Source organism: Oncorhynchus mykiss, chromosome 13, assembly GCF_057628025.1.
Source record: "Oncorhynchus mykiss isolate SJ-2025 chromosome 13, ASM5762802v1, whole genome shotgun sequence".
Lineage (NCBI taxonomy): Eukaryota > Metazoa > Chordata > Actinopteri > Salmoniformes > Salmonidae > Oncorhynchus > Oncorhynchus mykiss.
The window spans coordinates 52,351,371-52,410,148 of record NC_143034.1 but is presented as its reverse complement, the minus strand read 5'-3'; the positions used below and the strand labels follow the sequence as shown (position 1 = coordinate 52,410,148).

Genomic DNA, 58,778 nt, shown 5'->3' with positions numbered 1-58,778 from the left:
GGGTCTGATATGTGGGGCCAGATTTAATCCTCACTTGGAATATAAAGTGAACCTGAGGCTCACTGTCAGCGGTACACAATTTAAAACACAGCAGGAGTGAGAAGAGTGTGTGCGTGTGAGAGAGAAAGGGACTGAGAAGAAAAGGAGTGACAGAATGAAAGGAGAGACTATTTGGCTGAGAGAACTCAGAAAGGATCTTCCTCTCCAATAAAAACAAATGAAGTTTGAATGTAAAAAATGAATGGCTTAAAAAGGACAACAGTACAATGTGAAATATTCAAAAGGATAGCATTCTTTGAAGCATTTAGTAAGTAGTTCATATACATATTGACAGGTTTCTAATACAGCATGTTTTCAATATCATACTTGTTTTCTTTCAGTTCAACATTTTTTTTTTTTACAAGTACAATAATAAAAAATGATAGACAACACCACGTAGGACTCACTTGTTAAGTTTATGGCAACGCTTCTTTTGAATGCATTTAGCATCTCTTGATCCATATCTTAAGTGTCATTGAGAAATGAACCTATTAAAGTACTCAGGATATACTGACTCCTCGTTCCACAGTAAAGGTGGGGACTCCCAGTCCCAGTCATTCCAAAAACCCTCTAGATTCCAAAAGGTTTTGGTAATGCTCGTTAGAATTTTGTCAGCCAAATGTGACTTTCTTTTCACGTAAAACCCCACCCATACACTGAACAAGGTCCACCACAACGTCAGCACTTGGTTTGCCTGTCAAGTGACGTCTTCTCCCAATCAACATGGTCAAAGATGGCAGGCAGGCATGCATTAGTCTCCTTCTGTCATGGTTCAATTGTTCTCTCAGCACATTATGAATATTTTGTTTGAAAAATAAGATCATGTCCATTCGATTTTCATGACTACTATCTGTACCGTAAAAACCCCAAGGATGAAAAATAAGAACACTTTTCAAAGGACCAAAAATGGACACTCAAATCCACATTTTCACACACATTCACTCTTATACATACGCACTTTGAAAGGCAACAAATGTCCATTCTCCAAGGCAATAATGTCTTTGTGGCAACTCGGCCTTGACATTCCAAATGATGTCATTCTGGCACCTCCCTCTCCAGGAATGATAAAATATCCGATGTTTGATAAATGTTAACAAAATATAAAATGGCGATAAATCTATTTCAGTAAATACTGATGCAGATACAAAATAATAATGATAACTAAAATAATGATTATGAAGATTATGATAAAATACTACATGAAGTAGATACATTGCCTCTCCTTCCCTTCCAACTATAATGTCAACTTTTCACCCCAACGCTCTCTTATAGTCCCTCTGGGTGGGTTGTTCCCAATACTCTGATTCATAACATTTGGACAAAAAAAACATGATAGATAAAATGACTAGAGCCATGATGGAAAGAAGAGTTTGAGAGTATTTCCAGAAATGCAAAGTTTGCCTAGAGAGGCTGTTTGTTTCTTCCCACCTTGGTCTTCCTTTTTAAGTCTTCCTCAGCGTTGCTTTGATCTGGTTTTATTTTTAAAGTAAGGAGTTTTTCTTTTTCTTAAATGTTTTAAACTTCATTCCTGTTCAGAAATGTTACAATCCTCTTTTTTCTCCGTCATCATAGTCCACCCGTCAAAAGACGCACGTCCCATCCTGTTTAGGGCTGTTTGCTTCACTGACAATCCTCATCGTCCAAACATACCTAGGAAAGGATACAAAAAGCAAGTGTGTATTGACACCAAGGATTACACAACCCTGTGTGTGGTGGAAACAGTGGGCATCTCCAAATATATGATGAGCAGAATACTTAAAAAAATACGTTGTGTTACCTTGAAGCTTATTATATAAACAAAAATAATAAGCAGCCATGGGCTAATAAATATTGAGCTTCATTTTTGACAGACACTTTTTTTGGTTTAACAATTTGCTAATTTGAGGATAATTTGGGGGAATATGAACACAAACAAATAGAACAGGGTTCTCAGTCTCACACCAAACAAATAGAACAGGGTGCTCAGTCTCACACCAAACAAATAGAACAGGGTGCTCAGTCTCATACCAAACAAATAGAACAGGGTGCTCAGTCTCACACCAAACAAATAGAACAGGGTGCTCAGTCTCATACCAAACAAATAGAACAGGGTGCTCAGTCTCATACCAAACAAATAGAACAGGGTGCTCAGTCTCACACCAAACAAATAGAACAGGGTGCTCAGTCTCATACCAAACAAATAGAACAGGGTGCTCAGTCTCACACCAAACAAATAGAACAGGGTGCTCAGTCTCACACCAAACAAATAGAACAGGGTGCTCAGTCTCACACCAAACAAATAGAACAGGGTTCTCAGTCTCATACCAAACAAATATTAGTCTTTTCAAATCCTTTAGAGCGTTGTAACATTCATTTCGGTGCCCTCTCACACGGGCGCACCACTGCCTTTTAAAAACGTACCGATCCTATACTCCTGTGTCTCCTCCTCCTCAGTGTCTCTCTCAGCCTCTCTCAGACTGCTCAAGGTACACAGATTTAGCTGGCTGGCTGCTCTGGGGAAACTGCAGAATATAAGAGGGGGTGGGGGAGGTGCAAAGGAGAGAAGGTAATTCAAGTGGTAATTTGTTTCTTAACTATAGTGGCAGAATTGAGTTTCTTAACTATAGTGGCAGAATTGAGTTTCTTAATAACTATAGTGGCATAATTGAGTTTCTTAATAACTATAGTGGCATAATTGAGTTTCTTAATAACTATAGTGGCAGAATTGAGTTTCTTAATAACTATAGTGGCAGAATTGAGTTTCTTAACTATAGTGGCAGAATTGAGTTTCTTAATAACTATAGTGGCAGAATTGAGTTTCTTAACTATAGTGGCAGAATTGAGTTTCTTAATAACTATAGTGGCAGAATTGAGTTTCTTAACTATAGTGGCAGAATTGAGTTTCTTAACTATAGTGGCAGAATTGAGTTTCTTAATAACTATAGTGGCAGAATTGAGTTTCTTAACTATAGTGGCAGAATTGAGTTTCTTAATAACTATAGTGGCAGAATTGAGTTTCTTAACTATAGTGGCAGAATTGAGTTTCTTAATAACTATAGTGGCAGAATTGAGTTTCTTAACTATAGTGGCAGAATTGAGTTTCTTAACTATAGTGGCAGAATTGAGTTTCTTAATAACTATAGTGGCAGAATTGAGTTTCTTAACTATAGTGGCAGAATTGAGTTTCTTAATAACTATAGTGGCAGAATTGAGTTTCTTAATAACTATAGTGGCAGAATTGAGTTTCTTAATAACTATAGTGGCAGAATTGAGTTTCTTAATAACTATAGTGGCAGAATTGAGTTTCTTAACTATAGTGGCAGAATTGAGTTTCTTAACTATAGTGGCAGAATTGAGTTTCTTAACTATAGTGGCAGAATTGAGTTTCTTAACTATAGTGGCAGAATTGAGTTTCTTAATAACTATAGTGGCAGAATTGAGTTTCTTAATAACTATAGTGGCAGATTTGAGTTTCTTAACTATAGTGGCAGAATTGAGTTTCTTAATAACTATAGTGGCAGAATTGAGTTTCTTATTAACTATAGTGGCAGAATTGAGTTTCTTAATAACTATAGTGGCAGAATTGAGTTTCTTAATAAATATAGTGGCAGAATTGAGTTTCTTAATAACTATAGTGGCAGAATTGAGTTTCTTAACTATAGTGGCAGAATTGAGTTTCTTAACTATAGTGGCAGAATTGAGTTTCTTAATAACTATAGTGGCAGAATTGAGTTTCTTAATAACTATAGTGGCAGAATTGAGTTTCTTAATAACTATAGTGGCAGAATTGAGTTTATTAATAACTATAGTGGCAGAATTGAGTTTCTTAACTATAGTGGCAGAATTGAGTTTCTTAACTATAGTGGCAGAATTGAGTTTCTTAATAACTATAGTGGCAGAATTGAGTTTCTTAACTATAGTGGCAGAATTGAGTTTCTTAACTATAGTGGCAGAATTGAGTTTCTTAATAACTATAGTGGCAGAATTGAGTTTCTTATTAACTATAGTGGCAGAATTGAGTTTCTTAATAACTATAGTGGCAGAATTGAGTTTCTTAATAACTATAGTGGCAGAATTGAGTTTCTTAATAACTATAGTGGCAGAATTGAGTTTCTTAATAACTATAGTGGCAGAATTGAGTTTCTTAATAACTATAGTGGCAGAATTGAGTTTCTTAACTATAGTGGCAGAATTGAGTTTCTTAATAACTATAGTGGCAGAATTGAGTTTCTTAATAACTATAGTGGCAGAATTGAGTTTCTTATTAACTATAGTGGCCCATGAGATAAAGGATTTTAAAATATATTAACACAATGAAGAGTCACAAATATTTGGTTTCCCTAAGAATTATATAATAACCAACCTCTCCTTTTTTACCTTGTGCTTCGGACATCGTAGTGAAAAGTTATCTTCATTCAGAGAGCAGTCTGAGGAGAGGTGAAGGAAAAGTGATACAAATGACATAACCATCAACTCAGAAAATTATAACACTCAAAATAATTGGGTACTATTGTAGTTAACGTAGGCAGTGAGAGGTAAGGTTTAGGGCACAGCATATGAGTAATGAGATTTAACATTCGGTATTAAGGAAATGTTTTTCTGCTCTTACCTGCATCCATGGCACACGGGTAGTGATATCTCAGTGTGCAGCCTTTGCTGTAACAGCCAAGGGTTGAGCCAACCATTTCACAATATGAGCAGACCTGAAGACAGACAGACAGACATAACATAGAGAATAACAGAAGACAGTGAAAAAAACAATTAAACATATAACTGTGGACGTCTGAGAACTGCTTTAGGTATATTGAGCTGAAAATAATATCTATATATAGTAACTAATATCATTACATTGTAAACTGTATAGACGTCAACAACAAAAAGATTACTCACTGTGTCTCTGGCACCATCTAGTGCCTCCTGTAGGCCATACAGTCTTCCATTGACCAGGTAAACCCCACTGGTCCAGACCATGCATGCCTCATGCACCCACAGCTCCTCTGGGTCCATAGGCATCTGAGGAAGTTGGGCCAGCTGTGCCAAAGGCCCAAGGGAGTCTAAGGTTGGGGGAGGAGGCTGGAATGGCAATGAGGCTTTGCTGTTGGATGGCACCATTCTTGGGGAATTCTCACTGGATTTCTGTCTCCTTTTAAATCTCGGGTGCGACGTCAGCTTTCTGTGTTGTGGCCTTTGTTGAGTGTCTTCTGTCTGCTGTTGCTGGCATGGTTGGTTTTGCTGACTGTAAGTGGGCTCATTCTGAAGTTCAGGTTGTTTCCTTAGATCAGTAACTGGCTTTAACTCTGGAGGCATGTCCCAATTAAGAACAGTTGTCTTGTTGGTGGTGCTTTTAGCAAGTTTGCTGGCCAGATAAAGCATCTCCCCTCCACCTGCTGGAGAGGCAGTGCCAACAGCAGTGGCAGGGGAAGTTGTACTTGTCTCTTGACTGAACATGCAATCACTATAAGTTGAGGACTTGATAATTGGCACATCTTGCAGTTCAGGGCCCTGGGTGGTCAACACATTTGAAATGGTGTCTAGATTTTGCACATTTCTACTCATCCCAGTAGTTACAAGACTCTGTCGAATCTGGGGTTGATTCTTGGGAAGCCTCGTAGCATATTCAGGAGGGTAGTAAGGTCCATAGAGATCCCCAAGGTTTTTGTAATTGGCCCATTTCTGGCACAGGCAGCAGAGAAGACGGCCAGAATGAATGGATTCAGTAATCACAGGGCCTGGTAGAAGGTACTCAGATGAAGGTAGAACCTTTCCTGCCTGGAGGGCAGAGTCTACATCCTCCAGTTCCCTCTTCTCTTTGACCCTCTCAATGTCTCCGTCTCTCCTAGGCAGTTGAGACAAAAGAGCTGAGGTCAGAAGAGCTTCAATACCACTACTGCTTGCTTTCCCTCCAACTGCTCCACGCTCTCCCTTCATCTTTTCTTCTTCACCATTCACAATTGTGCACACGGCTCCCATCTCAGCTACTTTCCTCTCCACATGTATGTATGGAGCAAAGGCACACTTGCTATTATCAGGAAAAACTCTGCTGTTTTCAAAATGTTCCCCTGCTCTTGTAGCCGCTTCCAGGTCATCTTTGGCCGCCGCTGCTGCTACTCCTCTTCTCCTCCTCCTCTGCCTGCCTCTTGATCCCACTACCTCACTCTCATCTTTCACCCCCCCTTGTTTCTGGCAGACTGATATCACTTCTGGCTCTGGCTGAGTGTCCTCACTTTCTGCATCCACTTTTACTGCTTGGGTCAAGACTGGTGGAATCTCAGGAGGAGTCATTTTCTGATCAGTTGGAGGAGTGACTGATGGGGCAGAGGCTGTAGTGCTAGGGCTTGGGGCTACCTGTGGACTAACAGTTGCAGGAGATTCAATGGGTGGGCCAGACAGAGCACTTGGGCTCGCATTCTGTGCCTGGGCCTGGGTGGCTTGAGCACGTTTTTGCTTATTCACACTTCCAACAGGCCTTCCCTTCTTCTTGCCTGATGGGAAATAGCCTTTGGGTACAGAATTGTCTGATTGTTTGGAATCTTGTGGTGACCCTGTCATTGCCAAAGATGACCTTGGAGAAGTTTGATGTGGCTGTCTTAGTAAGTGCCCTTGAGTCTGACTGTGGTGTGGTGGGGTTGTTCCATAATAGTCACTGCTACTGTAATCATCAAATCCAATCCCAGTTTCTTCAAGTTTTTGTCTCAGAAGGTTAGCAGCAGATTGTTCACCTCTTCGAGTCTCAAGTTGCTGGTAAGTATTAGTGAAATGTTGAATATCAGACAAGGCAGATGAAGAAGGTGGGGGGGAGCCCTGTACTGGACAAGGTAGTGGTGGAGGTGGGGGTAAGGGCCCTAACAAGGTGAAGTCAGCAGGTATCTCTTTATCTCTATCACCAGTACTAGATACTGCAGTCCCTAACCCAAAGTCAAAGTCTGGCTGCAAAGGTCTTGTAACAGTTCCTGTGGTGCCGCGTTTAAGAACTTGTGATGTCTGGTGAGGATCACAGGGGTATGCGGTGGGAGGTAACGGTCCAGTCTCATCAACCCCTCTGTAGGGCATAATGTCACTTAATGAGAGACTTTCATCGAGATAAGGTAAACATTCCTCTTCGTCCTGTGTGTCAGTAAACTGTGACATTTCAGTGTGAGAAAATCCAGCAAAATCATTTGAGTCAACATCGGTATGGCCGCTGTTAGTAGATTTCTTCACATTTGGTGTAATTTTCTGAACAATAGCCTCCAGTTTCAAACCTCTCCCTTTTCTTGGAGGCAGACTCTTCTTACCCTGAACAGGTGAGGAGGATTGTGAATAAGTGCTTTGTCCAGGTGTGGGACAAGGAGTATTAGGCGAACCAAGTGTAGTTATATCTGAACTGGATGAGTCATCGTCATTTTGGAGGCTGGATTCAGAGTAGGTCAAAGGTGAGTGATATGAACTAGGGGCACTCCTTTGCTGTGATACATCCTGATGCTGCCTCTTGGCTGGGATAGGGGAAATGAAAGAACGAACTCTCCTCCTCAACATTAATGGATTAGTGTCCCCAGAACCCCCAGTTTTATTTGGTCGATGGCTCTGTGGCATCACGGAATTGACATTCCCACCAATACTGGGACCAACTGTTTTCATGGAATTAGGTGTTGGATGGAGTGATTTAAAGATTTCTTCTGTAACCACTCGGGAGACAGGTGATTGAAGAATGTTAGAGAGTGGTGGAGCTGTTGGAACCAATTGGGGGGCAACAGACCCAAGAGGAGCAGCAGGAGGTGGCTGTTGACTTCTCTGGTAAGGATCCCCCTCCAACATCCCCATACTCTCTCTACCAGAGTGTGTTGACTCCCACATTTTCATGTCATAGTAAGTGTTCTGATGAGGAACTTGCTGTTTAGCAAACGGTTGGCGATTGTGCAAAATGTCAGTTGGAGACTGCATTCTTTGTCTCTGCTCTGAATGACTGAGTTTATGTCTACCTGGAGAAGTACTGGACTGCATCATATCCTTGGTGGGTCTATTAATGGTAGTTGCCCAATCAAGCCTGTCATCCAAGTCATGAGCATGGAGGTGAGTATACATTTGTAATTTGTTTGCGGATTGTGGGTTTTGTAAATGAACTTGGGGTGAGTGGTAGGGATTGTGAAAATGGGGGTTACGTGGCATCATATTGCCCTCTCTTGCATCACCAAACCTGGAACCAGGAAAGCCACTGGCATGCCCTGCAGATAAATCTACACCATGCGGGTATGACTGATGTCTTGATGGTGGAGACAGAGGGTTGGTGGTAGAGGGATAGTGAGAGGTTTGCTGCAGATGTTGAGAGGGCATGGTGGTGGTCAAATCAATCTTACCTCTTCTAAGAGGCTCTGCATTCATAACCACAGATGGGTGTAAAGCCTTTTTATGACGCTCAACATCAGTTTCCTTGGTTGTAAGACCACTATGATGGACAGCCTCTGCAGTCTCCTTTGATGCTACCTTCACTCCAACCTCTTTTTTATCTCCCATCTCCTTACTGTTCCCTAGATCATTTGTTGATGGCAGTTGGATCACAGAGGCACCAATTGGACTTTTTTCCCGCTCTCTTTCACGTTCCCCATCCCTTTCTGGTGTACTGCGGCGATTGGGACAAACATCACATATGACAGAGCGGCGCTCTTTAGATGGAGGTAAAAGGGAGGATGTCAACATTTGAGACTCAATTTGACCTATGGTTCCAACACTGCCCGCTAGCGGCTCTGTTTTCTGCAATAGGAGTTCCTGTACAGCTGAAGATGAGCTGGGCAGACCTGAAGGGGGTTTCCTGTGAGGTAACGAGTAGTCGGCTAAATTTATGTGTTTTGGTGGAGGTCCAGACAAAAACTCTGTAGACTGTGGCATATGGGTCGGGTGACGCTGCGGTGTTGACATTTTATTTTTCTCTGAAGAAGTACTGTGAGATCCCTTAGTATCTACTCCTTCAGACTTCAAGGAGGATTGAGGTGATTCTGGTACAAAATCAGATCCAGGCCCCTGGCGCTGATTTAGTTGAAGAGGCTTTCCAGGGCTGGTCATTCGGGAGGGGTGGGAAGTGACCTCTCCAACTCCAGTTTGGGTTCTCATACTTTCAGCCATGCCATAAGGATGCCTGGTTTGGTACTGTTGCCGAGTAATATTTTGAGCCTGAAGATGGGCAGTTAGTGCCTGTTCAGATCGCCCATAGCGCCGGTCTAAGTGATAACCCTGTAGAACCTCCTGCAAGAGGCTTGGAAATTGATGCTGCAGTTGAGAATTATCATCATGTCCTCTTGCTCCTGATCCTTCTCTTCTCCTCACTGATCCCTCAACTGTAGTACCCCCGACATCCTTGGTGTGTTCAGGGGCATAACTGGGCTTTGGCTGATGGAAGCCTTGATACCTTGAATTTGATCCTGTTACACTCCCTGGACTAGGTCTCCCTCGGTTCTTCAAACCCATGGCAGCACCATGTGGTGACTCTTGGTAACCATATTTTTGAGGACCTGAGGGGGGATGATTTTGAGGGACAGACCGCCCAAAGTTAGATTTCTGGGGAACTTCATGATGAGAGGAATATACACTCAAATCCATTCCTTCCTCCCCGTTATGACGACTAGACTCTCTAAAGAAGCTGTCTGAATGTTTCTCCTCTATGCAGTTGTCTTGTGCACATGTAGCTTTTTCTGGATGATTTACCTCACAACGAGTTGACACAATAACACCCACTCCACCAGCATTTGTCTGTTCCTCAATATGTTGATCTTGATTGGAGTTGTCCAAATCTCGTGTCTTACATCGTTTTCCGTCCTTCTCATCCCCCTTTTTGTTACGGAAGGAAGATCGATCCAATTTATTTTCTTTGTCCTGCCCATCTTGTCGCATGTGTCCCTCTCGGGTCTGCTCTCTCGGGTCTGCACCATGGGTGCCTTTTTCAATCATCCCTCCACTTTCATCTTTAATTCCTTCATATTTAATTTCCCTTGTTTTCCTAAGCCCATTTTTAGTATTCACATCAGTGGCACCAGGCTCAGAAACACAGTTTGCGTGGAACTGAGGAGCAGGAGAGGGAATGGAGCATGATGGAGTAGAGGAAACAGGAGGGCGAGAATGTACGCTTGGACCAGGCTCAGCAGATTGAGGAGCAGAGGAGGGAGATGACAATGAAGGTGTCCGGGTTTCAGTTGTCTTTCTTTCAGAAACATCTGATGGATTCAGAGATTGTTTTGTAGAAGATTCCGTGAACATCCTCTTCCCTTGTGAAACCTGATCACTCTTTCCAGTATGGGATTGGTTTTTACTAGAACCCATGGACATTTGACTCTGAGATGGAGGAGGATAGTAGCCAGTTGGTTCTGATCCACTGCTTGTGCCACTCATCTGCCGCATTCTAGATTTCCCCCCCTCAGAAATCTGCTCATCTCGTTCCTCTTTGGCCCTTGATGATACTCTTTCGGACACCAGAAAGGAATCTTCATCACCTCCAGCCTCCGAGCTAGCACCTTCACCACCACCTATCCCACTGCTTGAGGCAGCACTGACACTTCGACTCCTTGGTTGAGTAGAGGGAATGGCTTGTAATGCCTGCAGCATTTGACTTTGTCCATCTTTCCCCCTTCTATGTGACATTAATGTGTCAGTGAGAAGCATATGTTGCACTGTATTGGGTAAATTCGCTACCTGTGATGTCAACGCATTTAGACTGTTCAAGCCAGGATCTTGCATGAGTTTGTCAAGAGGAGAAGATGAATAGACAGACGAGGATGACCCTTCTTCATGTGATCCTTTTCCTGTACCTGCAGCCATTCTGCTTCGGTTTGAGACTAAGTGACCACCTCCAGCGCTTGTATTCAGACCAGTAGCTTTGTTACTGCCACTGCTGCCACAACTACTGATGCTGCTGTTGGAGTTGGGTGTGGGACTCAACTGAGGCAAAGTCTGCAATAACCGACCACGGCAACTACGAGGATTTGGGGGAGGAGGATGTGATGGAACATGTGGGGGACATAAAGGGTTTCCATGACCTTCTGAGACACCCATCAACGGGGAAGGTGAGGAGCTACAACTGGGAGACTGCACTGCAGAGGCAGCTGGAGAGGGGTTAGATATAGGGCTGAAGTTTTGGTTAATCTGGCCCTGTTGGGGTTGAGAGTGCATTGGCGATTTGGAGATTTCTTGACACGGTTGTTGAGGCATTCCGGGATTGGTGGATTGGTGATGTTTAGAGTATACAGAACCTGGTGGAGGGGCATGATGCTGCATTTTGAGAGAGTTGTCGTAACCTACTCCTAAATTGTGCTGAGAATTGCGGTCCTGGAGGGTGGCTTGTTTGTGGAGTGGATGAGTTTGTGGGGAGTATGAGGGGTAACTTGAAGAGTGGTAACTCTGTGTAACATTCTCCAGTGATCCAACATTGTTTGTTGTAGCTGAACTTGAAATTGAGTTTGAATTAGAGTTCATATTTGGAGAGTTGTTGACTTTAGGTTCAAATCCACCACCACTGCTGGCCCCATCATGATATCTCTGTGGTGGGGAGCTGTACATTCCTGATGACCCTGTGGATGCACTACCCTGTGGGGAGTAGTGTGAGAACTGTGGAGGCATTCTGTGTCCAGAGATGGGATAAGTCCTATGCTGCTGTCCATGTTGCAGAGCTTGATGGGCGGGGTAATTCTGTCCATGTTGGCGGTGCTGCATCTGAGGCCCTGATGCTGGCTGCATTGCAGGGTTCTGACCCATTTTGTACTGATGGGAGGGGGAAAATGCTCCAGCACCACTGCTGCCACTGCTACTACCACCTGAGCCGGCCGTCGAACCATAGTCCAAAGGATAGGGAGACATCATCCCGGAGGAGCTCGTTCCAGCTTGTCTGTACTGCTGAGGTATATGTCCATCCATATTTGAGTACCCAAAACCTGCCCCATATGCCATACCTCCTCTTCTATGTCTGTCCTTTCCGCCCATTGCAAAATAATAATCCATCGTTTCCTTTTGGTAAGGGTTGCTACTACTGCCACTGTGAATATTACCGTGTGATGATTCCCCAGCTCTGTTTCTTGCATCATAAGCAAGCATATGGCCAGCCTGACTAGGGTGGTGGTGCCCTCGATGGAGTAGGTGTCGACTGTGACTTTGAGGGTTTAGGGGTGTTTGCTGTTGCATCCCAGTGTAGTCGTCTGTCATCCTTGGGGATATCTGGGGATCTGTTGATGGTGGTTGGTAAGAGGGGCCACCTCCACCCCTACTAGTAAATCCAGGAGGAAGAGCTGGAGGTGCTGGACTGTTGGGGAAATTCTGCATGTTTTGATGAATTTTTACAAATTGTTTGAGGGAATGTTTTTTGTTCTGTAATGGCAGTTACTGTGTCAGTTGACTTCGTAGGCTTGCAGTTAAAGGATGGTGGTGAGTCCAACAAAGTCCAGCAGAGTTGAAGCAAGTGACTTTATCACAAATGTTTTATCACACTTGTAGCAGCAATCGAAGATGAAGCAAATACTGAGGCTTGAGCAGAAAATTACCAGTAATTTTCAATTAGATGCAACTAAAGAACTTCTGAAATCTGCTGATAATGTGAAGTAACTCCATTATAGGTGTAATAGTTGGAGAGTTGAGTTCAAATTACAACTAAAGATCCGTTTTTCTGTACTAAATGTAGTAGCGATTTCAAAGTTAAATGGATATGATACAGATGTTGCAGTTTGGCACTAAATGTGAATATATCAAGTGCAAGAGCGACAACAGCACTTGAAATAATAGGCAACGGCACTTTCCACTGTATAAGAGCACAGGCAAACAGAGTTAAGATAAAATTGCAGTGGGATTCAATGGTGTCCCATGTGCAAAAACTTTTCAAGAGTAACCGAGTCACTGCCTTTTAGACTGCTGGACTGCCATTGCAAAAGTAATTCAGTTCTGGCAGGAGTAGCCTATGTGAAACAATAATTCTTCCCTCGTGTAGGTTTGCATGTATTTGACTAGTACCTGTGTAGAAACATCCTTAGAAATGCTCGCCTGTACTTTCATCCAATAAATGTCTCAAACCAAAAGGGGGAAAAATCCACTGACATTTGTGTGTTCTTGTTGAGATTAATACTTTTTGAAATTCTCATTTTTTTTGTCATTCCCTTAGATTTGTTGACGTATGTAGTTGGATTGTAGAAAAGTGTTTGGAACCCAGTTTCCCCCAACTTTAGTTCTTCTTCACCAGTGTTTATCTTGGTGCTCTTCTATATCTCCAACATTGTTCTGTCTTACCTCATTTTCTTTTTCTTTCAATCATTATTCAAATTGAACGTCTCCCACACCAATGTCCAAAAGTAAGGTTTCCATTTAATCAGCTTCTTCTTGTTTTTCTTTTGCAGTTTCTCTCCAGTATTTCCATCCATGCGAGTCCATCTCTCTTCAGTTGTTTGCAGGAGCTCTGTGGAAATCTGAAAGAACAGAAAAAGAAACAAAAATAACTGTGTGTGTGCCACAACGACCACATAGCCTATACTGTACATAGGATATTACATCCAAAGATTCTGTGTGGGTTTTTGCTGACAAAGTAAGTACAGTGGGTTTGTTGTTAACCATTGCATAACCCCTTACTCTTTCTCACTGTGTTCTTTAACATATACCACATGGTCTATTTTAGTATTGTACTAACTGTAGGTCTTACTGTACAAATAGTCACGTACAGTGGGGCAAAAAAGTATTTAGTCAGCCACCAATTGTGCAAGTTCTCCCACTTAAAAAGATGAGAGGCCTGTAATTTTCATCATAGGTTCACTTCAACTATGACAGACAAAATGAGAAAAAAAACATCCAGAAAATCACATTGCAGGATTATTTATGAATTTATTTGCAAATGATGGTAGAAAATAAGTATTTGGTCAATAACAAAAGTTTATCTCAATACTTGTTATATACCCTTTGTTGGCAATGACAGAGGTCAAACGTTTTCTGTAAGTCTTCCCAAGGTTTTCACACACTGTTGCTGGTATTTTGGCCCATTCCTCAATGCAGATCTCGTCTACAGCAGTGATGATTTGGGGCTGTTGCTGGGCAACACGGACTTTCAACTCCCTCCAAAGATTTTCTATGGGGTTGAGATCTGGAGACTGGCTAGTCCACTCCAGGACCTTGAAATGCTTCTAACGAAGCCACTTCTTCGTTGCCCGGGCGGTGTGTTTGGGATCATTGTCATGCTGAATGACCCAGCCACGTTTCATCTTCAATGCCCTAGCTGATGGAAGGAGGTTTTCACTCAAAATCTCACGATACATGGCCCCATTCATTCTTTCCTTTACACGGATCAGTCGTCCTGGTCCCTTTGCAGAAAAACAGCCCCAAAGCACGATGTTTCCACACCCATGCTTCACAGTAGGTATGGTGTTCTTTGGATGCAACTCAGCATTCTTTGTCCTCCAAACACAACGAGTTGAGTTTTTACCAAAAAGTTATATTTTGGTTTCATCTGACCATATGACATTCTCCCAATCTTCTTCTGGATCATCCAAATGCTCTCTAGCAAACTTCAGACGGGCCTGGACATGTACTGGCTTAAGCAGGGGGACACGTCTGGCACTGCAGGATTTGAGTCCCTGGCGGCGTGGTGTGTTACTGATGGTAGGCTTTGTTACTTTGGTCCCAGCTCTCTGCAGGTCATTCACTAGATCCCCCCGTGTGGTTCTGGGATTTTTGCTCACCGTTCTTGTGATCATTTTGACCCCACGGGGTGAGATCTTGCGTGGAGCCCCAGATCGAGGGAGATTATCAGTGGTCTTGTATGTCTTCCATTTCCTAATAATTGCTCCCACAGTTGATTTCTTCAAACCAAGCTGCTTACCTATTGCAGATTCAGTCTTCCCAGCCTGGTGCAGGTCTACAATTTTGTTTTTTGTGTCCTTTGACAGCTCTTTGGTCTTGGCCATAGTGGAGTTTGGAGTGTGACTGTTTGAGGTTGTGGACAGGTGTCTTTTATACTGATAACAAGTTCAAACAGGTGCCATTAACACAGGTAACGAGTGGAGGACAGAGGAGCCTCTTAAAGAAGAAGTTACAGGTCTGTGAGAGCCAGAAATCTTGCTTGTTTGTAGGTGACCAAATACTTATTTTCCACCATAATTTGCAAATAAATTTATAAAAAATCCTACAATGTGATTTTCTGGATTTTTTTCTCTCATTTTGTCTGTCATAGTTGAAGTGTACCTATGATGACAATTGCAGGCCTCCCTCATCTTTTTAAGTTGGAGAACTTGCACAATTGGTGGCTGACTAAATACTTTTTTGCCCCACTGTATAATCTGCAATACAATAAATCAGGAGTCAACATGTCCAACTTCATAACATCATACTGTAATTACACTATATAATCACTTTTTGACCGCATCCTTTTTGATTTAAACCAAACTTTCCAGACATGTTTGCCCATGGAAGAAGTGGTCATAAAGTGACTTGTTGGACCTGAATGCCAAAACATTCAGGAGATAGAGGTGATCAAATTTGACCCATTTTGCATACCCCACCACACCAAGAGACATTAGGTTAGGGACGATACCAGTTTGTTAGTATCGCAGCAAGGAAAAAAAAAACACAAAGTGGATTTAACAGCCCTAATGTTGGAAACAAACATCCTTATGTTGTCATCCAGAGTCACATGTATTTATTTTCCAAGCTATAGCACACAATATTTGACATACAACAGGTTTTTAAAGGAGCGAAGAGTTTTGCAATATTGCGATACTGGTATCGTCCCGGCCCTATGAGACATCCATGTCTTTATCACTGGAAATGATCAACGGTTGAGTTTGATATCATTTTAAAAGCTTACAAACAGGGTTGGCTAACTATTTTATAATTTCTTGGAGAAAGAAAATAATTGATTTAGTTTATTTGTTGATGCTTAGACCCCACTTTACATCATCTGAAGTTTGTGTGTTGTGCCCGCCAATGGTTGAGACACAACATGCTATTGAATACAGAGTGGGTGTCATTTAAAGCATAGAAATGTTATTCATATAATGACTTATCCCTTCAGACCACTGCAATTTAACTGGTACACCGTTGAAATTAAATTTGTACTTCTAATTACCACAAAGATGGCCGCTAGTCCACCCACCGTCAAATGTCAACTTAACTGGTCATGTATATTCTATTATCTATATTTCTATGCTTTTAATAGGTTTCCTATGGAGGATTGACAGTGTTATTTAAACCAACTTATATTCCCATTCAAGTCAACATTCTCTAATGTGTGGACCTCCAACCATGTATGTGGTACCATTTGAAAGTCAAAATGTCTATTTTTTTTTATACATTTATCAGACAAAACATGACAAGAGCATGCTGCGTCTCAACAGATGGTGGGCACAATACCAAAACCTCAGATGATAATTAGATAAATCAATCAATTATTTAAAAAACTGTTTGACAACCCTGTTTGTAAGCTTTTAAATATCAAATCTCAAAACGTTTATCGTTTCCAGTGAAAGCAAAATAGGTCAACTTTGACCACATTTAAATCACATTTTATTTAACCTTTATTTACCTTTGACCACATTTATCTCTTGAATGTTTTGGCATTCAGGTCTAAAATGTCACTTCCTGAGCACTTCTACAACGGGCAAATATGTATGAAAGGTTTTGTTCAAATCAAAAGGGGTGCAGTCAAAAAGTGACTGAATTCAAATGGATTTACCCAGAGGCCTAGCAGCATGAAGTCAAAACAGTGGCACAATAATGTCAAGATCACAATGAATCCATGTAGGCCTACATGGATTGTACATGATTACAAATAATCTTATAACGCTGTGGTAAACCAGCCATGTGGTTTCTTATCACCCCACTAAATTAATAAAACAGGTAGGTATAGCTCAACGTAAATGTATTTAACGGCTTTCTAAGGCATTCAATCAACAGGGACTCTAATTATGCGGTGACGCCACATTGATGGGGTCATCATTCATGAGGGGCCAATGTAACACGTCTATTGTCTGTTTTAAATACACTGTAAAGTGCTTAATTGACCAATTGCTTGCAGCCAACTTCTGCAGTCTTTTGTAAAAGTGTCATTTGTATAGCCAAGGCCTTGAACCTTAGTCACTGTCCTAGCCATCTGGTACCCTACCCTGCAACTTAGAGACTGCTGCCCTATGTACAGTCATTGAACACTGGTCACTTTAATAATGTTAACATACTGTTTTACCCACTTTATATATACAGTGCCTTCAGAAAGTATTCACACTCTTTGACTGATTAAATTGAGATTGTGTGTCATTGGCCTACACACAACACCCCATAATGTCAAAGTAGAATTGTGTTTTTAGAGATTTTTTACAAATTAATTAAAAATGAAAAGCTGTAATGTCTTGAGTCAATAACTATTCAACCCCTTTGTTATGGCAAGCCTAATTTAGTTCTGAAGTAAACGTTTGCTTAACAAGTCACATTATGAGTTGCATGGACTCACTATGTGCAATAGTGTTTAACATATATATTTTTATGCCTACCTCATCTCTGTACCCCACACATACATTATCTGTAAGGTCCCTCAGTCTAGCAGCAAATTTCAAATACAGATTTAACCACAAAGACTGGGAGGTTTTCCAATGCCTCGCAAAGAATACAAATATTGCAAAACATGCATCCTAGTTGCAGTAAGGCACTAAAGTAAAACCACAAAAAAAAGTGTCAAAGAAATGAACTTCCTGAATACAACATGTTATGTTTGGGGCAAATCTAAAAACAACACATCACTCTTCATATTTTCAAGCATGGTGGTTAGCTGCATCATGTTGTGGGTATGCTTGTCATTGGCAAGGACTAGGGAGTTTGAGGGTATAAAAATAAACGGAATAGAGATACGCACAGGTAAAATCCTAGAAGAAAACCTGGTTCAGTCTGCTTTCCAACAGACACTGGGAGACAAATTCACCTTTCAGCAGGACAATAACCTAAAACACAAGGCCAAATATACACTGGAGTTGCTTACCAAGACAACATTGAATGTTTCTGAGTGGCCAAGTCGCAGTTTTGAGTTAAATCGGCTTGAAAATCTATGGCAAGACTTGTAAATTGCTGTAGCAATGATCAACAACCAACTTGACAGAGCTTGAAGAATTTTTTAAAGAACAATGTGCAAATATTGTACAATCCAGGTGTGCAAAGCTCTTAGAGACATACGTAGAAAGAGTCACAGCTGTAATCGCTGCCAAAGGTGGTTCTAACATGTATTGATTCAGGGGTGTGAATACTTATGTAATGGAAATAATGTATTTATTTTCAAAACATTTGAAACATTTCTAAAAACATGTTTTCACTTTGTCATCATAGGTTAGTGTGTGTAGATGGCTGTAACAACTAAATGTGGAATAAGTAACAACTAAATGTGAAATAAATCAAGGGGTATGAATACTTTCTGAAGGATCTGTACATACTATATTCTAGTCATGGCTCATCCTATATAACTACTGCTGTACACACCTTTTCTATTCATATACTGTCTTTACACATTATATATAAACAGTTGAAGTCGGAAGTTTACAAACACTTAGGTTGGAGTGATTAAAACTAGTTTCTCAACCACTCCACAAATGTCTTGTTAACAAACTATAGTTTTGGCAAGTCAGTTAGGACATCTACTTTGTGCATGACAAGTAATATTTCCAACAATTGTTTACAGACAGATTATTTAACTGTATCACAACTCCAGTGAGTCAGAAGTTAACACACACTAAGTTGACTGTGCCTTTAAACTGCTTGGAAAAATACAGAAAACTATGTCATGGCTTTAGAAGCTTCTGATAGGCTATTGACATCATTTGAGTCAATTGGAGGTGTACATGTGGATGCATTTCAAGGCCAACCTTCAAACTCAGTGCCTCTTTGCTTGACATCATGGGAAAATCAAAAGAAATCAGCCAAGACCTCAGGAAAAGAAAATGTAGACCTTCACAAGTCTGGTTCATCCTTGGGAGCCATTTCCAAATGCCTGAAGGTACCACGTTCATCTGTACAAACAATAGTACGGAAGTATAGGGACCACGCGGCCATCATACAACTCAGGAAGGAGACACATTCTGTCTCCTAGAGATGAACGCACTTTGGTGCGAAAAGTGCAAATCAATCCCAGAACAACAGCAAAAGACCTTGTGAAGATGCTGGTGGAAACAGGTACAAAAGTATCTATATTGACAGTAAAACAAGTCCTAATATTGACATAACCTGAAAGGCCGCTCAGCATGGAAGATGCCACTGCTCCAAAACCGCCGTAAAAAAGCCTAAATATGGTTTGCAACTGCACAAGGGGACAAAGATCGTACTTTTTGGAGAAATGTCCTCTGATCTGATGAAACAAAAATAGAACTGTTTGGCCATAATGACCATCGTTATGTTTGGAGGAAAAAGGGGGAGGCTTGCAAGCCGAAGAACACCATCCCAACCTTGAAGCAAGGGGGTGGCACCATCATGTTGTGGGGGTGCTTTGCTGCAGGAGGGACTGGTGCACTTCACAAAATAGATGTCATCACGAGGAAAGAAAATTATGTGGATACATTGAAGCAACATCTCAAGACATCAGTCTGGAAGTTCAAGTTTGGTCGCAAATGGGTCTTCCAAATGGACAATGACCCCAAGCATACTTCCAAAGTTAAGGACAACAAAGTCAAGGTATTGGAGTGGCCATCACAAAGCACTGACCTCAATCCTATAGAAAATGTGTGGGCAGAACTGAAAAAGCGCATGCGAGCAAGGAGGCCTAAAAACCTGACTCAGTTACACCAGCTCTGTCAGGAGGAATGGGCCAAAATTCGCACAACTTATTGTGGGAAGCTTGTGGAAGGCTATCTGAAATGTTTGACCCAAGTTAAACAATTTAAAGGCAATGTCACCAAATACTAATTGAGTGTATGTAAACTTCTGACCCACAGGGAATGTGATGAAAGATATAAAAGCTGAAATAAAGAATTCTCTCTACTATTATTCTGACATTTCACATTCTTAAAATAAAGTGATGATCCTAACTGACCCAAGACAGGGATATTTTACTCTGATTAAATGTCAGAAATGGTGAAAAACTGAGTTTAAATGTATTTGTATAAAATGTATTTGGCTAAGGTGTATTCCAACTTCAACTGTGTAATATATATATATATATATATATATAGTGCTGTGAAAAAGTATTTGCCTCCTTCCTGATTTCTTATTTTTTTTCACATTTATCACACTTATGTTTCAGATGATCAAAACAAATTTTAATATTACACAAAGATAACCCAAGTAAACACAAAATGCTGTTTTTAAGTGATAATTTTATTTCTTAAGGGAAAAAAGCTATCCAAACCTTCCTGTGACAAAGTAATTGCACCCCCTTGTTAATTAAATTAAAAATCAATTAAAAAATGTTTTAGGCAAGTCAGTTAAGAACAAATTCTTATTTTCAATGACGGCCTAGGAACAGTGGGTTAACTGCCTATTCGGGGCAGAACGACAAATTTGTACCTTGTCACCTGGGGGATTTGAACTTGCAACCTTTTGGTTACTAGTCCAACGCTCTAACCACTAGGCTACCCTGCCGCCCCAATCATGAATTAACTGTGGTTAATCACATTTTTTGGAAAGCTGAGTTCAATTTCACTAGCCACACCCAGGCCTGATTACTGCCAGACCTATTGAATCAAGACATCACTTAAATAGAACCTGTCTGACAAAGTGAAGTAGGCCAAAAGATCATGCCGCGATCCAAAGAAATTCAGGAACAGATGTGAAACAAAGTAATTGACATCTATCAGTCTGGAAAGGGTTACAAAGCCATTTCTAAAGCTTTGGGACTCCAGCGAACCACGGTGAGAGCCATTATCCACAAATGGAGAACATTTGGAACACTGGTGAACCTTCCCAGGAGTGGCCAGCCTACCAAAATTACTCCAAGAGCGTAGCGACGACTCATCCAAGAGGTCACAAAATAACCCACAACCACATCTAAAGAACTGCAGGCCTCACTTGCCTCAATTAAGGTCAGTGTTCATGACTCAACCATAAGAAAGAGACTAGGCAAAAATGTCATCCATGGCAGAGTTCCAAGGCGAAAACCACTGCTGACCAAAAATAACAAAGGCTCGTCTCACTTTTGGCAAAAAAAAAACATCTTGATGACCCCCAAGACTTTTGGGAAAATATTCTGTGGCCTGACGAGACAAAAGTTGAACTTTTTGGAAGGTGTGCGTCCCGTTACATCTGGCGTAAAAGTAACACAGCATTTCAGACAAAGAACATCATACCAACAGTCAGATATGGTGGTTGTAGTGTGATGGTCTGGGGCTGCTTTGCTGCTTCAGGACCTGGGCGACTTACTGTGATTGATGGAACCATGAATTCTGCTCTCTACCAAAAAAAATCCCGAAGGAGAATGTCCGGCCATCAGTTCGTGACCTCAAGCTGAAGCGCACTTGGGTTCTGAAGCAGGACAATGATCCAAAACACACCAGCGAGTCCACCTCTGAATGGCCTAAAAAAAAAAATGTGAAGGTTTGAGTGGCCTAGTCAAAGTCGGGCCTTGAATCCGATTGAGATGCTGTGGCGTGACCTTAAAGGTGGTCCATGCTCGAAAACCTTCCAATGTGGCTGAATTAAAACAATTCTGCAAAGAAGAGTGGGCCAAAATTCCTCCACAGCGATGTGAAAGACTCATTGCCAGTTATCGCAAACACTTGCGATTGCAAACGATTGCAGTTTGTTGCTGCTGAGTGTGGCACAAGCAGTTATTAGGTTTAGGGAGCAATTACTTATTCACATAGGGTCATGAAGGTTCGGATAGCTTTTTTCCCTTAATAAATAAAATCATCACTTAACTGCATTTTGTGTTTACTTGGGTTATCTTTGTGTAATATTTAAATTTGTTTGATGATCTGAAACATTTAAGTGTGACAAATGTGCAAAAAAATAAATCAGGAAGGGGGCAAATACTTTTTCACAGCACTGTATATGCTGGAAACGGCAGATTTTTAATGGAATATCTACATAGGCCCATTAATAGCAACCATCACCCCTGTGTTACAGTGGCACGTTGTGTTAGCTAATCAAAGTTTATCATTTTAAAAGGTTAATTGATCATTAGAAAACCCTTTGCAATTATGTTAGCACAGCTGAAAACTGTGGTTCTGATTAAAAAAGCAATAAAACTGGCCTTCTTTAGACTAGTTGAGCATCTGGAGCATCAGCATTTGTGGGATCGATTACAGACTCAATGGCCAGAAACAAAGACCATTCTTTTGGAACTCGTCTGTCTATTCTTGTTCTGAGAAATTAAGGCTATTCCATGCGAGAAATTGCCAAGAATGCAAGAAATTGCCCTTCACAGAACAGCAAAAACTGGCTCTAACCAAGAGGACAAGTACATTAGTGTCTAGTTTGAGAAACAGACGTCTCACAAGTCCTCAACTGGCAGCTTCATTAAATAGTACCCGCAAAACACAAATCTCAATAGTGAAGAGGCGACTCCGGGATGCTGGCCTTCTAGGCAGAGTTGTAAAGAAAAAGCCATATTTCAGACTGGCCAATAAAAATAAAATATTAAGATGGGCAAAATAGCACAGACACTGGACAAAGGAACTCTGGTTAGAAGACCCCTTTGTTCAGGGACACATTATTCAATTTCTGTAAGTCACATGTCTGTTGAACTTATTCAGCTTATGTCTCAGTTGTTGACTCTTGTTATGTTCATACAAATAGTTAAGTTTGCTGAAAATAAACGCATTTGACAGTGAGAGGACGTTTGGACATACCTACTCATTAAAGGTTTTTCTTTATTTTTTCTATTTTCTACATTGTAGAATAACATTGAAGACATCAAAACTATGAAATAACACATATGGAATCATGTAGTAACCATAAAAGTGTTAAGCAAGTCCAAATATTTTTTTATGAGATTCTTTAAAGTAGCCACCCTTTGCCTTGATGACAGACTTGCACACACTTGGTATTCTCTCAACCAGCTACATGAGGTAGTCACCTGGAAGGCATTTCAATTAACAGGTGTGCCTTGTTAAAAGTACAATTATGGAATTTCTTTCCTTCTTAATGCGTTTTAGCCAATCAATTGTGTTGTGACAAGGTAGGGGTTGTATACAGAAGACAGCCCTATTTGGTAAAAGTCCATATTATGGCAAGAACAGCTCAAATAAGCAAAGAGAAACAACAATCCATCATTACTTTAAGACATGAAGGTCAGTCAATACGTAACATTTCAAGAACTTTTAAAGTTTCTTCAAGTGCAGTCGCAAAAACAATCTAGTGCTATGATGAAACCGGCTCTCATGAGGACCGGAAGGAAGACCCAGAGTTACCTCTGCTGCAGAGAACTAGTTAATTTGAGTTACCAGCCTCAGAAATTGCAGCCCAAATAAATGCTTCACAGAGTTCAAGTAACCATCCCATCTAGCTTGTGCTTAGTGGAACTATGATTTGTTTTCCAACAGGACAATGACCTACACACCTCCAGGCTGTGTAAGGGCTATTTTACCAAGAAGAGTGTGATGGAGTGCTGCATCAGATGACCTGGCCTCCACAATCACTCGACCTCAACCCAATTGAGATGGTTTGGGATAAGTTGGAACCCAGAGTGAAGGAAAAGCTGCCAACAAGTGCCCAGCATATGTGGGAACTCCTACAACACAATTGGGAAAGCATTCCAGGTGAAGCTGGTTAAGAGAATGCCAAGAGTATGCAAAGCTGTCATCAAGGCAAAGGTTGGCTACTTTGAAGAATGTAAAATATATTTTGATTTGTTGAACACTTTCTTGGTTACTACATGATTCCATGTGTTATTTCATAGTTTTGATGTCCTCACTATTATTCTACAATGTAGAAAATAGTAAAAAATAAAGAAAAACCCTTGAATGAGTAGGTGTCCAAACTTTTGACTGGTACTGTATATGCATTTATATTCCATTCTCTGACATTGCTCCTTCTGATATTTCTGAATTTCTTTATTTGTGTTTTTCTGGATTTTGTGTGCATTTGTATAGATTTTTTTTTTTTTACTGCTAGGCTGGATTTCTCTGCACCTGCAAATCTGTTAATATGACCAATAATCTTTTATTTGAATGATAATTGGCAGGTTTCAATCGTGACAGTTAAATGATATCGTTACACATTTTGTCAGTTTCGTTTTCCATGTCAGTTTACTACTACATCCAGCCTAATAGGTTTGGGGTTGAATACGTTTGGACCAATATTACTCCGTTTTACTGACTGTAATTAAAATGTTGATGGTGGGGACGTGATAATAAATTAATTATGGTATAAAATGTTGTCATTAATTGAATGCTAGCTACAACATGACAGTTTATGAAGAAACAACAGCCAATTCGATTAGAGACAAATGACGCTTTTATTGACACCACAGTGCTGTCACATCAGGTGTTAAACGTAACCACTGGCCTCACGCACTGTAAACAAGTTGTCTGTAGAGTTATAGGCCAGGACAGAAGTAGGTTGATGAACCACGTCCTCTACTAAAACCAATGCCATCCATGGCACACATATTATGATGAAGCTAGCAAAAACTGTGGATTGTGAATAACATTGAATAGGACGCTAAATGTTTAATATCAGCTAGCCATTTGAGCACACACTATTTTATTTCGTTAGCTACAGACCAAACTATGCGCGAGCAGCTACAAGAATCTAGATAGTAGTTTCATGTTGACGTTAGTTGTAGCTAATATTAGCTAGCTAGCACGTTTAACGTTAGCTTAATGCATCACAATTAGTGGGTGCTGCTGAACTAGCTAGGCTATAGAACCCCATTTGCGTCATTGCAAATTGTGTTTGAGTTATTTTGCTGCAATTTAGCTACGTTAGCTATCCTGATAAAATAGATTTGTGCACAACGAACACAATTAGCTAGCTAACTAGCAATGCTATCTACCTGGTCTGTCCAATAATCATAATAGGACGAGGAGGCAAGCAGCTTACAAAAAGAGGGTGATTAGGTGCAGATGTTAGAAATACAGCAGTGGTAGGTGGGTAAGCATATATAACGCTGAATAAAGCGGATGCTGCTGAAGACACTATTCCCCCAACATGTAATTTCCTCTTACTAAACGCAGAGAAAAACAAAACAGAGACACTCTTTCAATGCATACGTTACCTGGGAACGCTTAAGGCCCCACGAAGAGTAAAAGGTTGTTTTGTGACACTCCCGCTGCTCTGGCAGGAAACCCCGGTCTTGAGTCGACTGCTCCGCCGCTTTTCCCTCAACCTCTGTCGTCTTGACAACCCCGACCAGCGGCGGTGAGTCGGGGGCCCGGTCACAATCAAATCCCGGGCCTTTCCTCCAATTTTCCCTTTCTTTTGTCCTCACCTCCACAAATTATGAGAGCACAATCGGGGTGCCTGTAGGTCCCGTAACCAGTGAGGTCCATACACCCCCTCCCCTCTTGTTCCCTCTCCTTTCCCTCTTTCACACACTGTTTAGGTGAAGCCACCTAGCTCGAGCTCAAATTAAACGCATTGCCAGTGTCACCGTACTAACTGTACAACTAATAATTATACATCTCAAGTGCCTATTTCCATGATACGTACATCGTATAAAAGCATGCATCTATCCGTAGACCTATTCGTTTGCCTGTTACTGTTTTTTTTTTTGCTACTGAAAGACCGCCTTGAAAATGCATACACTCATATTCCTGCACCCCCTCCCTCCTCTCTTCTCATCTCTTCACATCACATCCCTCCATCTCCCCTGCTTTCCCAATATTTTCTACTTAATGATTTTATATATATATATATATATATATATATATATATATATATATATATATATACACACACTGAGCGCAAAAGATTACTGTTTTGAACCACTGCATTTTGCTATCTTTGCTCTGGGGTTGAGTCTTTCAATCAGTCTCTTTGTTCTTATTTCATCCAAGTGCATGATTACTGAATTCACTACAAAGGAACCCAGAAAGAGACGTGACAGTGGTTGAACGGTGTTAAGAAAATGGGTTTAATAAAGATACAGACAGCATACTGGTTGATGTGGTCTTTAAAATCTCTGATGTTTAGGGATAACGCCTGACATTCAGTAGCTGCAACCTACCTTAGCTATAGCACACTGACACCCAACACATAACATAGAGCCCTTCTCAACTGACTCCTGACTTCTGAAATTAAAGCAATGAAAGCCTAGGCTATCGAATAGCCTAGCTGATTAGATTTATCACATTGTGATTAGGAAACCATGTTATCATGTACAATGACAGAGGTTCTAAACAATATCGTTTCCCTATTTAATTTGTGTTGTCGCTGAGTGCTTATCTCCTCTCAAGCACAGGCAGTGAATGCAGTGCAGACCCACTCACTCTCTCCTAGTCATAATGGCTTGGCCTATGGCCCCCATCCACGCTGCTGCACTTTTAATGTGCTGCAGTGTACACACACTCATTCACCGATCTGTTATTTTCTGTCTCTATTTCTAAACAACACCGTTCAATTATTTTGTTCCCATGCAGATACCCGTCTATTTCTATCATGGTTACCATAGCAACTGCATCACAGAACCCTAACTATGGAAAATGTGTCTATGCCGGTTACCCATGTGCACATGCACACACTTACCAGTAAATGTAGGCCTATACATACCTACATACACAGTATGAACATGCATACACTCACAAATACAGTAGCAGTAGTCCTGACATGCATAGAAGCAGCGTAGCACTCAAACATGTTCTATGCTTAGTCACACTGAGAGAATTTAGAGGTGAAAAGAGCGGCATCAACAAGGACCGATATCCATCCAATATAGATACAGGAAACACAGGCACTGATATAAGTGAATGTAAGATAATGTATCACAGGCAATGTTATTGTTGTGTCCCTGTTCGACTGTGCTGTCTTTGTCCATTCTCTGTAACATTGTTGACTCTAAAACAAATTATTATCAAATCCTTTGCTGGTATATATATATACAGTATATATATATATACTGTATATTTATTTATTTTATATAGCACTTTTCCTTATAAAGATAATCTCAAAGACACTTAAAAACAAACAAGTACATGTCCTTCAACAGTCAGAGGCTGGCACGTCCAGGTCACATCCAACTTCGGTGGGCTGCACGTAGGTCAAGTCTACAGTACACCTGTCTCCAAGTCAGTCAAGAGCCTTCACTCTCTCTTAGAACTCTCCTTGAACATGCTGTTCTCAGCTCCTCTGATACCCTGAAGCAGGCTTGAGTAGGGGGAAATCAGTGGTCACATCCACTGCACATCAATTATTGGGATAGTCCACCTTGGAGTGAGAGATCCACTCAAAACTACAGGCCTACGGTATGATGGCCAAGCTTGTGCCATCTCCAGTTAAATAAATAAAAAGAAGGCTAAACATTGTCATAAGACCGGCAAGTCAGTTCGTTTTGTCAAGATAACCCAGAGGCTAGCAAGCTAGGTATCTGGCCTTTGGGTTAACTTGACAAAACTAACTGAATTGCCGGTCTTATGACACTGTTGAATTTATAAGTTAACAAAATAAAAAGTTGACAAAAAACACATAAAATCAGTAAAATATTTGCAAATTTACAGGACTTCTCTGCCTAGGCCATGGCAAAAATATAAATATATTGTTGTCAATAAAGTATTCCATTATCTATAAAGAAATATATTATTTTTACAGGGACGTTATACCAGGCGAGGTCATAAAATAATTAGAATTTGGAGTCTACAGTTTTAATGCATGTTTTAATGATCTACCTCTTCAGTGAATTAACCCTCACCTGATATGTCATATACCTTAGGGAGCACAAAGCTGACAATGTTGCTTGGAGAAGGAACTCAATATCCACCTTAAAGGGGCAATCTGCAATTGAAACAATAACAACATTAAATCCCCAAGATTTTATCTGTAAAAAGCTGAGGGATGGGTCTGGAGAAATCAAACCACTCTCAAATTCATAGACAGAGCTATGGATGCAAGGACTGACCATCCATGGTATCAACATTATAGTTTTAACCATGTTTTGAGGCTATACCGTGTTTATTTATAATTACATTGTTTACAAACATTGGATTAAAACAAGTTTATATTGTGGGTTCTGATGGGGCACGACAGTTGAATTACGGTCTTGAGGCATTTCTAAATTCTGTTCTTCAAGAATCAATGGGTACATATCATTGATTTATAAGTAAAAACAATGCATGTAGCAACTGCAGATTGCCCCTTTCAACAGAACAGTGATCTAATCAGTCTGTAGATTTAGCTAATCTTCAGATTATCAAAGTGAGGAGGGTCAACAATATGCATAATCTCAAGAAAAACGACGATAGCCCTTTCATACATTAAGTTGCATCTATGCCTGTGTAGGAACACTTGAATGGCTCCAGTAACAGCAAAGACTCAAGACATGCACTCGACCGACCTGAGGTGGTTTTGTCGAAAAGGTCTAATACATGAAAAGCAAGTGTTCAGGATGCCAATCAAATCACTGGATGAGCAATTAACAACCCAGTTGGAGCACAGTTCTAAACCCTGAACTCACGCAGGGAGGAACACTGGCTAAGTACCTGTACTGGATGTCTTTCTTTATACTGTAGCCTACACATTTCAATAGACCTCTTTTAACCATCACATTTCCCACTGTATTCAAATGTATAATATTACTAGAATCACATCATCAACTATAAAGCGCTACTTACTTTTGATCAGAAAAACAGAAAACTCAAATCCAACCAAAGAGAGAAAGGTCCAGGCACTCAGGCAAATGTTGAAGTTACAAAAGGCCTTCATATGCTGGGCATATATCATATAAAAACAGCTATGTGTTTCAGCATAGAGTCTTCATTAAGGTACCACACAGGGTATTTATTTATACCTGCAGGGCTCCCAAAACTTTTCGCCAATGACTTCTGTACTTTCTCTATGAGGATATTGTAGTCTGGTCAAAGGTTGTCACTGTCCAGTAGAATGATCTCTCTGTATAGAAATGCTGTAGGCAGGTGGGTGTAGTTCACAGCAGTGGAGGCTGCCGAGGGGAGGACGGCTCAGAATAACGGAACGGAGAAAATGGAATGGCACCGAACACATGGAAACCATGGAAACCATGTGTTTGATGTTGTTGATACCTTTCCGGCCATTACCACGTGCCCATCCTCCCCAATTAAGGCTTCAGACGTTTATCTTCACAAATGAAGTAGTTTAAAGGAATGCAATCAGAAGAGACATGTAAGACACCACCTTACAGCTTGTCTGATGACATCCGATTGCTATGGCAACCAACTACCAGTGCACCGCACGCATGGCCTGCAATGTGCAATTTCAATGATGACCACATGGAGTCAGAGTTATACCAGAAAAATGCAACATGCTAATCAAAAAACACTAGAGCGTCACAGCGGCAGGCAAAATATGAGAAATTTGCATGTATTACCCCTTTTTAATATGAATCCAACAAGGCCTTTGACGTGTGTGCTTGTATGCCATGCATCTACAGTTCTGCATATATCTACAGTTTACTGGCGTTTGCTCTTTACTGGTGAAGTGTCTGTGTCCTACAATATTACAATTGGTGCAATTATAATAGACATTGAATCATTAGAACGGGTTGATCTGATACCTTTCTATGAAAAACAAATGTCCTAGTCTAGCACAGCATCTTGAGTAGCTTTGGCTGCATTCATCCCTCCATCTTTCCTTTCCTCCTGTCCTTGAGAAAAGAGAGGAGGCACTTTACAGTAATGGAGACAGCAAACAAGAGCGAGTCCGTTGGCAGTCTAAAAATGAATCCAAGGCAGTCTAATTTCACTGCAAATATCTGTCATTTAATAGAGAGAATTCTTAGCATCTGAAATGCTTTACGCTAAGGAGATGTCCTTTATCAGAGCAGAATAACAGAGATAACTGCATTATGACTAATAGAGAGAGTGACTATGTGTATCCAGCAGGGTGCATCCTCTCCTAAAGGCCCACACAACATCCTCATGGCAGGTTCCCTCTCTTGCTGAGGCCGACTGCCACACTTTCCACATTTCCTAGCAACCACAGAACCCTGCTTCAATCACTACGGATACCGGGAGGAAAGGAGGGGGGGGGGGGGGCAGTCAGGCATCGGCATCCCAGCAAGGCCTCCATACTTAGAGGAAGGAATGGCCTTCTCCAGCAGCAGTGACAGGCTGGGTGCTGGTTAATGTGTTTGGGTGAGGGTTTACACAGGCCAGGGAACAGGGGCTAAGGGGACCAGAGAAGTCTGATGGACATATTGAGATCATATTACAGAATGAGAAGTGAGGAGAGTGAAGACCCCAATTAAGCAGGTTTGTCTTATGGCTACCCTTTGGTTACCCTCTCTAGATCCCCCACCCAGCGGCCATTACATTTGATGGTGCTATCATCTCGGTGCTGTCCCTGTGACTCATGGTGGGCCTCTGTGCTTTATTGCTTCTCTCTTCCAGGGGTCTGAGGTGTCCTTTCTCATGATGTATGGTTTCTACCTTCAATCCCCTGCTGTGACGTCACCGTGACCTTACAGACCTCCTGTGGTTGTCAGGGAAGTGTCGCTAAGCCACAAGGTTGACAGCGTTTGGTGCCATACCATCCTGCTTGTATTACCTTGGTGGGTGCAGAGGCTATGTACCACGAGAGGAAGGTGAGGCTATATGCAAATGTTAATTACTTTCAATTCCTGGACCTTACTGGAGTATTGTATAAAACCAAACAAGGATTATGTACCCCCTCTTGCTGTTATTTCAACTACAACTAATTAGTGTTTTATGAAAGAATCTCATAATGATGTAATGCAGGTTTCTCTTCATGAAAGTTAAGTCATGTTAATCATGTATATTGAAATGTTGTCAGCGGTTCTTAGAAAGGACATGCTCTGTAATGATAACACATCTACCAGGGCTAGGAGGTCAATCCATATAAATTCTATTCAATTGAATCATCAAGTAAAAGAGATTCTCCGGTACTTTCGTAAATACTTTGTGTACTTTTGTATACCAGTAATTCTGAAAGTAGCACTCACGAGCCAAAAGTGGTCCTCGAAAATTGCGTACTACGTCACATACTGTATGTGCAGATATGTGCAACACGTCATTGCTCTCTCGCTAGCGCAAATTGCTAGGGGGTTGGCCCACGTGGGAGAAAATGTAGGGAAAAGGGTGCCAGTAAACAGGAAACAGTAAACAGTCGGTTTTCAGTAAACAGTTGCTTTCAAGCTAGGGATTTCGTGGCTAATTGAGGTAAAACAGTAATTCTGCTCTTAGATTATGCAGGTATGAACTACACATTGACACATCCAGCCCAAAGCGGGAGGTTTAAAAAATACTTACAAGTCGCAAATGTTCCGGAGCAGGTCTTTAATTGAAACACTCCTGATTGATTTGATTAGTTAAGATTCAGTAGTCATTATAGTGTGCTTCCCGAACCTGACGTAGAGCATGTATCTTTTAACCCCTAATGGCACACGATGGCACTCTGTCATCTCCACCATCAAAACTTTTACACTCAGCAATGGAAATGCTGGCTCTTGTTGCCGCGGCAACCATGTCATTTCCCTCTCCTCCTTAACCCTTTCTCCCTAGTGCTTCCTTTCACCTTCTGTCCTTCACCCTCCCAGTGTTCTATCACTTGTAAATGTCCTTTCACTCCATCTGTTACTCGCTCTCCACATCCCATCCCGCTCTCTCCCTCTTTCTCACCCCGATACTACATCTTCAACCCTATTTACTCCTGTTATTATAACCATAAACTGTTATGACATCCACGCCTATACCTCATCTATCATCGAACCTATTATGTCTACATGCATCTACTGCTATCTACTGTATATCCCACCTTGACTCGCCCTCAGCTCTGAGCAAACAACTGTTTTGCAAATATCAACAAATATTTTGTAAAGGATTAACCAGTTCTTAGGTGTGAATTTGTTTTATTCTTCTCTCTGTATTACCAGTAAAACAGACATCTGCAACATTATTTTTTTATTTTTATGAACCTTTATTTAACTAGGCAAGTCAGTTAAGATCACATTTTTATTTACAATGACAGCCTAGGAACAGTGGGTTAACTGCCTTGTTCATAACGACAGATTTTGACCTTGTCAGGTCGGGGATTTGATCTAACAACCTTTCGGTTACTGGTCCAACGCTCTAATCACTAGGCTACCTGCCGCCCCTAGGATATTACACACCCAACTGTTATCTTTGTTTGAATCCTTTCTCTATGTATGTGTTTCTGCATTTAGTGTGTGTGCATGTGTGTGATTTGATACTCTCTCTCCCTGCAGGAATGTTGTGGTTGTCGGTGTCAATGTAGCTCCTGTATGTTGGGCTGCTGTGTATCAGCTGTGTGCTGCTGTCTCTTCAGCTGTGTCTGGATGCCTTTTGGACCTCACAGATCTGGGGACAGCTCCTCAATGCCTACTCTGCAGTCTTCACTATATTAGGAGGTACACACTATGTATAGACACTGCATCACCTGTCCTGGAGCATCGTCCAGCCAAATTCTCTCCCAGTTCCTATCCAGTGTTAAGTGCTTGTGTGGGTGCATATAGTATAGAGTATGTGTGATGTAAGCAACCTCAAAACATCTGCCATTTTGCCCAATGCTCATGTACTAAATTGAGCAAATTCACATTCTCTTAATTCATGTAATACATGTATGTTTGATATTTTATTGTATAAGAAAATTATTTTAACAGTACTATAAAGAATGACTTCTCTTTACGGCCTAAAACCTTTCTCCCTATACCTCTTTCCCTCACACTGTTGCTAGGTAACAGTTAATTGTTAAAAAGTAGGTACTTGTATTCTAGTGCATTCTGGGATTGTGGGGGTGAGATGCAGTGGAAGCGAGGACAGGCATTGAGAGAAAGAGAAAATAGGGCAACACGTATTGGGGGAGAAAGAAATAAAGGCATATTCTATATTAATAAAGAGAGTCTGAGACCGACATGTGTTTACAGGATAAACTAAGAGTTGACATTGAAAAAGCAGCCTGCATTATGGACTTAGAGAGATAGTATCTTCACCGCTGTCATCTGTCCTCCTTACCTCTCGTCCCATTTATATTTTCTCTTTCCCTTTCTCGTGCTCCTCTCATTCTCCATAATCCAGTGGACTCTCATCCGTAACTCACAGGTCTCCCTCCATTTTATTCCACCCCATCCCCCCCATCCTAATAACTCAAGGTGACACACTATATGGGGGCCTTGAAGAGAGAGAGAGGGAAAGAGCGATAAGGAGCGAGAGAAAGAGAGAAAAAAAGAGAGAGCGAGAACGAGAGAGGGTGAAAGAGGGCAAGAGAGAGCTTTGCCAGTTAGATGGGGTTAAATTAGAGTCCCTGAAAGCTTGGCCTTCAAACAAGCCCTTCAAACAAACAACTGGATCATTGGCCTCTGCCCTGGCCTCCCAGCCTGTCCACCTCTGTGTTCCCTCTCCTATATTAACCTCTCTAATCTCTCCCCCTCACTCTCCTCCCCTCTACCTTTCTCCCGTCACCCCTCCTCCCAGACGTCTGAGGGCTTCAAAAAAGTCCTGATTTTCTCTTGAGACTTTTTTTCTCATGCCTCGCCCCCGCTATCAATCATTTAATAAGTCTTGCTTTCCAACTTGACTGAAAGATTTATAAGAGGGGGAGAGAGAGACATGCTAGAGGAAGCTGATACATGGGGAGATGAGTGTCATGGTGGCTGTATGGAGGGATGTGTAAACTGACAGACAGAGGGACAGAGATACTGAGAATCATGAGTAAGGTGTACATTCACAGGCATGTGCTTTTGCTCCAAAATAATTATTTGGCTATCCTCATAGGATAACCTTTTTGGTTCCAGGTAGAACTCTTTGGTGTTCTATGTAGAACCCTCTATGAAAAGGGTTTTACATGGAACTCAAAAAGGTTCTACCTGGAACCAAAAGGGTTCTACCCGGAATCGAAAAGGGTTCTTCAAAGAGTTCTCATATGGGGACAATTGAATAACCCTTCTAGGTTCTCGATAGCACCTTTTTTATAAGAGTGTATGTCTCCCATGGTTCATTCCCACAACTATTTCCTAACCATAGTATAATAGAATAATGTCCCTGACAGACTGTTTAGGTTGACTCCATTGGTCCTACTGGGCCCGGGCAAAATTACATCTTGAAGTTAATGCATGGGAGACGATCTCTATATGAATAGAGCACAGTAACCTAGCTACAGATTCTCTGGGCTCACACTATGGAGGTCTCTCACAGAAAGTAAGGGCACCATGTGGTATTTAAATGTATTAAAATGGAGGAACGCAGGGTACCAGAACCAGTCACAGACTACTAGATCTGGTGGAGAACAGAAGCAACCGGAGCCCTGGACCTGGAATGTGGTGCTGTGGTCTGTAAGGTGCTGTGGAGAGCCAGCATTGTGGGTACCATGTTGCAACTCAAGGTATCATGTTGCCCTGCTTCCTGGGCTGCCACCTCTCACCCACGGTCCTAGCTCCTTCCACCTCTGTCAAGCTGAGCTCCCAGACAGAGAGAGAGAGGGAGAGGAAGAGGAGAGGGAGGAGGAGACGTGAGAGAGTGAGAGACGGGGTGTAAGGGAGACAGGGAGACTGCAGCCCTGTCCAGTAGACTGAGCAGACAGACTCAGTATGTCTTGCCAGTAAAAGCGATTGAACGTGAGAGACATACACAAGCAGGGAGCAAGGCAGAACTTTACTGGAACATAAATATATCAGGGAAATGGAAAACGAAAGATTGAGGGGGTACAGGGGAGATGACAAATCTTCAAAATGACAGGAGGGAGAGAAAGAAAGAGAGGGGGAGGGGTACAGAGCACACAAGGGCAGAGAAAGGAAGACTCATCCCCAAATTTGTGAGATTGGCATTTTTTTTAATTAATACTCAACACGTAATTTTTGTTCATCATGTACAAAGAGAAATAAGTCATGTTTTAGCACTTATCGTTGAAGATATCAGTATTATCCTTATTAGAGGTACCATGATGATTTTTTTTGTGCAAATATCCAATGACTTTATTCATTTGTTATTGTGGTTAATTTAATAATTTCCATACAAAAAAAAATTTAAGGAATGAGTTTAAATGTTTTCTCAAATATTCATATTTACACAATCTGTACAATTCTTTATTTGTATATAATTTTCTGTTTGTATAATGGTGTAAAAATGGTGTAACATTTCAAAGAAAGGGCCACAAAAGGAGAAATAATGGCCCACAATAATATGTATACAGTTGATACTATTCATGTTACATTTCACCTACTCATGGTTAATTCAATCAGGATATTCAGCTTCGGTAAAGAAAGATCACAAACTTGCCCTAAAACGCAGGCTGTCTGTACACACTCTCAGCAATGAATATTTTTTATAAAATACATTTTGCAACAACCCCTTAACCAATGTTACCCACATTTACTATAACATGTGTCCTGTTATGAATCTTAATCATGAAGACAAAATAAAATCTAACCGTTGTACAGGTTATATGCGCCCACAACTGATCAACCATTCGAGCATACACACAAAAACACACACAGTGCACCACTTTCATTCAATCTACAAGAAATGAGAGCGCAACAAAAAAGGCATCAAGTTGCAATGTTAACCCTTAATAGGCCTGTAACCAATCACTGTGTTCACAATGTAATAATTGTAATACTATTACTATCAACGTTTATATTGTTATACAAATGAAATAGTTCAAAAACTGTAAGTCCTTTTCATCAATAGGCAAAATATTATAATAAAAACACAATGGAACCAGTGTTGTTTATTCAACTTTGAAATACAGGAATAAACCAGTGTTGTAGATGTAGTGATGTTTGTTATCATATTAGATCAATGTGTTCCAGCTGGAGTATCCACCCAATAGCATCGGCCTGTTCTACAGTCCACTACCATGGCAGAGCATTTCCTTGCTTTGGCTGATGTGACATTGCATTTAGCTTCATACCCCATTTAAACAAATGTGTATGTGTACTGACATGCTTGTGCAGAGTGGAACTGGGACCACAAGGCCTTGGGGGAAAAAAACCCTGCTGGCTGTTTCTCACTTGCTGTCCGTAGAGTAGCTGTGGTAAAGGGTACGACAGTATCAGTTTATTCCACCCTGTCCAACCAGTGAAAAAAACAGTTAAGACCAGAGTGCCATTTTCAAGAAGAGTTCCTGACCATCCTTATCACAATGTTTGCCCGTACATTTAAAGGGATTCTTCCATTCAAGACTAATCAACACACCAGTAGATTCCAACACAAACACTCCAAGGGATCATGCAGTTTATTGCGATGAGTAAAAATCAACATGAGTTGCATAAAAAATATGCAGACCCAAACAGAGTGCAGTGAAAACACATCTTTCAATTTCAATTTTCAGAAAAAACCCTCTAGACATGAATCCATTTGAATGACAAATGCCAAGCTAAAATGATTTCTCCCAAAAAGTTGGAAAATAAACAGATCGAAAGTTACTGAAAGCAATAATGCTCAGACAAAAACTAGCAGATAAATAAAAAATGGCTTAGACAACATATATATCTCCTCACACATGCATACCAAACAGTTTGACACACAGTGGAGATTTGATCAAGGATAAATACATCACAAAGGATATCATTTTTTTCTCTGACAAGAACCCAAATGAACATAATGATGTCAACTCATTGCCTTGAATTACTTGATTCACCCTTCATTTCTAACCATCTGCACATTATGTTTAGGTGACGTGGATGAGAAACATTTCATCCTTCTATAAAGGGTTGAAAAACTGCATTTCCATTTCCTTTTGACCCCATCTGCACCACCATCCTCTGTTATTATGAGAGCAACACTGGGAAAAGTCCAATGTGTTGTGCCCAGTGCTACTGACACGTATCACTGAAGATATCAGTATTATCCTTATTAAAGATACACAGAATGAGGAGGAAGAGTCAGGCCTGTGTAGTGTAGGCTCTATCAACACCAGTGCAGTCGGCATCAGATCCCAGTTGAATAAAGGGCAACATAACACAAATGATCTTGCAGTCAATTACTTAATTAATGAGGATTGCTTAAATGAAGGATCACAATATACAGTCTCTATATGCAAAAGCCATCTACTGGTATGTATACATGTGATACTGTATTACATAAACGTATAGATAATTGTGTGTGTCCCGTAAAAGCATGAAGAGTAGCCTATCTTAAAAGAGAATCTAACACAATTCAAGGGAAACTTAGCAAAGACTCTTAAACTAAACGTTCCCCCTTATCACCAGACGTCTACACTAAATTATCCTCAATTTCCAACACTTTACTGAAAATAAGAAAAAGCATATTCTAAAAATAATATTTATATTTATTGGTGAACTTTTGTAATTAAGTAAATATGAGATTTAAAGCAAATAAAAGGTTCAATCATGTCACTTATCATTATTAATCATATTTGTCTTAACTATATTTTCCATATTTTTGTTTTTGTATTTTTATGTTTTTATTACCATTTTGTTTATTTCTTAAATTGTTGTAAAACATATTGAAATTTACATCCTGACTGTCTGCCTACTGTACAAAGGGAAAATAGTTTCAAAATATATTTACAGGGAAAATAGAGAACATACTAATGCTGACGTTGATTGATAATAACTCTCATTTCTTCCACTTCTTTTCCGTTGCTTCTTCAAACCTTCTGATACTGGACAACCATCCAGAATATGTGTATATAAAAAGTCCATTTGTGAAGTAATTCACAGGGGGGTGTTGACTCGGTTTGATTTAAGGCTAACTTGATGGGTTTCATCTTAATAGTATGGAGAGAGAAGTCGGTACTGACTAAATGAATAGGTTATCAACAGGTCTAGGAAAACAGCTGTTGTCACTCAATCATTTCCCCTCCATCTTCCACCTCCATATTACAGAGGTGCAGTCTGATCGTATTGGAAGTAGGAATGACTCAGCGCAATCTACTCCCTCAGCACCTTCAATCTCCATTCAGCACTGAAACACAATTTCCTGCAGCCCTTGAACTAATGACACCTCATACTAATTGAAGACAAAACCTTTCAATAACTGAAAGGCTCATGTGCTGTACAATATCTTGTGTCATCAGTCAGTTTCATATGATAAGGCATGTATTTCAGAAAGTCTGTGGGGGGGGGGGTACCGTGCAATATACAGGAGGAATGTCCCATTTGGAGACATCCTCACGACTCACATTCAGTCGTTCATCAATACCATTACCATCTTCTGTGGGCAACAACATCTTTTAAGAGGATTTGAGTTCAATTTAGAATTACAGAGCATACGCCTATAATACACATTAAACACTCTGACTGCCGTGAAGTAAAACTGCATTCACAAATGCTTCTTCAACGTGTCTCATAAGCCTGTATGGACCTTCCTCACTTCAGAGAGTGAACGCAACGGGTTTTACGAGATAAGTGGTGTGTTAAAAAGTGAGCCTAGGAGGCGGCTGGCTGTTTTCTAGGAACCTGGATCCAGAAGGGTTGATCAAATGCTTGTTAGATGAGGCACAGCAGTCTGACAGTATGTGTGGTGTTCTTTAGTATGGACGTGTGACAGGTTTATGAAGCACTTCCGATGGTATTGTAATGTCTGTGTAATAACGTCCACATCAAGTTAAGTGTTAGTTATTCAAACATGTTGTTGTCTTGAAACACACCACAGTCTCTCATCTGTAAATATCGACTTGGTTTCAGAGCAGCACGTTTTTTCCTTCGAGACAAGTGGATATCGTACACATCTTAACACCTTGTTCCCTACGTATCGTGCTGTTACATCACGCCCTGCTGAGCTCTCTGGGGTGCACATCATCTGGAGTCCTTTCAGGCTCGTCCTTCAGTCAGTATCTTCAGCCATCTGCTTCAGGACAAGACACGTCTTTCACAGTTGTTGACCAACAAAAGTTCAGAAGCAGGGTGTGAAACCTCTTGAAACCTCAAACAAAGAAGAACCGTTCAGTACTGTGCAAATGATGCCTTCCAGATCTTTCCGCAACCAGCAAATGAATGAATGAGCATGGACTGTATATCATTAAAACAAAAACAAGAGACCTAATGACTTTTCACTCAGTCCTTCAGGCTTGTTAGTTGAATTAGATAACAAGCTTCCTGCCACCATCGGGCAGACAAAGAATTTAACAAATATTAAACAGTATTGAAATATCAAAGGAACATAAAACAAACTCAAAGTCATAAGCACTTCATAATATCACTTTTGTTAATCACATTGTTAATAACATTATTGTTGTTTTACCCTGTTATTTCAGTAAGAATATCTTATTTTCATTTATGATTGAATGATCATAGCAAACAAGAGTCAAAGACAGTTGTTTGGGTGTAAGGGAGCAGAACAACTCACTTAGAAAAAAAGGTGCTATCTAGAACCTTAAAGGATTCTCCGGTTGTCCTCATAAAATAACTCTTTGAAGAATCGCTTTTGGTTACAGGTACAAAACCCTTTAGGATCCAGGTAGAACCTGTTCTACAAGAGGGTTCTACATGGAACCATAAAGGATTCTACCTGGAAACAAAAAGGGTTCTCCTATGGGGACAGCCACATAACCCTTTTGGAACCCTTTTCTCTAAGCGTGTAGATGCAAAAAGAGGGAGAGTTAGTGCAGGGGGTAAACACGGCCATCGTCTTCCAAAAAACTCATTTTCGGACGCTATCATCAACATGAGTCATGACAACATCTCCTTTCTCTAATAACACTTGACCAGATGGACACTTCCCTACTCACTCAAATTCCCTTTTCATAATCACTCTGGAGGTGTGACTCTGAGCAATTTGGCTCAAACTTGCAATATCACATTGAGGTGTCACTTTTGTGTTCTTTTTGAGTGTATTGATGGCAAGGGCCAAATAAATAATAGAGTTAACATAACCCTACCCACGTGTCACCTCTTGTATTCATTGTTTTGTAACAAAATAACAGGGCATGAATGTCCCCATCTTCCCTTCTAACTCACCCTGCTCTCTTCTGTCAAATATTTTCACCATTCTGTCGTTAATCTTCTCTTCCCTGACTATTCTCCTTCCTTGTTAAAAGTGTTGCGGTTGCAATGTGGACAGTAGTGCCTCATCATCCCTGACTTCCCGGGACTAATGCCATCCCTCTCTCCCTCCATGCCTCCCCACCCAGTCTCCTCTCTCACACGTCTGACTCTATGCTGGAGAGTTTCTCGTACACGTGCCCGTTGCTGCCATTGAACGGGCGCTGTATTGGCCCCACACCCAGCGTGGAGCCGTGGAGGTTCCCTCCCAGACACAGGTCCATAGGGAACCTGGGGGCCACGGTGGACATGACCCCAGAAGTGGCAGTCGCTGGCAAGAAAGATGTCACACCCACGGAGCCCCGGAAGTCACTTCGGCTGTTTTTTGGGGGCATCTGCTGCTGCTGCTGCTGCTGTTGCTGCTGTTGCTTTTTCATGTAGTATTGTTTGGCACCATGCAAGAGACACTGGTCGTCACCAAAGGTTGGAATAAAGGGGTTTTGGTTGACCCTATCCGGGTAGAGAGATTTGGATAAGGAGTAGGTTCCTCCTCCACCGCCCTCCATCATGGCTCTTTCTCTGTCCCTCATGTCCCTCTCCCCCACTGAGCGGCGGTGAAGGCCCTCGCCACCTCGGAACAAGCCGAACGGCGACCCTGCTTCTTTGGCCATCTCACCACCGTAGAACAGAGGGTCTCTGTCTCGCTCCTTCTCCCTCTCTGAGCCTCCATGCCTCTCAAATATGTGGGCGAAGGGGCTAACACCCTCCATATAGCGCTCCTTCTCTTTTAAGCTAACACTTCTGGGAGGAGGCAACATCCCGCTCATTCCTGCACCCCCCATGCCCCCACCGCCCCCTCCTAGATCCCCCATGATCCCCCTGACTCCGACTGCCTCCTCTTTCTGAAGGTCTACGAAGGTGTCGCACGAGTGTTGCCGTCGGAGGGGCTTTCCAAAGCCGGCAGACTTCCTACGCTGGGCTTGAGATTGAGGCTGGGCGCCTCCACTTAACCCCACAGCCCCCATGCCTCCGCCTTTCCCACCCCCCATCTGTTCCAAGAGGTGGTTGTTGTCCTCACTGATGTCGTACAGGTTGCCTGTCTTTTTGCAGCCCTCGCAGCGCATGCAGGTGGCAGAGCTGGGACGGCTGTTCCCTCCACCCCCCGAGGATCCACAACTAACCCCTCCACCGTACCCGCCTCCCCTCTCCCCCGCCCCACTGCCATGCATCGACATCTGCTTGCCCCCTCCTCCGCTGGCACGGCAGTTTCGACACTCCCAGTCTCCTCCTGCCAACCCCGCCCCTGATGTGCCTCCCCCACTCTTAGACTCTGATTTCTTGGGTTTATTTTGTTTCAGGAAGTCGTCCACTGACACCAAACTTGTACAGTTCCCCCCGCCGCCTCCACCCCCCCCTCCAGGACCGTCTGTCAGATCCACATGTTCCCATTGGGGGACACCATCTTTGGGGCGGAACTGGTCCAAATAGAAATCCCTCACACTCTCTTTGTCACGGAACAGGTAGGATGTGCTCCCTGCATTGCCGCTTCCTCCTCTTTTGCGTTCGGAGGCCAGTAGGGGCGGGGAGGAGGAGCGGTGGCCGTGGTAGTGGTGGTAGCCTGTGTGGTAGGGCTTTCTCCGGTAGCCCAGCTCAATCTCATCCAGCTCTCGTCTCGACTTGGCAGAGGCGGGCCTCTTTTTCAGGCTGTCGCGATACTGCTTACGCTTTTTAGCGTTGCCCTCCAGGTTCCCGTAGGTGACCGTGTGAGTGGAGATGTCTGAAACATCTGAACGGATGTTTCCGTCATCCTCTCTGCCCCCTCCCCCACAGTACCTGTCGTGCCCGGGGATGTAACCTGAGCTAGAGGCCCCTCCCTTGAAGGAGAACTTTCCGTACAGGTCTGACAGTCCCGATTTGAAGCCCGGCCCGGAGGGTGGGTTCTGACTGGCAATCAGGTCAAACTTACTCATGTTCCTGTGGGTCAGGGCAGAGCGTGGCTGGGTGGTGAAGATGGGTGCCACTCCTCCCCCTAAACTGTCACAGTCAAACATGCCCCCTTCCAGAGAGCTGTTGCTGCCCAGGCTGTGGGGTCTGTTAAGTGGCGGGCCGCTGAGCCCCAGGGCAGAGCCTCCGTGGTGGTGCAGGTAGTGGTCCTGGTACAGGTTGCTGTCCTTCAGGTGGAGGTTCCCGAATGTCCTCTCCACCTCGTTGATGTAGTCGCTGAACATGTTATCCTCCGGCATGTACGGGGGCTTGCAGTCCGAGTGACCTGCCAGGCTGCGGCGGTGCTCGGAGATGTCGTAGACGGATGACTCACGACGGATGAAGTCCAGGGCACTGTGAGGTGAGCCGTTAACCCCGGACAGGGAGGCCATGTTCTTAGCGGTTCGGAGCAGACGCAGGATGTTGGATTGGGTGTTGTTCATGGTGACCGATGGAGAGTCGAGAGCTGAGCTGCTCTTCTCCTCGATCTGAACCCCGTGGATGCAGCTGTAGATGCCCTGTGAGTGAAGAGGGTCATTAAGCAGCATTAGAGAGGGTAAGGGAGAGTCAGAGGCAGAATAAAGGAGAACTAAAAATAGGGCTTCTAAGAGTAGACTGAGGAGAATGAGAGGGAAACAGAGACTGATAAATAACACAGGCATGTACATAGCCTATGCAACAGTTGAACAATAGACCGTGGAACATAATAATATCTACACTACTGGTCAAAAGTTTAAGGACACCTACTCATTCAAGGGTTTTTCTTAATATTTATATTTTCTACATTGTAGAATAATAGTGAAGACGTGAAAACTATGAAATAGCACATATGGAATCATGTAGTAACCAAAAATGTGTTAAACAAATCAAATTATATTTTATATTTGAGGTTCTTCAAATAGCCACCTTTTGCCTTGATGACAGCTTGGCACACTCTTGCCATTCTCTCAACCAGCTTCACCTGGAATGCTTTTCCAACAGTCTTAAAGGAGTTCCCACATATGCTGAGCATTTGTTGGCTGCTTTTTCTTCACTCTGCGGTCCAACTCATCCCAAACCATCTCAATTTGCTTGAGGTCTGGTGATTGTGGAGGCCAGGTCATCTGATGCAGCACTCCATCATTCTCCTTCTTGGTAAAATAGCCCTTACACATCCTGGAGTGGTGTTGGATCATTGTCCTGTTTAAAAACAAATGATAGTCCCACTAAGCACAAACCAGATGGGATGTCGTATCGCTGCAGAATGCTGTGGTAGCCAAGCTGGTTAAGAGTGCCTTGAATTCTAAATAAATCACAGACAGTGTCACCAGCAAAGCACCCCCACACCATAACACCTCCTCCTCCATGCTTTACTGTGGGAACCACACATGCGAAGATCATCCGTTCCCCCACACTGCGTCTCACAGAGACATGGCGGTTGAAACCAAAAATCTCAAATTTGCACTCCAGACCAAAGGACAGATTTCCACCGGTCTAATGTCCATTGCTCGTGTTTCTTGGCCCAAGCAAGTCTCTTCTTCTTATTGATGTCCTTTAGTAGTGGTTTCTTTGCAGCAATTAAACCATGAAGGCCTGATTCACACAGTCTCCTCTGAACAGTTGATGTTGAGATGTGTCTGTTACGTGAACTCTGTGAAGCATTTATTTGGGCTGCAATCTCTGAGCCTGGTAAACTCTAATGAACATATCCTATGCAGCAGAGGTAACTCTGGGTCTTCCATTCCTGTGGCGGTCCTCATGAGAGCCAGTTTCATCATAGTGCTTTTAAAGTTCTTGAAATGTTCCATATTGACTGACCTTCATGTCTTAAAGTAATGATGGACTGTCATTTCTCTTTGCTTATTTGAGCTGTTCTTGCCATAATATGGACTTGGTCTTTTACCAAATAGGGCTATCTTCTGTATGCCACCCCTACCTTGTCAAAACACAACTGATTGGCTCAAACACATTAAGAAGGAAAGAATTTCCACAAATTAACTTTTAGGAAGGCACACCTGATAATTGAAATGCCTTCCAGGTGACTACCTCATGAAGCTGGGTGAGAGAATACCAAGCGTGTGCAAAGCTGTCATCAAGGCAAAGGGTGGCTATTTGAAGAATCTCAAATATAAAATATATTTTAATTTGTTTAACACTTTTTTGTGTTAACTCACTACATGATTCCATGTGTGTTATTTCATAGTTTTGAGGTCTTCACTATTATTCTACAATGTAGAAAATATTAAAAATAATGAGCAGGTGTTCTAAAACTTTGGACCGGTAGTGTAAACAGAGATAAGTCAAGTGTCCACTTCTAGTCTGGATTTGACTCCTTGTTTATTGTTTCTCCATTAAGTGGTAAAATACAGATTCACATGGACTGAATGTAATACATCTAACGTATTTCTACTGTATGTGGGTATATGAGACAGGAGAGCGAGAGAAAGTAGGAGAGAGGAGAGGATGGGGAGATGATTGATAATGACAGAGATGCAGTAAAGCCCTGTGGGTCTCAGTGGTCAATACCTTCAATCAATGTGATTAGAATTCAGCTGAACAATACCCCGTGGCAGTTAATAAATACCCCCGGCATCGACTGTAGACCTCCATAACATAAACCTCCAGAGAGAGGATGAGGCCATGAAACACTGACATAATGATGACAGAAAGACAAACCGTGCTATTTGCATCCTGTGATGTATAATACGATATTGAAATACAAATGAATGGAGAGTGGGGTGAACGAGGTGTGACAGATGGATGAGTGGGATCAAATCAATCTCAACCAATGATTTTTAAAACATTTTGTCTGGGAAATGACAGCAGAGGTAATAGGACCCTTTGGCCGCCATTAAAGGTCAAAGGTGTACTGGCCAATGGCAATGATTCCTTAACAGGGTAATTTTCATGTCATCTGTCCTCTCTCTCAGCCTTGATGCCATGACAACCATGATGCCAACCTTGTTCCTTGTCAACTCTTTCATCAGCGAAACAGCGCCCCTCTGTCTCTGTATGTGTAGGTCATCTACAGTATCTGATGCTGTCTGGTCATAAAGAGTATGACATTGTTGCCGCCCTTAGCATTGAATGCAATGGAAGCCAGCGAGCATTTTTCCTTCCTTGATAAAAAAAACAACATATAAAATAATAGCCAATCAGTGTTGAGGTAAACTGAGTGAGCTCAAATGTGAATGGTCCTGGGGCACCAAAACAAAGTGTCAAGGGAAGCCAGTTTGGATTTGGCTTCACACCAATCACATCACATCGAGAGCAATATGTCATTGACAGAAACAACTTGAATTGTTGCATCTCGTTGTGTTGTTGTCTTCCGGTGTCTAGCAAGCTAAAATTGTCCCTTTTCTAAACTAGCCATGGATGGAGATAGGGATTTGGACTTGTGGTTTTACTTAATCTCCGTACTAGTCAATGAATATACAGTGATTCTGATCCAACCATAAATTCATACATTGTTGTGCCCCTGAACTGAGAGGATGGAAGTTCAATATGTAGCAAGACGTAGTAGGCTAATGTTAACTAGCTAACGTTAGCTAACGAAGTTGGGCTAGCGAGCAAGCATTTTAGCCAGATAGTGTAGGACAACATAAACTAAAAGTGTGTACTGTATGTCATAGACTGTTTCGTCAACATGAAAGAGAGGAGGATGGCATTGGCGTTTCTCTACACACACAAATCTAAATTGTGGACAGCCACATCATATTTAGCTTATGTTGATTGGACTAAATAGTTTTTGGTATCTTTTAGTTGTTACTGTATTAGACTAAGTAGAGGTGATTTGATGGTGTTGAAATGGTGCTGGAATAGTGGAGGCAGCTCCTGTTTTCTTTGTGACTTGCGGGAACTCTACGTGGTTCTAAATCAATAGTCGTTTAGTAGTCTGAAAATGTTGAAAACATTAACTTGCTTGACCATGCTGCAGGTCATGTAGCTTTTTGTTACATTCAATATGTTTTGTGGACTTTACCAGACAGATGTTGCTCTCTGGTTTTGTGATGAAACAAAGGTGTGATTGAATTTATTCTGCCAATGTGTCTTCTTATTGTCTCGGTTTTAGGCCTATATATCACAGTGGCAAGGCATGTGAACTAACAAGTTATAGAGCAAACGCAATTATCACAACACATAGGTTGTAATATGGCTTTTTTTCTGGCTTGGCTTCCCCAGTGATTTTACCCACGCACCGCTACTGACTCTCCCATATTCTCTGTGACATGCTGTCCCTGTGTTTACTCAACCCTCAACCCTTGGCAATGTTAGACGACATCATGTGTGCTCCGTTTGAGCTGTTAGCAGAGATGAATCAACAAAACAACAGAATGCCTTCGCATCATCAATGGTGCTTCATACTCAACTGAGATACTCCACATGCCCACATAAAGTAAACATTCCCAGACTGTCTCTGGGAGTATTTGGGCAAGGACGTGTGAATGGTAATAGCTCTGGCCCGAGCCTTAGAAATGTAAAGTCATGGAGGCACCTACAATCTATACATTATTACAAGAGTGTACATGTGGTTTCAAAATCAACGATTCACTAGCAGCCCTGTCCTTGAGTAGCCTATATGTGGCTTTATTGCAAATAATACTACCATGTGATCATTTAAAGATGCAGCAATTAGGTTTAATATATTTACAGTACTTATCTAAACTCTTAGCTAACGTCATTAGATGGTTTCCTAAATCAGTGTGATGAATTAGTTAGTGAATTAGTTACAGTGTTGCAGGTGTAAGAGGACTACCTCGGCTAACGAAGCCCTGCTTACTGTTTTTCACCAGCGCAGAGGAAACTGTAACCAAGGGCTTGGACACTAGACTCCAGTCAGCTGTGACAGATTTCTCATTCGTACAGTGCTGAGCTTAAATGTTAATTGCGGTAATAATAATAACGTTTATTGGAGTATGCCGTGAAATTAAGAAACAGTTTCAATCCAGTGGCACAGGGAAAGGGGCGTCAACGGAAAATATCAAACTAAATGAAAATGAACCAATGTGAAGCCTTACCCCAGGATTGAGAAAAGAGAATAAACCATCCTTTCCCTCACATTGGTAACAATGATTCGTTTTTTATTTATTATGACCCAAATTACGGCGTGCCGTGTAAGGGCACGGGACAAAGACCAAACAAACGCGTACACAAAACACGGTGTTGAAACCCAAACAAAAGAGCGAGGAGCACCTGTAATAAATACACAAGCACACAATGATTATCACACGGGACGAGACTTGTAATCATCTACTCAATGCACAAGGGCACGAAAGCCCAAAACACACAGCACAGGTACTCACACGCACCAACGGACATTGGAACAATAATGGACAGCCCAATGGAAACCAAAGGGTACATATATACAAATACTAATCAGTGGGAATAGGGGCCAGGTGTGAGTGATGAAAGTTCCGGAGGGATCAGTGACAATTGTTGTTTAATTGTCCCTTGAAAATATGGTATGTGGCGATGAATTCTAATAAATAAACATATTGAGGGTTGTTTCCTCTGAATATTCTGGAGGTGGTATATAGAACCTAAAAGGGATCTTCGGCTGTCCCCATAGGAGAACCCTTTGAAGAACCCTTTTTGGTTCCAGGTAGAACCTTTTTGAGTTCCAAAGACCCCAAAAGAGTTCTACCTGGAGCCAAAAAGGGTTCTGACTGGAACTAAAACGGGTTATCCTATAGGGACAGCCGGAGAGGCCTTCTGGAACATTTTTTTCTAAGATTGAACTGTATTCAAGGGTCACATCCAGATATTTACCGTCACAACAACTAGGAAATAATATCATGAATACATGTCATAATGGAACCTCACACAAATACAAACATTCATTTTCCTCATTCTCATCCTCATACAAATGCTAATGGTTTAATCATCAACGCTTACTGACCAATCTGTCTTTGGAATGACAAGCCAACTGTCATGGATACACACCCAAACAACACACTGACAAACACATACTAAAATTGACACTATAACACTAGACACAAAATAATCAACTGTTTTTCCTCTGCCCTGGTTTTCAAATGAAACGAGCAATGGATTGTGTGGCACTGTCGTACATGAGCCACGTGGTTAACCCCGAGCGTTTCACCTTGGTGAGTTACACTGGAGCCATGTCAAAACAGTTGGACTGCAAATCAAATACCTCGGGGTGACTTTGCTCCCAGGAGAACCAGTAATCTACCCTCATTTCTCTGGCTGAGTGAACAATTGATTTTGGCTCAACATTTTGTAAATATTTACCCCGGATGTGAAACGGGCATTAGCATCAAAACAAAAGAAGAAAGCTGTCTGTGTTCAAACTAAACTCAGAGTTTGGCATTGGTTGGCCACTGGGGACATAAACTACATACTGATTTCTACTATCAGGGCCGATAAGCCTTCTACTTGACCAGGTTTCCTTATGGACTACCTTTTCCAAGAATAAAGCACTCTCATTTACTGGGTATTAGAGACAGTAAAGTTGAGGATGTGAGGTTGATGATGAAGGTCATAACTCTAAAAAGATGCCAAAGGGCGCAGATGCAGATCACAGGACCACAGGAAGAAAACCTAAGGGAAGAACAGCCATGTATGAGTGTGTGCAGACAGTTACTAGGGTGTCTGAGGTGGACTGGCTCACCCTGCTGATGGAGAAGACGAAGCCTGGCTTGCCCGTGCAGTAGCCCATGAAGCAGAAGCGCAGTTGCCAGTAGAAGGCATGCTCGGCGATGAAGGTGATGAGCGACAGAGCCATGGCCGCCCCCAGCATGTAGAAGACGCCGGCCATGTTGTCCACGTCCAGCTGGCTGCTCATCACCTCGTTCTTCTCATGGTGGCAGATCCCCGTCAGCCACATGGCCTCCAGCTCCTCCATGTCACCTGGAGAGAGGGACAGGATGGAGGGAGGAGTCAAGGAAGAGTGGGGACGGGAATAGGAGGGAGAGCGGGAACAGGCGGATGGAGGGAGGAGTGGGGACAGGGTATGGAGAAGGAGGGAGGAGTGGAGGGAGAGAAAGGAGGGAGTAGGAGAAGGGTGGACATGATGTAGCAAGAGGATAAATATTGGAACGGGAGATTTATGCAAAGTGAGCAGAGAAAAGGTATAGGGATGAGGGTTAGGGAAAGACAATTGAAAATATAGGTCTGAAAATGATACCTAAAACTGTAGAGGACAAATACTTAAAGGCTAATGCATGCAAGCCTTTGGTGGCAATTTAATGAATACAATTTTAGAATACATCCCAGTTTTCATATTCATGACAGGACACTTCAGATTCAGCAAATAGACCCATGTGTGCGCGTGAGTATATGGAAATATCAGTGTGCGTGCATGATATGTGTGTCTACGTGTCCAGCCATGTCCCAGAGTCTCTATCTGTCTCTTTGTGGGTCACCTTGTGTAACATCAGCAGCAGTTAGTTCTGGCGGACCGTGCATGAACACGCACGCACGCACGCGCACACACACACACACACACACACACACACACACACACACACACACACACACACACACACACACACACACACACACACACACACACACACACACACACACACACACACACACACACACACACACACACACACACACACACACACACACACACACACACACACACACACACACACACAGAGATGATCAAACACAGGGCCCACTGCCTGCTGCGCCTGCGTGGCTCCTGGACGACAAGGGCGACTGGTGTGAGAGATGGGGCTCGGTGGCGTCTGCGAGACCAGAGCTCCCTGGGGCCCTAGGCATCCTCCTATGCTCTAAGTGACTGTCTGCGAGCCTCATCATCAAACCAGCCAGGCCCCCGTCTGCACGCGTCATAGGCCCCTGGTCTCTCAGCACGTGAGGATCGCTTTCTCCATCTAGGTCACACTGAGAGGAGTGCATGTTGGGGCGTGTCAATGTGACATTGAGGGCCACTTGCTAAGTTTTGGCTGGCTGTACACAGGGGACAGCACAAGATGATGACCCATATTCACACATTCACACACGATAAATTCTACAAGAAACTGTATACTATACAGATACACAATAACGTGTTGTCACCGATCCCTAAATACAGAAAACACACTCCTTATACAAAGCTTACAAACACACCTGTACATTCAGTAGGCAGACACAGAGACCGACACACACAGTCTTCGTAGGGCTGACCCACATTCACACACACCCCTTGTCCACAGAGTGTAGAATACACCAGCAGCTTTACTGGCACCTCTAACTAGGACACTATAGTGGGGCCTGGAGGGGCCTTGGTCCAGGATCCTCAAGACAGGCTGGAACACACCCAGATAAAGTGGCTCCAGCACAGACAAGCTGCAGAGAGAAAAACGACTTCTATATGGCTTTGAATGCAGCTCTGACTGGTGCTCAAACAAGGTGGGACACAGCCTTACTATACAACATATAACATACATACACAATACCTGTAGGATTGTGTGTTCTATATTTTAGCCAGTTGGCAAGTATGCCAAAAGTACACAGTCAGCTACAATTCCATGGGGGAAAATTACGACAGCACACTCAAATAATTTCCCAATCTTTTTGTTTTATTGCATTTCTCTTCAGATGAAGGCAAGTAATCTGACCGGAAAAACCTGGCTGTTTTCCATCAAAGAACCCCGTTAAAACCCTCAGTAAAATGGTACGACTCCCTAGCTGAAATACATGACGTCAAACTGTATGTAATTCTAACTGAGGGCTAATCTCACCGTCTCCAAAGAGCTGAAGGATGGCCAGGTCGACGTGTCTCTTCCAGCCAGACTCTTTCTGGATGGCGATGCCGTAGCCCGTGGAGGCAAACACCTTCCCACTGCCGATGGTCACCAGCTTACAGCCCTCGTCCCTCCCGGCCATGTAGTTCAGCACTGCTGCGTCGTAGATGAAGGCGTCCAGTTTACTAACGAGAGAATTTACAGTAATCACTTCTGGCCTAGCTTTACACTGTAACTACTCATCCCAATTAACCTGCTAAGTAGCCCTAATGTTGTGATAAGGATAATAGACTTCTGCCTGCTTTGCCAAGGGCTACAGTTGTCACATACTGTATAATGGTATACACTGTTGTGCTGGGAAATGAATAAAACCAGAGCTTTAAATGAGGAACAAGGAGAATAATTCAACTAAGATATTAAAAAATACATAAAAGAAAATAGAATACATGTTCACCTATTCCCCCAGTCTAAGGCTGGCCCATTCCCCCAGTCTAAGGCCCCATTCCCCCAACCTAAGGCCCCATTCCCTCATTCCCCCAATCTAAGGCTGGCCCATTCCCCCAGTCTAAGGCCCCATTCCCCCAACCTAAGGCCCCATTCCCTCATTCCCCCAATCTAAGGCTGGCCCATTCCCCCAGTCTAAGGCCCCATTCCCCCAACCTAAGGCCCCATTCCCTCATTCCCCCAATCTAAGGCTGGCCCATTCCCCCAGTCTAAGGCCCCATTCCCCCAACCTAAGGCTCCATTCCCTCATTCCCCCAATCTAAGGCTGGCCCATTCCCTCAGTCTAAGGCCCCATTCCCCTTATTCCCCCATTCTAAGGCCCCATTCCCTCATTCCCCCAGTCTAAGGCCCCATTCCCCCAGTCTAAGGCCCCATTCCCTCATTCCCCCAGTCTAAGGCCTCATTCCGTCATTCCCCCAGTCTAAGGCCTCATTCCCTCATTCCCCCAGTCTAAGGCCCCATTCCCCCAGTCTAAGGCCCCGTTCCCCTTATTCCCCCAGTCTAAGGCCCCATTCCCTCAGTCTAAGGCCCCGTTCCCCTTATTCCCCCAGTCTAAGGCCCCATTCCCTCATTCCCCCAGTCTAAGGCCCCATTCCCCCAGTCTAAGGCCCCATTCCCTCATTCCCCCAGTCTAAGGCCTCATTCCCTCATTCCCCCAGTCTAAGGCCCCATTCCCCCAGTCTAAGGCCCCATTCCCCTTATTCCCCCAGTCTAAGGCCCCATTCCCTCATTCCCCCAGTCTAAGGCCCCATTCCCCCAGTCTAAGGCCCCATTCCCCTTATTCCCCCAGTCTAAGGCCCCATTCCCTCATTCCCCCAGTCTAAGGCCCCATTCCCTCATTCCCCCAGTCTAAGGCCCCATTCCCTCATTCCCTCAGTCTAAGGCCCCATTTCACTTATTCCCCAAGTATAAGGCCCCATTCTCTCATTCCCCCAGTCTGAGGCCCCATTCCCACTCCTCACCCAGTCTAATGCCCCATTCCCCCTGCTCACCCAGTCTTCAGACCATAGAGGGCCTCATCCACATTCTTCTGGTGGAACTTGATCATGTAGCCATGCATCTCCTTGTAGTTGTTCTTGATGTTCCTTTCCGTGCTGCCGTTAGGGACCGTCCCAAACCGGAACGGAGGGGAGAAGTCATTGGGTCTCTGAAACTGAGGGGAGGAGATAGGGAGAGAGAGAGAGACACAGACGGGGCAAGAGAGAGAGAGAAGAGGTGTAGAAATAATGATGGCGTGAGGAAAGTGGTGGCAGGCAGAGGACAGAGTGAGAGATAGAAATCAAGGGAATCAAGGAAAGATGGACAGTGAGATGGAATGGAGGTGAGATAAGGAGAGGAGAGAGCTAGTAAGAAAGAGCGAGTAAAGGACAAATTAAGTTTAATGACAGGCCTTACCTTCTTGTCGCTGAGTCCAGACACCTGGTCCACATACTCCTCCTGGATCATGAAGGCTGCCAGGTTGGCAGTGTAGGAGGCCAGGAAGATGACAGCGAAGAAGGCCCACACCGACACCATGATCTTACTGGTCCAACCCTTGGGGTTCTGCACTGGGACAGAGTTGTTGAAGACCAGACCCCACAGCAGCCAGATGGCCTTGCCGATGGTGAAGGAGGGCCCTCCAGGCTCTGATGGAGAGACAGGTAGTGATCACAATGAGCAGTGGTCTCAGGGAGGTGTCTCAGTGTTGTAGTTATGTTGTGGTTAGCTGTAGGATCATGAAGCACAATGTGGCTAGGGAAGCTGGAGGAACACGAATGATTGGACCACGGTGCTGTGTCATTCTGATAAACACCTGTGTTGTAGTGCAGATGAGGCTTTAGTCCATTACTAAGTTTGCCTATTGTTGTTGAATATATGTGTGCTGTCACTACCACACAAGATTGAATCCATCATGATAATACTTTTTGGCACATCAGTTGTATTTACTGTTCTGTAAGTAGCCACCATAAGTATCACTAGTTGGAATCCAACATTTGATCCAATTCGCACAAACACTGAATTCCCAAGACTACTGTATGATCAGCTAACAATAGCACTCCTACAATGCTTTAGGAAAGAGGGTCTTATTCTCCAGAACATGAAGGATGAGAGAGATTAAAAAAAGATATGGTCTCTAAATATAGTCCCGGCATGAATAGGATGGAGAGACGTTGATTATTTATTTTAAGCTGGGAGATTTAATAAAAACGGGCCCATCCCTGTCAGGCCTGACATGTGATTCCTGAGAATATGGAAATGCATGTAAAACACAGGGCCCACATTAAACTAGATGAAGATCCAGGGGAGGCGTGTTGAAATCAATGAGAAGAGACTTCACCTGCACTCGGCTCTGAGAGGTGAAGGAGGACAGGAGGAGGGGCTGGGGAGGAGGGTGATCAGGGTTTACTGGCTGCCATGTGGGAGTTGGGGAAGGTCACTGTGCAAAGCAGTGTGTGTGTGTGTATGTGTGTGTGTGTGTGTGTGTGTGTGTGTGTGTGTGTGAGAGAGAGAGAGAGAGAAAGAGAGAGAGAGAGAGAGAGAGAGAGAGAGACAAAGGGAGAGAGAGTGAATGAGCAAGTGACAGAATGAGGAAGAGAAAGAGAAAAATGTGTATGTGTGTGTGTGTATGCGCGTGTGTGCGATTGTGAGAGAGATGTTCGTGTCGGTGTGGAGCCAGACCCTCTCACCTCTACCGTCGGCCAGACAGCGGTTGTAGCCCACAGGGCTGAGGTACTCAAACACAAACACAGCAATCGCCGAAACCAGCAGCAGCATCACGAACATCATCACCCACACATCAGCACTGAAGGGCTCTGAGAGAGAGGCAGAGAGAGAGAGAAAGGCCAACGGAGGAAGGGCGAGTAAGATAAAAATATGCAAATGAAGAGTACACAGAGAAACAAAAAGTGAGTGAGATGGAGGCGAGGGAGAGGAAGTCAGAGAGAGTGGGAGTAAGAAAGAAAATATCGGAGGGGAATGAGACAGACAGAAAGAGAGAGATTTAAGCACATTATAATTCAGTCTCAGTGCACACTGGATGGAACATTTGGGTGATACTGTAAAGTTGGCAGCGTTGGCAGAGTTTGTTTGTGGGTCACACTCACCGAGGAAGGCAGAGGGCGAGACGGTGCCGTTGCTACGGGATACCATGACGCTGATGCCTGTCTCGATGAAGGGAACCGAGAAGTCAATGACCTCTGACCTCTCCTTGTTGATGGTGAGGGAGCCCACAGCCATGTGGGCCTTCTTCGTCTCCACCTGAGAGAGAGAGAGGTGGAGAGAGAGACGGTAGGGAGAGAGAAAGAGAAAGGTCAATGAGAGACAGTGTCTACACATCAAGAACAGTCCAAGTGGAGACTTGTGATCAACAGTGCGGGAGGGGAAGGAGAGAGAAACAGAACGAGGGAGAGAGAGAGACAGAACGAGGGAGAGAGAGAGACAGAACGAGGGAGGGATGGAGAAAGACAGAACAAGGGAGGGAGAGAGAGAACGAGGGAGGGAGGGAGAAAGACAACAAGGGAGGGAGAGAGAGAACGAGGGAGGGAGGGAGAGAGAGAACGAGGGAGGGGAGGGAGAGAGAGAACGAGGGAGGGAGGGAGAGAGAGAGAGAACGAGGGGGGAGGGAGACAGAACGAGGGAGGGAGAATTGGGTTAGCAGAGTGGGTCATGGCAGCTTGAAATAGCCACCCCATTGCCTCCTCCTCTCTCTCCTGCCTGCTTTCCATCCCTCCCTTCGTGCCCCTTCATCTCTCCAGGTATATTTAGCCCTAAATACCTGGGCCCTACAGCACCGGGGTAAAGTGGGACAGAACTGACTGAGTTAATAAGGTGTGAATGTGAATGACAGAGGGAGGGAAAGAGGAGGGGGGGGTGAGACTTTTTCATTTACCTGTGGTCTGTAGATTTGCGTGCCAAGGATTTGTTTGTGTTAGTGTGTGTGTGTCCCCCAGGGGGAGCAAGTCTGTCCAGCAGTGTACCCACTTCCTCTCTCTTTCCGTATTCTCCCTCCCACAGCTTGTACTCTCTCCGTTATGAAAGTGACCTGTGTGGGTGGTACTGAGAACGAGCGAGCGAGCGAGAACTCTTGCGTGTGTGTTCTGTGTTCACGTCTGTCGATGTTTGAAGCCAAACTCACGTAATCAAGAGTATTGCCTCAAATATTTTGGATTACGAGGATTAGTAGCTGCCTTCCCTCCATCAATGCCGACACCAGTGAGCAAAATGAAGTCAGCACAAAATGGAGAGGACCAACTTTAACCCTGCAGTGACTTCTTTCTCTCTTTTATGCACAGCTCTGGTGCATTGTGTAAGTCAAGAGGCATCTATGTGATCCATGCGGTCGTCGTGTGCAGATCTGTCCTGTCCAGTCCTGTCTATGACAGTGGATATGTAGTCCTGTCTATGACAGTGGATATGTAGTCCTGTCTATGACAGTGGATATGTAGTCCTGTCTATGACAGTGGATATGTAGTCCTATCTATGACAGTGGATATGCAGTCCTGTCTATGACAGTGGATATGTAGTCCTGTCTATGACAGTGGATATGTAGTCCTGTTTATGACAGTGGATATGTAGTCCTGTCTATGACAGTGGATATGTAGTCCTGACTATGACAGTGGATATGTAGTCCTATCTATGACAGTGGATATGCAGTCCTGTCTATGACAGTGGATATGTAGTCCTGTCTATGACAGTGGTTATGTAGTCCTGTTTATGACAGTGGATATGAGGTCCTGTCTATGACAGTGGATATGTAGTCCTGTTTATGACAGCGGATATGTAGTCCTGTCTATGACAGTGGATATGTAGTCCTGACTATGACAGTGGATATGTAGTCCTGTCTATGACAGTGGATATGTAGCCCTGTCTATGACAGTGGATATGTAGTCCTGTCTATGACAGTGGATATGTAGTCCTGTCTATGACAGTGGATATGTAGTCCTGTCTATGACAGTGGATATGTAGTCCTGTCTATGACAGTGGATATGTAGTCCTGTCTATGACAGTGGATATGTAGTCCTGACTATGACAGTGGATATGTAGTCCTGTCTATGACAGTGGATATGTGGTCCTGTCTATGACAGTGGATATGAGGTCCTGTCTATGACAGTGGATATGTAGTCCTGTTTATGACAGTGGATATGTAGTCCTGTCTATGACAGTGGATATGCAGTCCTGTCTATGACAGTGGATATGTAGTCCTGTCTATGACAGTGGTTATGTAGTCCTGTCTATGACAGTGGTTATGTAGTCCTGTCTATGACAGTGGATATGTAGTCCTGTCTATGACAGTGGATATGTAGTCCTGTCTATGACAGTGGATATGTAGTCCTGTCTATGACAGTGGATATGTAGTCCTGTCTATGACAGTGGATATGTAGTCCTGTCTATGACAGTGGATATGAGGTCCTGTTTATGACAGTGGATATGTAGTCCTGTCTATGACAGTGGATATGTAGTCCTGTCTATGACAGTGGATATGTAGTCCTGTCTATGACAGTGGATATGTAGTCCTGTCTATGACAATGGATATGTAGTCCTGTTTATGACAGTGGATATGTAGTCCTGTCTATGACAGTGGATATGTAGTCCTGTCTATGACAGTGGATATGAGGTCCTGTTTATGACAGTGGATATGTAGTCCTGTCTATGACAGTGGATATGTAGTCCTGTCTATGACAGTGTATATGTAGTCCTGTCTATGACAGTGGATATGTAGTCCTGTCTATGACAATGGATATGTAGTCCTGTCTATGACAGTGGATATGTAGTCCTGTCTATGACAGTGGAAGGTTATTCCAACCAGAACATCCTCTGCTACAGTAAACTCCCACTACGTATTTTTACCCACAGCCTTTGGGCTGTTACCAAGATGAGGGGCAACATTAGAACTTTCCTGAAGTTAGAACAAAGTGGTAAACTAAAAACTCTGCTGCTCTCTGCCTCAGTGCAGCTGCTGCTACCGCTGTATATTAGAACTGACAACAACCTTACCTTGGGACCAATGTCGTTTACGCATCATCCTTATAACACAAACTGGACTTCCATGGTAGACTGCTCTTTACCCTTGAGTGAGGTACTTAACCTGACTGACATTAGCTAATGCCCAGATGAACAAACTGGTGACATGGAAGTGGAAGAGGAACGTCTGTCTATAAGTCACTCAGAATGAGTTTTCCTTCCAGGTAGCTCCAAGTTGATAACAGAGGGCATGGTTCCGGTTGGGATAGCCACTGACACAGATACAGACAGACACAGACACTGGCAGACAAACAGAGACAGACAAACATAAGATACAGTAGACAGATTGATACCTGCAGACTGCCAAACAGACAGACTGACACAGGTAGCTAACCCCCATGACACCATCATACACAGACAGACTAGCTGCAGCTCCAGAGGCCCACCTCTCCCACCATGCCGTTCCAGGTGCCGTTGATCTTCTTGCCGTGTTTTCCGTTGGTCACCAGGTAGAGGTCGTAGGTGAACTTGACGTGCTTGGCGATCTTCTTCAGGATGTCGATGCAGAAACCCTTACAGCAGCGCTTGATATAGATCCCAGAGTCGACGGTTTTATTTCTAAGAGCGAGAGAAAGAAAGGGAGAGGGAAAGAGAGAGGGAAAGAGAGAGGGAAAGAGAGAGGGAAAGAGAGAGAGAGCGAGAGGGAAAGAGAGAGGGAAAGAGAAAGGGAAAGAGAGAGGGAAAGAGAGAGGGAAAGAGAAAGGGAAAGAGAAAGGGAAAGAGAAAGGGAAAGAGAGAGGGAAAGAGAGAGGGAAAGAGAGAGGGAAAGAGAAAGGGAAAGAGAGAGGGAAAGAGAGAGGGAAAGAGAAAGGGAAAGAGAAAGGGAAAGAGAAAGGGAAAGAGAGAGGGAAAGAGAAAGGGAAAGAGAGAGGGAAAGAGAGAGGGAAAGAGAGAGGGAAAGAGAAAGGGAAAGAGAAAGGGAAAGAGAGAGGGAAAGAGAGAGGGAAAGAGAGAGGGAAAGAGAGAGGGAAAGAGAAAGGGAAAGAGAAAGGGAAAGAGAGAGAGAAAGAGAGGGAAAGAGAGATGGAAAGAGAAAGGGAAAGAGAGAGGGAAAGAGAGAGGGAAAGAGAGAGAGAAAGGGAGAGGGAAAGAGAGAGGGAAAGAGAGAGTGAAAGAGAGAGGGAAAGAGAAAGGGAAAGAGAAAGGGAAAGAGAGAGGGAAAGAGAGAGGGAAAGAGAGAGGGAAAGAGAAAGGGAAAGAGAGAGGGAAAGAGAGAGGGAAAGAGAGAGGGAAAGAGAAAGGGAAAGAGAGAGAGAAAGAGAAAGGGAAAGAGAAAGGGAAAGAGAGAGGGAAAGAGAGAGGGAAAGAGAGAGTGAAAGAGAGAGGGAAAGAGAGAGGGAAAGAGAAAGGGAAAGAGAGAGAGAAAGGGAGAGGGAAAGAGAGATGGAAAGAGAAAGGGAAAGAGAGAGGGAAAGAGAAAGGGAAAGAGAGAGAGAAAGGGAGAGGGAAAGAGAGAGGGAAAGAGAGAGTGAAAGAGAGAGGGAAAGAGAGAGGGAAAGAGAAAGGGAAAGAGAGAGAGAAAGGGAGAGGGAAAGAGAGAGGGAAAGAGAGAGGGAAAGAGAGAGAGAAAGGGAGAGTGAAAGAGAGAGGGAAAGAGAGAGTGAAAGAGAGAGGGAAAGAGAGAGGGAAAGAGAGAG

The 58,778-nt window shown here is 42.9% G+C and overlaps 2 protein-coding genes across 3 annotated transcripts in view; both read right to left on the bottom strand.

Moving 5' to 3' along the window:
* Positions 1-265: 265 nt before the first annotated feature.
* On the bottom strand, positions 266-25,687 carry tcf20 (transcription factor 20). Of its 2 annotated transcripts, none has more exons than XM_021558077.3 (6): positions 25,127-25,687; positions 4,909-13,424; positions 4,628-4,721; positions 4,382-4,445; positions 2,440-2,540; positions 266-1,689 (listed from the first exon to the last, which is right to left on the bottom strand). In XM_021558077.3, exons 2-6 carry the CDS (start codon positions 12,292-12,294, stop codon positions 1,673-1,675), a joined length of 7,662 nt encoding a protein of 2,553 aa, XP_021413752.3. In that variant the 5' UTR covers positions 12,295-13,424; positions 25,127-25,687; the 3' UTR covers positions 266-1,672. The 2 variants fall into 2 exon arrangements, with proteins under 2 accessions (XP_021413752.3, XP_021413753.3); XM_021558078.3 differs by having other exon boundaries at positions 4,396-4,445.
* A 10,033-nt stretch (positions 25,688-35,720) lies between these two features.
* Positions 35,721-58,778, bottom strand: part of LOC110485181 (glutamate receptor ionotropic, NMDA 2B) — a 120,600-nt gene continuing 97,542 nt past the window's right edge. The window contains exons 9-16 of the mRNA XM_090196594.1: positions 57,528-57,699; positions 54,225-54,378; positions 53,808-53,933; positions 52,537-52,766; positions 52,134-52,294; positions 50,635-50,822; positions 48,552-48,790; positions 35,721-42,456 (exon numbers count right to left, since the gene is read on the bottom strand). Of these exons, the coding sequence (XP_090052720.1) occupies positions 40,114-42,456; positions 48,552-48,790; positions 50,635-50,822; positions 52,134-52,294; positions 52,537-52,766; positions 53,808-53,933; positions 54,225-54,378; positions 57,528-57,699 (3,613 nt within the window). The 3' untranslated portion in view covers positions 35,721-40,113. The remainder of the gene's footprint in view (positions 42,457-48,551; positions 48,791-50,634; positions 50,823-52,133; positions 52,295-52,536; positions 52,767-53,807; positions 53,934-54,224; positions 54,379-57,527; positions 57,700-58,778) is intronic.

Bases quoted from the DNA above. Each gene is read 5' to 3' on its own strand.
- tcf20 (XM_021558077.3), bottom strand. From the start codon at position 12,294: ATGCAGAATTTCCCCAACAGTCCAGCACCTCCAGCTCTTCCTCCTGGA. The intron at 4,722-4,908 runs GTGAGTAATCTT...GTCTGTCTTCAG, and splicing joins TAGATGGTGCCAGAGACACA to GTCTGCTCATATTGTGAAAT. The intron at 2,541-4,381 runs GTTGGTTATTAT...TATATTCTGCAG, and splicing joins CACAAGGTAAAAAAGGAGAG to TTTCCCCAGAGCAGCCAGCC.